At 39.2% G+C, this 72,089-nt stretch overlaps 1 protein-coding gene across 1 annotated transcript; it reads right to left on the reverse strand.

The window, feature by feature from the left end:
• Positions 1–10,812: 10,812 nt before the first annotated feature.
• Positions 10,813–50,420, reverse strand: HECTD2 (HECT domain E3 ubiquitin protein ligase 2). The gene is made up of 21 exons (XM_075717628.1): positions 50,199–50,420; positions 45,221–45,350; positions 38,764–38,902; positions 36,258–36,360; positions 35,236–35,325; positions 34,566–34,630; positions 33,455–33,500; positions 32,227–32,336; positions 30,688–30,836; positions 28,447–28,570; positions 26,209–26,305; positions 25,208–25,315; positions 23,228–23,360; positions 19,359–19,447; positions 18,084–18,242; positions 17,505–17,579; positions 16,436–16,523; positions 16,061–16,167; positions 14,176–14,291; positions 13,397–13,540; positions 10,813–10,933 (listed from the first exon to the last, which is right to left on the reverse strand). The coding sequence occupies exons 1-21, from the start codon at positions 50,418–50,420 to the stop codon at positions 10,813–10,815; spliced, it is 2,415 nt and encodes an 804-aa protein (XP_075573743.1).
• Between the last annotated feature and the right edge of the window lie 21,669 nt (positions 50,421–72,089).

Here is a 72,089-nt window from a genome sequence, read left to right on the forward strand (position 1 = left end):
ACTCTGCAAAAAAACATATGCCAAGCTGAACGATTAAACTTCTTTAATTATCTGCAATCCAGAACAGAGTTTTGCAGAAGAAATGGCCTAGAAAGCATTCATAAGCATGCATGGGGTGGTATGGCTTCTGCAAACACCCACTAAAAAATTACATTTACAAATCTCTCCATATGCTATAGAAGCGGAAATTTTAGGATGCCTTAAATTGCACTTGTTCACACAGAATTACTATACACAGTGCGGGATGCAGACTGGAATATTGACAAGCAGCAGTAAGAACTGGTGATAAGGTCTCTTGCTCTCACACAAGAAAATGTTTGCAAATAAGCTGGCACCAGGAAATAAACCCCACACCTGATGTGAAGGGCAACTGAGTCTGGGACCCAGAGGTTCCCTGCCGGCTCCACTTAGTGGCCACCTGGCTCAGAGCCTGACCCTGCGCCAGCCCTCCCCAGGGAGAAGGCAGTTTCCCCAGAGAAAATAATCCCTTTGATGGTTCAGAGGCCAGACAAGGCCTTGTTCGAAGGTTCATATCATAGAATCATAGAATGCTTTGGTTTGGAAGGGACCTTGAGAGATCATCTAGCCCAACCCCCCTGCAGTGATGATATTATATAAACAACTAAATACAGCCCAAAGAATATAGTGTTGATATTGCAATAACACGTCATTTTCCGAGTTTGATGATAAAAAAAGAAGTTAGTGCTGTGTAATAACTGAACAATTTACCATGATGGCTTTCACAGTATTCTCTGTATTTTCAGCCAGTAAGGTCTTTCTGACTTGTTACTTTTGCACATTGCTCAGGAAAATTTCATACTGAGACACGAAGAACGTTGGTACTTTAGTTACTAGACTTCTCACGCTTTGCAGAATGCTTTCTCATTCTCAGCCCCTTCCGTCCTCCTCTTAGGTCACGCCTGCCTTGTGAGCAGGAGGGAGGCTTTCAGGCACAACTCCTAAGCATGATTAATATTTTGGTTTAGCCACCAAACCAAAACATTTTCGGAAAAGAGATTGAGATCAAATCAAGATAAAAGTGCAGTGGGGGCTATTTTATTTTCCCCTGAGGTGAGGAAGCAGAAGTCCCTGGTTCACACTGAATCAGAAATGAAGCTTTTATTCCACTTGGAGATGTTTAACAAGAGCAACCACAGAAGTTAAGACCTAGAGATGGTACAGCATTCACAACAGTGGCAGAAGACAGCGCTCTCTGACCAACTCAGCGTGCTCGCCTCGAGTACGAGAGGGCCAGGCTCCCTCTGCCTGATGCAAACCACAGATTTAGGAGCTCATGGGCTATGGGCAACACAAACTCAAATCCTGCCCTCAGAAGACTTGAATGCCAGCTCCCCCCCATTGCCGGTAAATGCTCTGACCACCTGAGCGTTGAATGGAAAAGGATGGAAAGGCACGACACCTCCTTCACTTTGTAAATCGAGTATTTCTCCCCATAGAGCTCGTAAGCTGAAATTAGCCGTTAAATTTTGTCAGCAATTTTGGATCAAACAAAATCTCAGGTAGGTTCTGAAGACACAAGGGAGAATCGCTATAGGTTTGAACAGCTGTAAGTACGCAAAACCCTGTAGCTGTATTTTATGGATACTCTATTTATCAAATGTAATTTCTGATGTATATTAGCTGATCTTGCTGCAAAAATCAGACACATTTGCTATAAAACTAAGTCATTAGTGAAATAAGCATTTACACTACTGGCTAGATGTAATACTGAAGGCAGGGAGTAGTTACAAACTAGAACATTGCCCTAGAGTTACCTCTTGTTTTTTAATTCCCTTCAGCCAAAGCCATCCTGTGCTCTGCTTGTGGGCAGTCTGGGAACCCCACCAATAAAACTACCAAAACAAACAAACAAAAAAAAATCCAAAAAACCCCACCCTTCAATACGCAAAAATAAACAACCCTTTTTTCATTATATGCAAGTTGCCAGCGTGTGGTTCAGTATTTTCTGTGGTTCTCTCTTCACAATCTGCCTGTGCTAAAAAAGTAGTTGAGGGAGACTGGAAAGGCTGTTACTCAGTTTTACAAGGTATAATGGACATGCAATGCCTGGCACGTACTGGATGTTAAGATAATACGAGACATCTTTATTTAGCTGCTTTGCACTAGTAATATTCAATAATTGTGATGAAGATCTGATCTAAGCAATACATTTCCACATTCTTTTTATATCACCGCTTTTAGGTTTGGTAAACTATGTGAAAAATTCTTTGCTATTTCTAACTAACAAAAAGCACTAAGATAGTTGCAGTTGTTTTGTCTTTTAATCTGCTATACTTAAGACAAACGAAGCTATGATACCAACATTGCACACTTCCAAAGCTGCCTTGATTTAAAAAGCTTAAAAAAAGTCACCACCACCTGGCTGACAACTTGGTAGCAGTATCTGATCCATGCAGAACACAAGAATCTCCTGCTTCTTGGTTTTCTCCTTTGACCCCTGAGCTGAAAAGACACTGGGGTGCAAATTGAGTGAAGTCATCACAGAGATACCTACATGCACCTAAATAAAAGAAGAAAGTTAATTGCAGAAATTTAGCGTATGAGGATTTTCCATTTATGACATTCTCAGGACAGCTGTATGTCCAACATACTAAAAAAAAAAAAAAATGAACAGGTGAAACCTTAAAAAGGCAGACAGATTCTTTTTTTTTCCATAGTTATTTTCTGCAAAAGAAATGACTGGTATTTGCCTACTAATCCTATCAATTTGGTAATAAACCTACATTTCAAATTTCTTTGCTCACCTGCAGGTATCGATTTCTAGCAAAACCTGTTTGAACAAGGTTGGGAAATCAACCATGGAATACAGAGGCAAGATACTCAGTGTGCTTCAGCTGGCACGTCGCCCTCATTGACTGGCTGACATTAACAAGCAGCAACGACTCCAAAGCGAAAAGCTGAGCAGCATTTAGAGAGCTGAAGCGAAGGGCCGCAGCCTCTGCGGACAGGCAGCCAGCTTGCTACGCCCCTGGCACAGCGCTGCCGGGCGAAGCCCCCGCCACGGCTCTGCCGCCGCGGCAGCCTGTGGCGCTGGCTGAGCAAACACCAAGATCTCCCAGGAGCATTGGAATCAGGCTTGGTTAAAAATGGGTCCACTAGTACAGATTAGGTAAGCATGGGCTATGACAAGATCAATAGGGAAAAAAGCAAACATCCCCAAAATAATTCAAATAATAAGCTAATCACACGAAAAAGGAAGGGGAGATCAAATTACAATGACTGAGCTGAAACTCATAGCGTTATCCCACAGGGACTTGTCTCCCAGACAGCTTGTCTTCAATACGTAGCCTCTGTGTAGCTCCTCAGAAATGAGAGATGAAGTGTAGCAACTCTCTACGCTTCTCTCTGCCACCGCCTTGAATCATTGTTTTTAACCAGTCCTTTTTTTTTTTTTTTTTGAAGAGGCAAAGACACATTTACAAGTTGCACCCTAGGCACACAACAACTCATTATCCTTTCTTGGCACCTTTATCTATGTGTTCTTCGTTAATATTAGAATCACTTTGATTTATGAAAATGCACTGCAAATAGAGGATTGACATTGCATGTAGCTAGGATAAGCACTGACAAGAGAGCCAGCCAAATAATTCGTCCATGTAAGTGACAACTCAGTTCTAAAATGTCTGTTAAATTCCCCTAAGTTACCCTGTGTCTTGAGAAAATACAAAATAAAACCTGAGGTCTAGTCAAAAAAAAAAAAAAAAAAAGGAGAAAACCAAATTTGTCACAAGCATAAGGGATGATTTTCTAATCTAGGGAAATTCAAAGTGAAAGCTTCCATTTCTTTACCATTCTACAATTCCGTATCTGTTTTATTATGAATGTCAGTGGATCTTGAACATAGTGAAAGGCAGGATCACTACGCAAAGAATGCAGATTGTTGCTGTAAGTAATGACAGGAGAAATTAGCCAGTTGTGCTGCATGAAAGTAGTAATTTCTTCTTCACAGTACACCTACAAGTATGAAATTGCTAACTGAATGCATGATTAAGCGTAGCATCCATGCTTATGTCATATATAATTAAAAAGCTCTACTAATAAAATCAACAACAAATAAATTGAGAAGAAATTCAAGAGCAAAAGATAAACTGCAAAAAACTTTGCACCATAAAATATAAAAGCCTTGATTCATCAGTTGGTGCCCCAGAGACAAGGAAGGGAAACCCAGGAAGTTCATTTTTCCATTTGAACAACTAATGATATGAAAAATGATGCAAGCAATTACACCTTCAGATTCACAATTGCAGTGTACCCATTGCAAACAGTTGCAAATGAAAACCACACTCAACTACAGCTAGCTGGGAAATCAAGCAAAGAGCTCAAAAAATTCCAACACTATCACTTTAATCTCGAAACTTAACTCCTATCGCATCTTTCACATTTGGTTACATGTCTACAGTAGCTTACACAAAAAATCCCCCCAGGGAGTGAGGAACAGAAGACACAGCTCTCTGCATAGCTGAGTTGATGCTGCCTGAACAGCATTGATTATAGGATGATGTTTAACTCTTAAAATCTAGTATAGGAAAATAAAACTTGGTCTTCTAAACTAATTTCATTGAGATTTTAGTTCTGCACCTGTGAGTTCTTGGCCAACATAGACAACATCATAGACTATTGAAGAAATTGAGTTCACTTCTTGAAAGGAAGAATTCATGGGTATTGAATATTTCAGTGTAAGAAACACATTTAAAAAAATCTGTAAGCATGTGAAACCTATCACCTGTAGAAACGGGGCAAGCATGGGCAAGGAGATGATCAATAGGACAAAAGCAAACATCCCCTAGGTAACTCAAACACAGCTTGCTTGTAATACCCCAGGAGATTTCAGCCCCGATCTGGCAACTAACATAGCAAAGTAAGAAATTATTAACTTGGAATCCTTTTCACAGATTTACAGTAAACTCCAGCAGCACAGGCTACTGGAAAGAGTTTTCACCTTCCAGAATGTGCCATTTGAGATAATAGCTTAATGCATTTCAATCAATCTGCAGAAATATGTTATTGAATAGATTCTGAATCCTAAAACAAAACCACCCAAAACAAAATGGAATGAGGTTGTTTATATGCAACAGGAACAAATGTATGTTACTACTTTAAAAGCTTCGGTTTGAATGAATACCAAGTGCTTTCAATGCTTGGGAAAGCTTTTCTTTCACTCTAAAAATTGCCACAAAAGTTAGAATTCCTGAAGAAAAGTGATGCAGAACATGTTACTGATTTCAGTACAATGAGACAATGCAGTAAGCACTATACAGCAGTGCACATAGGAAAATATTACAGTTTACTCAAGTTTTAGCTTTATCTAGCATGATGATTGAATTAAAGAAAAATAATTTCAGTTCTTAAACTCTCTAAGATATTAATCACTAGAAAAATTAAACCTCATCAGTTAAGGGAATAAAATCACATTTTTGCAACTCAAAAGCAATTCTATAAAACTACTATATAAGAAAGTAGATTTTTCTCTTCCACTACTAACCAAATTTTTTCCTGTGCTCATCTCTGTTTTGCATAGATCACATTTATCTGCCGTGATTAATTAATTTTTCTGTTAATGAAGTAAAATGTTTAAGAATGAATATGATGCATTTAGTATCACAGAACATGTCTTGTCAGGGAATTTTAAAATCTGAGCAGGATACTCCTCCATCTGAGAATCCAGAAAGATTTGGGAAAAGATCTCTCTGTAAAGTAGATGAGCGAGATGACAAAATTAAGTTCCTTCTCTGCTCACTGTGGCATGTGTTACTGGCCCATCTACCCATTCCTTTCTACTAATCAAGGCCAACTATTAAAACCCCCAAGCAGTATACATGCTGCTACCGCAGTCCTTGAAAATAAGGTGTGTGAGGTTACATAAAGTCACTAGAAGACAACCAAAACCAAGACCCACATGTTTGAGTTTAAACCACAGTGTTTTCAAAATGACTGTGCTTTGGCTCCTTTATATCCAGCTGGATTGATTTTCCAGGGGACAAAACACAGTTCCCGCCCTCCACAGTATCGCTACTGACACAAAATGAATAGCAAAATAAGTGAATATTCTAGCTCTCCGCTAGAGCAAAGAGATTGAATGTACATTGAGTAAACTCACTCATTGATAAGATGGTTTGAATAACTTACACATAGTTACAAATAGTTCTGTTCTGATAAAGCCTACAGGGACCAGTGGAGGCTGGATTGTTATTACCCACAGTGTGGTAGCAGCCAGAGATGCTAATGTAAAGGTACTAAGGACTCTGTGAGAACAGATGCATTTCTCCTGGTTAATAGGAAAGCATGCTATAGAGTTAAACCACCATGTAAACAAGGCAGTCCATAAATTAAACCTGACCATCATACATCTACATAATCTAGGACAACTCTCATGGGGAGAAAATATTGCATCAGAAAGTAAAAGTCTATTCATCACTCGCTACAAATACCAAATCATAAAAATTGACACCCAAAAGAAAAATGGTAAATGAAGCCTTGCTGTGGTAGAACATAAAACTCCTGAAACATGCAACAAAACCATTAATGTGTACATCCTATTCTTACACATAGAGGTACTATTTAACATTAGTACTGCAGAAGAGTCCAGAAATGAACTTGTTAGGTGCTGCCCAACTTACATGAACTTCTCCCACCCTTCCAGAGTTTAATGAGCAACTACTCTACCAGATCCTCAGAGACAAAAATCTCTCCGTCTTCCTTGACCTCAGAGTTCTTTCCTAAATCTAGTTTGTAGAACAAGTTATTTTTGAATCAAATATCCATTCTACAGTTATGAATGCACTAACTATATCAAACTATAATAACCCTTGCCATACCTGTTCCCCCGTTATATTTTACATAAAGCCATTGGGGTTTAAAGTCTTATAATAAGAATTTAATTAACAATTTGAAAGGTGCAGATCTCTGGGGGTCCATTTTTGCTCATTAATTTATCAACAAAACCCACCTGACTGAATTAGAACATTTCTAACACAAGTGAAACAGCTGTGGCAGTCCAAGCCACCCCATCACTATTTTCTGAGACACTATAAATCTTTAAAAGTGCAAGGAACTTCAATAACACATACAACAGCACAGATCCCAAAGGAAAAAAAAAAAATCCAAATAGAATGGAAGGTTACTTGACCCAAACGAAAAAGAAATTTTCTTGGAAGAGAACTAGGTGCTCTAGAGGGAAAATCTCATGCTTTTACAGCCTGCCAGTCAGGACATGAAAACTAGGCTTTTTCAGGGAAGGATTCTATGAAAAATAACAGCAGATACAGCACTTGCTTTTGGAGCAAGTCAACCACTACCACCACCACCTACAACTACAGAGAAGGAACCTCACCACTTTTGGCCAAAAAATCAAAAGGAAATACTGCATTTCAATTCTAAGCCCCAGCACCAGCCATCTGATCCCTAGCTGGAACAGGACAAAGCAAGCTAGGTTTTCTAACCTCTTTCTAAACATCAGCCCTGAGGCTATTGACTGTTCAGAGATCAGTACCAATCAATCTCCTCTCTGTGAGGCTTTGGCAGAGTCTCTCATTGATCCCAGTAACACATCAGGGAACTCCCCATGGAAAGAGAAGACATTTTCAAAACCCAGCAAGCAACTGCTTCTCCCTCCTCTATACCCATTTGCTAGAAACCAATTTATATTTGCTGATTTCACGAATCTGAAATGATTTGTCATGTACATTTATAAGAGAGAACTTTTTTCTTCATTACTTGTACTTACAATATCTGCTGTTAGTTAAGAGGAAAGTCTGACATCTAATTAGGTGGTTTCAGTCCTCATCTTTGCTGCCATCTCTAGGTGACGTGAGTGGTCCAAAGGAAGCAAGAAGCAAGTTTGAATCTGGTCAGATATTAGTCCTGTGATCAGGACCTGTGTCCATGAGAAAGCAGCATAGCTGCCCCTCCCGATTTTAATGTTAAAATTAGTCAGAAAAAGATAAAACATACAACAGCTTGGCTTTGTCTCTCCTTGCACCTCAAAGTAAGGAAAATTAAGTTGAGGATCCATGCTGTTTTACAGCGTTGTTACACCATGGTATGCACTGGAACACCTGTAGTTTTGACTACAAATACGGAATTTGTATAGACTTTGTATAGAATTTGTATAGACACTTCCGGGTGTATGTCTGGTAGTTGAAACTCAGTTTCTTTTTCAGTGAGCCATGCAACGTTTTAGCAAAACTGTTACTGTAAAGAAAACTTCTCAAAAGAAAAATAAGGCAAAAGCAGATAGCTTGATCATATTTTTAAACCCATTATGACCAATTTTGGAAATCTGAAATGAAACAAGTGAGGCCAGAAATTGAAATATTTTATTTAATGACTGCACAATTTTAATACATAAAAATAGATACTTAGGAATGAACAAGTTTATACAAACCAGATTTCTTTTGTACGGTACAAAACAATAATGGAGATAAAAAAAGATTTGCTGGATTACATGGCAAGACAAAAGAACAACAAAACATCATTGAGAAAAAGTTTCTAAATGATCAGAGGCTTATTTCATAAATACAGTGCAATGCTTTCATTTAACAAATACAAAATTTACTATTTAATTTATCAACATCAGGAAATATATAAAATGTCATTGAATGACAATCTTATTTAAAAACTGATGCAAATACAATAGCCTTTTTAGAATTCTGAGGTAATATTACACAGTAAATCAAAAAAGCTTCAATAAATAAAACTAAACCCAAGGCAAAGTGCAATTCAGTGAAAATAAGAAGATAAAGCTTTTATTTTAACAATAATAGATAAATAGTTATTAAAAGTGGGCTTAAGCCATAAAAAAATATTTTGGCTAATTTGCCATGTTTTCAGATAAACTGTATAGCTATTTATTCATAAGCCAACCTTCCATGAATCCAATTCTACAGAGAGGGGAAAGGGGGCAGGTGTTTGTTTCCAGATTTCTTACCTACATCCATACTCGGCTGTTAAGATATTTAACATTGCTTGAAGCTATCTAGTTCATTCGGTGTAATGGTGAAGGTTTCATTTATTTCTTATCATCTGAAATCCCGTAAATCAAAATTTATTTTTAAAACCTCCATTTGGGAGAAACAATGTGAAATGCACAAGTTGGAAGTGCTGCTTTTAACACTTTCCATGCTAACCTAGTTTTGTTCCAGGCTGAAGTCAATGGCAATTTTATTACTAGTGTCAAGGAGAGCAAAATGAATACAGTGCCAAATATTTTAAAATAGCCTACTATTTATCTCTGCTTTAATAAAACAGTAAAATCACCAGTACATTCTCTAGGAAATAGAATAAAACAAAATTTACACTTAGCTGTTGAAGAAAATCCACAACAGCTTTGAAACTACGGATTGGGCAGACTAATTTGTTCATCTTGTGTAAATCTGTTGGTTGCATGTAAATAATACAGAGAGGGAAAACGAGAATAATATAGTATCGTACTCTTATTGCAAATAAGTAATTGAATACAGACACTACAAGATATCTAAGCATCCGTGCCCCAGCAGATGTCAACGGGGAAAGCTGACAACCTAGATGCCAAAGTGTCTTCAACGATCTGGGCCTCATTCAGCTGAAAGAAAAATCTATAGAACACACAGTAGCTATTCAAATTAAAAAAATACTATACTGCATGCTGATAAATTCTTTCCATTTAATGAATAAAACCCAGACTTATAATCACATCTGCATTTTAGAACCAGTTTCTTTCCCAGCTCCTAATTTACCAAGTCAGAGCAGGCATACCAAGAATTCTTTTCATGTAGTTTGTGCAGTGAAAACCACAAAACATTGTCTTTAAATGCTGGCCTTCAAGTTAATGAAAGCTTCAACATTCTTCTCAAATGCTGTTGTATTCACTTTTGTCACAGCTTACTTAAGACTTTCAACAAAGTTGCTGAAAAAAATTATAGCATGATACACTATATCAGTTTTCCATGTGTTGTGGATTTAATTCTTTACCTGAAATATCTCACTATATGTGGAATTTATTTTAAATATCTAGTTTTGTTTACTATAACGCTACAGTAGATCTGGTTAGTTTGCTGTCAAAGAATGAACATACAAGTTGCTTAATACCTGTAGTTTGAACTTGAATCCCCTCAAGCTGAAAAAAGTACCTTTTAACACTCTTGTACAGTTCAGTGTAAAAGCTGAATATAGAACATCTAAAACCTCTTATTAATAAAAAATAAACTTTTAGCAGTAAATGGCACTATCAAAACCCTATTTGTTCGCAGGCAGTTATTTACATGCTTCTTGGACAGCCTGTTTCATTGAGAAGGAAAACCAGAATATTAAAACTGCATACATTTTATAAAGACTAAAATTCATATTTGCCTTTGTGAAAATATGGCTACATGCTGTATGTTATATCTTTTTCTATTATTCGTGTTGATTGAAAACATCCTACCACTGGGATTAGCTAATAAAGAAGTATTCTGTATATCGTCTCCCAGTGGGATACCTGTGATGTAAAGGAATTATGATTAATGATAAAGTGCTCTTAAGAAAAAACAGAAACAAACTATAACTTAGAAATTGTCTTAGTTGGGTTTCGTTTATCAAATAGACTCGCTTTTTGTATGAAGAAAGCTACTTTCTGTGACAAAGCAAGCAGTAAATGTATTGCCATCCAGGAAAAAACATATACTCCATATTTAATTAAAAAAAAAAAAAAAAACCAAACCAACTAAGTTGGGTAAGACTGGCACAGTATCAAGAGACAAAACAACAAAAAGCTTAAAGGCACAATTAGAAGAGAGTGAATGCTACATAAAAATGCTGTTCTTGAAGTATTTAATTTTATTCTAGACCAAACCCCTCTGCATTTGAAATTCCAATGATCAACTTTTGCTTCAGTTCCTTCCTGTTCTTGTAAGGAGGGAGACAAAGCTGGTTGAAGCATGTATGGGCCACAGGTAACCTAAAATAATTAAAAAAAACCCCAACAAAACACATTTAATAATAATACATTAGAAGCAGAACACTGCGAATTGCCTCCGTGTTTTCAGTTAAACATTACTTAAATAAGAAACCCTGTAAAAGGAGCATGTATCCTAATGGTGTTGGTTCCGGTTCTGTTGAACACAGATAACACCACTGTTGGTCATATGCACCTCAGGTGAATTTGTGTGCCTGCAACTCCCTCCCCACCTTTCTTTTTTTGTTAAGTTGGAAACTTCTCCTTCCAGGCTTTGGAAACGCCAGGTACCACGACTTCAAGATCATTTTTTCTCTAAATACAAAATCTGGGTATAATCAGAATCCACAAGATGAAGAAGGAAGGTGGGTCCTGCAGTAGGTATAGAGACACCTAGATGAACCACGGTTACTGTAAGGATACAGAACTCGAAGTTCAGCCTGGTAAAATACAGCCTTAGAGACATATGCCTTAGTGCAGAGCGCTGAGGAGCTGACTGAAGCCCTAGAAAAACAACAGTTCACAAATTTTGGGTCTTAGCCGTACCAACACTTTCAGTTGCGAGTTTCTTCCAAGAGCTGAATTTGAATATGTATTGCAGATACCTCTTAGGATGGTCTGACTGAAACACTGGAAACTTTGCTCCTCACTAGAACAGATTAGTTTGATGAGAACTTCAGTAGCAGAAGCATTTGTTTTGCCATCAGGATGAAATGCCACTAACATCCTGCCTCCCAGCCACAGGCAAAAAGAAGCGATGGGATCTTCTTGCCCTTTATATTCTCAAGTGACAAGCAGACAGAACTGAGGATACAGACTTGTCCTACAACTGATTACTTGGGGGGAGAGAGGAGAAAGAATGAGCTGAAGCTCAACCTGACTTTTAGATTTAACCCGACACACTGAAAAATTTCTAAAACTTGGACACTTAGAAGTTAAATTTTAGTATGTGACTCTAGTTCATGTAGCTCTGTAGTTCTGTTTTCATTGAAGCCCGTAGTCTTTTGAATGGCAGCAGCTTGGCCTTTGGTCATTAGCAAACATTCTTGAAAGGGGGCAGAATCCCCACAGATCTGGAAACCCAAGCTACTTCCCCCTCCCCACCCTTTAAGCGAGCAAGCAAAGATTTATTAATCAGACTGGAGTCACGTGCTTCAGAATTTGGGAAGTTGGGAAACTGGATATTAATTTGGCAATTCTTACTGCTATTATATTCCTTAATCCTATTGTGTGAGCAACGCAATGCCAACATGTCTATGTTCATCTCTGCGCAGGCAGCCTGACTGCAACAATTATCTTGCAAAACACAGACCTACATAATTTTCAAATGCACGCTATTTCAAAACACATTTTCCCATTTTTAAGAAAAAGAACAATTTACAGGAGAATGGACTTAAACAGAGATTCAACGTTGACTGATTTTTCTTCATTTTTCATCAGATCCTCATGTTGCTTTAACATGTTACTGGAACCAGTTATTAGCTCATTAAATAAAGCATTAGAAATACCACACTAATGAGATAAACCAAATTTAAAAACAAAACTAAAATTTATTTTGTTTATGCATTTAATTGAGCTCTCCACAGAAAACCCAACAAAATTTTGACTTTAAAAATATAGTTCCCTTTAAGTATTTTGATTACCCTAAATGTTTGAGAAATCTAGGTAAAGCCAGTAATTATTGCTTAGCAGCAATTATTGCTTAGCAGCAATTACTGCTTAGCAGCGAGCTTCAGAGCAGTAAGCTTTTCTATACAGCTTTCCAAATTATTTAAACTGACTTTCTCCAATCCTGAGAAGGAAAATACTAGCTGGAAAATATGTGGAATTTCTTGAGTCAATTCAATACAAAATAAAACACTACCAGAAACATAAGAACTTGGCATGAACAATTTAACCTTCACAATGAAATTACAAGGCTGCTTTGTTCCTATTTCTTCTGAGCAACCTCTGTGTCAGCCATACACTTACTCACCAGAGACCTAAAGGAATGCTACATCTTCCCAGCCATACATGTTAAAATTCTTATTTAGACCAGCAAGAACAAATGCAAGCATTTTCTGCAACTGCAGGGACTTCTATACATAATGACAGCCAAACTCAACAAATTCTGAAAAATTCCTGGTGATTCACAGTATATTTCCATTAGCTCAGCTGTCATGTTAGGAACAATTAAACAAATAATTTATTTGAATTGAAAACATGTAAGCAATCTCTATAAATAAACAATTCCTGGCCTCAAATGTAAACATTGACTGGAGAATCGATTTTGTATTAGATGGTCACCTGCAGAATTTATGCAATCAATAAATGGGTATAACCACATTTTGAAGACAACCTAAAGGAGTCCATGCAGTTTCTTCCTTATACATTAATTTGCTCTTCTTTAAAAAGACATTCAAGAGCGATAAGGGCTCTCAGGAAACAATTTAACAAAAGACTTTAAAAATCCAGAAGACTACTTACCAATTAGTGGATGTTTCACTCTTTGAAATCTTGAAATTCAAATCAGCCATTCCTCCCACAGGTACTCTGTCACTTCCTGTAGCAAAATGTAGCAGCTTCTTTTGAAGGTCAAGAGAAAATCCAAGTACTACATCCCAAAAGTATCTATGTTCAGGGCAGAGGGAGAAGAAGATGGTGTAAGATGCAATATAATGACGAAAGAGTATGAGGATAATAATACAACCGCAAGTACTACATGATGAATGCCAATTACTGAGAATTTAGTTAATGTAATATATGGGACATCATAGTATCCTAATATGCAAGGTTAAATAAATTCCTAAGGACTCAACAAGTACAATGTTTTATGAATTTTGGAATGATGTCTTGTCAAACGATGCCCAAACCTCCTTTTCTATAAAAACATAAATACTTTCTACTCACTAATATAAATGTCCTTAGTATCAAATAGAATTGGAAGAGAAAAAGCATTTTTAGAAGACTGAATAGTAAAAATAAATACTCAGATTTCACTATGCAGGATTTGAAGTTACTCTTTTTAAACTATTGCCATTTCAATCTGATCATAACCTTTTAAAGGTATTCAGCCACACATTATGCCGTTAAGGATCTAATTCTTCCTACTTATAGATAATTTAATAGTGTCTTTGTCTTATTTAGAAATAGGTTTTTAAAATTTCAATCACTCTCAGATTATCCTTGAAGAGATTATTCCCAATGGTCTACCATTCTATGATGTTTTCAAACTCAGTAATTAGAATGAAAAAAATTAAGCCTACCGTATAGTAAGATCAGTTTTTTGGTAGCCCTCGTATTGGGTACTTCGCTGTAAAGCAGACATATCCAGTTCAGGACTGCCACAGACAAGAATTTCAACCTCTTCTGGACGAAGTAGCTGCCAGAAATAAAGGATGAAATATTTAATTTTTTTTGAAGATGAGAAACGATGCTACGAGATTCAGATTACATTTTCTTTTGGCATTATAGAAAAATTAACAGAATATAATTCTGTATAAATCTATAACTTAGATACATACTGTTTTATAGAAAAATGAATTCCTCTACTTTGAAGAATCTCTTGCTACTGTATATAGTAAAAAACAAAGTACTGGATAACATCGTATTTCAGTGTCTTTCTTTTGTTCTTCACTTCTTTTTCATTCTTACATTTATTATACAGACTTGCTTGTCATCTGATTAGATTACAAATGGGTCAGGAAGAAAATTAAGTTTGTATGTATGGAATTCGGAGGGAGGGTCTTGTTCTCAATTTCGGTTACAACTTCCATTTCATTTACACTGAAAAGTCCCAGTGTAGGCTGCTGAGTAGCAGTGGCTGACAGAACTTGACTCTTAGTTGTACACACTGCTATGCAAAGCAAATACACATAACAATAAACCATGTTTAACAACTGCTAAACTTACACCTGCAGAACCTACTTACTCATTTACTACAACATGGTGAAATTGCATGAAAGTATGTCACAGCATTTCAATGGATTTTCATTCTCCTTCCAGAACCTTCCCTGCAGTTAGTCACATCTCACTTTGCTGCAAGTATGTCATACTTGGCTAATTTCACAGGAATGAAGAAAACCTCATGCAAATTCTAATTGCCTCTTCTTTCTCTTCTCACTGCACAAGGGATCATAAATTACAAAAGGCATTCCAACAGCTAAACAGGACTGAATACAGAAGAATGTTTAATCTCAACTTCACCGAGTGTTCTTCCTACAAAAAGTAACAGGTGTTTTCAGAGGAGTCGCTCAAGGGCACTGTCCTGGTTTTGGCTGGGATAGAGTTAATTTCCTTCCTAGTAGCTGCCATAGTGCTGCGTTTTGGATTTAGATGAGAATAAGGTTGATGACACACTGATGTTTTAGTTGTTGCTAGGTACTGCTTCCACTAGTCAAGGACTGCCAGGTGCACAAGAAGCTGGGAGGGGGCACAGCCAAGAGAGTTGATCCAAAGTGCCCAAAGGGCTATTCCATACCATATGACGTCATGCTCAGTATATAAACTGGGGGGGGTTGGCCGGGGGGCTCTGGTCGCTGCTCAGGGACTGGCTGGGCATCAGTTGGCAGGTGGTGAGTGGTTGTATCACTTGTTTTTTTCCCGGGGTTTGTTTCTCTCTCGTTGTTCTCCTTTTCATTACAATTTTTATTACTATTATTATTTTTATTTAAATTATTAAACTGTTCTTATCTCAACCCACAAGTTTTCTTACTTTCGCCCTTCCAATTCTCTCCCCATCCCACTGCGGGGCTGGGCGGGGGGGCAGTGAGCAAGCAGCTGCGTGGTGCTTGGCTGTGACGGGGGCTGAACCACAACAAGCACACAGACGTAGTTGCTCTGTTGCTTGTAACTGTAGGGAATACAGAGAATCCTTGTAAACATTCACACGAGAGCCCCTGAAGTGTCTGTGAGTGCATACCAATAAACCTAACTTGTGGAGCTTTATTTATCTGTTTTCAATGGAACACTACAGAGAACAGTTGATTACCTGCTTAATTTCTTCTGCTTGAGTTGCATTAATCAACTACATTGATTAATGAAGATTCTTCATGAATCCTAAGTTCATCCAGCATAATTTGTTTAATTTAGATAAGCCATTGTCACATATTTGAAACAGAAGTGAAGACTTACATTTTGTTTTATTCTTACCAGTAATGCATATGAAGCGCAGACACTATGAAATCCGTAATAGAAAGCTGCAAATTGTTTGTAGATTGATTTGTTGAGAAGAAAATCAACATAGAGATGCACATATTCTAAAAAAGAAAAACATTTTATTTTGTTACATCATAATAATTTTAAATAATCATTTGTTGTGCTCTCTCAAATTGTACCGAATTAAGAAAAATGAATGAATTTCACTTTAGATACTATAGGTATTTAGATACTATTTTAGATATTAGTATTATTGGTAGGCATACCAGAAAGGACCTACACTAATTTCATTTTCACCCTTTGTTAAAGAAAACCGAGGCTTATAAAAAGGAAAAAAAAAAAAAGGACAAATGTAAATCTGCCAAGTACCTTTCCTATTCTGATTTGTGACTGGAATTTTATCTCCATTTGGCTTTAAGTTGTAAGATTTTATAACACCAAATTCTTCCTGAAAAACCTGGAGTGAAAGAGGCATCAAGGTCAGTACTGGAAAATACATTCATATACTCACAAATTACAAAGCTTGTGTTTATTATTCCATGTATTTCCCGTATCTCTCTCTTTAGCATATGCTGTAATTCTGAGGGTTGTGGGGTTTTTAAAAGCTAAATATTACAATTTTCAACAAATTGCTCAAGAAATCGGTATTCAAAGTAGAATAACTGACCTGCAGGCTCTAGAGCCACAGTTTTTCATACAAAAGAACAATTTAGGAGCATCAAACACAATTAAAAAGGTATTTGTTCCACTGTAGCTCACCTAGAAACTCAAAAGTACCCGCTTTACGAAAATTCTCATGTGGTCTGACAATAACATAATTCAAAGCTGAGGAAAAAAGGGTCAATACTAGTCCAATACACATCCATAAACCAGCATGAAATTTTACTAAGTAGTATGTCTTCTAAAACAATAAATAGATGAAAAAGGCTTTCTTGATTGAAGTAGCAGTTAGACATACAGGTCAGGCAAAACTATCGTAACTTGAACAAGCTATTGTCCAAGTGAGATTTCCTGGACAAAATAACCAGAGTAAGCTTTGACTTTGACTGGCATCTGGGTTAGGCAGAGAAGGGATTGTTTTGCAGCCAGATGAATTCCACAAACCAGGTCACCGACTGCAAGGCGGTGGTGTCAGAGCAGGCAAAGAGCTGGAAATGCACCAGCAGCTGGACCAGCAGCTGGCCATGCGACCCTGGCAGTCGGTGCTCGATCCATTTGCACTGCCAGGGGACAACAGCTTAAAGCCCCGTAAGGCAGCCAGCCTCTGTATGCCCTCAGGCCCCAGGACTAGACTGGTTCTTGAAGTAAGCTTTAATGCCCACGCAGTTATATTCCAAACAATCAGCAATCACACAGTAGTAGGCCAGTGCGTTGCAGAAACATTGGTAAAAACTACTGAACAAGTTTGAGAATCACTTATAATTGTGTATTTAATGACCTGAAAGGTTGAGTAAAAATCCTCTTCGACATTGCCTTCATAGGATAGAAGTTCACTTAGTCCATGGGCCAGTTCCTACAATGTGAGTAAAAACTCTTTAGTAAATCTACAAAACTAAGTGATGTACTTTGCAAGAACGTGCCAGAATCATTACTTTATACAGAAACTATCTTGGAAAAAGCTGTATATTCAAAATGTGCACACAAATTAAAACTCACTGCTTGCTTAATATATGTGTATATGTATTTATTTATTTTTATTTCAGTATAAGCTGTTACATTTTTCTTTTTACTACAGAAAATGCATCTAGAATGCTCATATCAGATTTTGGTATTCTAACTTCAAAGAGACCAACAAAAATTCTGCTATGCTAGAAAACATGGAGAATTTCTGTTTTCAACAGAAGAACAGGAGACTTTATCAGCCTGTGCTGAAAAAAAGGCTGTTTTCAAACAGATTATAATTCAAGCATTAAATATAAATAAAACAGGTTTTACATCAGTAATTTAGCCTCTTAAAAAATGTAAATAAACAGGTTTTAAATCAGTAATTTAGCCTCTTAAAAAAAGTAATACTTACAGGCATAATCTGAAACAGGTCATCTAATGTGACATCACAGATGCCTACAAGTGTGTTATGATCGCAGGGGACAATGGGAGGACTCAATAATTTCTTGTAACAGCAAGGTGGGAAACGAATATCCAAGGTGATGCTATTATATACAGCAAGTCCCATAAGCTATGTATGTCAAACGTTAAGGGCAAACCCCACACATCCTTATGATAGTTAATATTTTAAGTAACTTGGAAAAAATATTTTAAGATTTTACTCAGCATACTCTGATACATCCTAAACAAACAGAAGGAATGGAAATTATTTCATTTTTTTGGACTGACAATTTTAAATGCAGTTTTGTATTACAATTAAGTAGTAGTTAATATGGTCAAATGATGCACATTGACAGAACACTTGAGAATCTTTATCATAATATTCTATACAAACATTTCTAGAATAAATTGTTCCAAAGTATCGTTGTGAAAAAAGTTTTTAAAGAGAACTGCAGATACATATTTTTAATCCAAAAATTCTAGAGAGAGCTCAATATATCAATTTTTCTTTTAAATAAAAGCATAAAGACAAACATGCACTGGCACTACAGCTCATCAGCTAGCACAATTAATGTATCTTGTGAAACAAATTCGAAATTATACCAAAAATTAGAAGAATCCCATTATTAGAAGAATCCCATTCACAATTTGGTTTCTCACTAGAATAGAAGAGTTCAGTTGGAAGAGACCTACAACGATCACCTGGTCCAACTGCAATCAGTAAAATGGGGACATCACCATCTCATCTTAGTGGAGTTATAAGCATATATTATCAGTAATAATTTGTGCAAGGAGTTCATAAATGAGCACAACAGAAAATCTAGGAAGTAAACTTATGCTCAAAATAACATGTGGCTTCCATTCCGTAAAAAAAAAAAAAAAAGCCACATACTGATCAACGGGGACTTAAACGAAATATTAATGCATAAGGCTCATTTATGTCTGCTGAATGAAACTCAGAATTGTATGTACATAAAAAATTACAACTTGCACACAAAAAAGTTGCATGTTTGATCTTAATTCTAGTACTTGCTGACTGTAAAAAGTACCGCGTACCTACATACGGCCATTTTTTCCCTATTTTTAGTTCACTTGCTTGAACGACATTCTTTTCACACGTCTAAACCGGAACACACGCTGTATACACAACACGTGAGCGCGCTTTAGCCGGTGCCTCATTTCCTCCCCGCGCCAACGCCCTGAGCGGCGGCTCGCTTAGCGCTGCCTAGCGGGCACAAAAGGATACGGCTCCAACCAATCGGAATTCAGAATAGTTATCACACTTAAAGCTGCTGAACCAATGGCAGTGCGAGTCCTTGTGGTAGGTGAACATGCCTGCAGAACAGGAAGGGCGGCCTTTTCAAAGCCTGAGCTTCAATAAAACCTTGCGCAAAAGCTCACCTTTCTTACGGATGCACCCGTGAAAGTGCCCCTCGGAGTGCCGGAGCTCCGCGCCTGTTCTCAGCGCCATCTTCCACCCCCAGCAGCAGCCTGCAGGCCCTCGGGCAAGGACCACCCCGGGCAGGGGCCCTGCACACCAAGCAGGCCCAAGCCCACCAGCCCTGTGGGGGGCTGGTGCAGTGCATTCTTCGCTGCCTCCGGCCGCGGATATTCTGCGCTGTCTCTGTGCAATCTGTTTCTTTACTGCGCTTCATCATCTGTGCAGCTAGCAATGTTAATCGTCTAACCAAAAATTTTCTTGCTGCAGTGTAAACCCATTTCTTCCTCCCTTCCTGGGTCAATAGCAGATGACAATGTTTAAAGACACTGGCACGAATCGTAGAATCATAGAGTCATAGAATGCTTTGGGTTGGAAGGGACCTTGAGAGATCATCGAGCCCAACCCCCCTGCAGTAAGCAGGGATTGAACCTGTGAACTTGGCGTTATTAGCGCCATGTTCTAACCGAGCTAACCCGGCTCCCACAATACAAATACCATAAGCTTTACCTTCTTAGAATAGAAAGCTGTAAAAGGTTTATCTCATACACGCACTAGCAGCAAAGGGGTATGTTTCATATTTTCTGTCAAAAAATTGTATCAGAGAAGTTAAAAAAACTCCAAACCACAAATATCCTAAAAAAGCCACTCACTGGTCTGAATGACAAGCTAGATCCTACTGAAATCATGACTATAGACTGGTCTGACTGCTATTTGCGTCAGATATGGATCATTCTGTTTTAGAGAGTGATAGAAAGTAAAAACCCACGTGATGAAACCACAAGACAGCTTTAAGATGCCTGGGAAGTATTGCTCAGAGAAGCAAGACACTTACACTCTAGTTAAGTGTGCACTAACAGTGAAATTAAGTTCACCAACACAGAAGTAAATTGGATAAAACCTGATGACTGGTTTTAATTTGTTGGGATTGAATGGGCTGACAGTTTATTATTCTTTCCACCGTCAGTGTACAAACCAAAGCACTGAATAGTTCTAAGGACATCTTGTATGCAGTAGCTCACCATATTTGTGTTTGAAGATGACGTTAGGGAAGAACACCTTCATATTTTTTGCCCCCTACTCTCCTGAATGATCTTAACTTTTTCTTTTGAACTTTAGCTCAAAAAGGTGCTCATCACAAAAGGTTTGGACAGGGCATTTACCAGAAGCAACAGAACAGTTGCATGTAAGGCAGAGCAAGGTTCACATACTGAAAGATAGCAGTGATGTTGGAACAAAACAGGTCTCAAATTCCATTTATGGTCTGCACTGAGATGAAGAAAGCATTATAACACACATAGGAGGGCAGACATCTGAGTTAATTGGGAGTTCTTTAATTTCAGGAATTAAATCTGCAGGATCAGCTAACCTGGAAAGGGTAAGAACAGTGATGTTTTCCTATGTTTTTTCCTTCCAAGCTTCTGATATACATTATTTGCAACTTAAATATTAAAGGCAGCATATGCATACCCATGTATACTCATACAGTCCCTTTCCAAGGGATGAGAAAATTTCTGAACTCCTCCCACACTTGGCTGATGGTCATACCAATGAAAGAATTTACACTTTAAAGCGAGGAAGCCTGCCAGAGCTGGTGAAAAAAAAAATACTCTCGAATGTTTCCAAACTCATCAGTTAGCAAGCTCTGCTGACAACACATTTTTACTAACAGAACTGTTAAACTCACAGAACACTTTCTCCAGGAGAAATTGTTTCCTATTAAGGTTGTTATCACTAAATGTCATCTCTCCACACAGACCCCTTTTTACTAGAAAAAGGGCTACAGGCAAATAACGATCTTAGCAGATTTGAGGGCATATTTATGACTTAAAACTCTCGACTTTTATAAGGAGTCCTATAAACACAGAGGACCATGCATTTAAGGGCAATGAACACTTCCAGGCAAAAACAGACAAGCTCTTGCATTCTACCAATGACTATCAGGTGTTATACTGAAGTCCCTGGAAATCAATGTTTCTAATTTAAAAGCCAGCCTGGTAACACTTTAACCCATTATAACATCACTAATCTATCCATGCATGGCTGAGGAAAGCTGACTTATTTGAGAAATATTAGAGTGGGGAAAAACCCCCACCCAGCTCCATCTACAGCAATATAAACAAGTAGATTGAGCGGCTTGTTTATGAATGCTCATTCATGTCTTCCAATCTCCTGTTTACTCAAAAAATATCTTCCTTTTTTTTCCTCCCTTGGGCCTGCAAATATCATTATGGGCTCACAGGTCCTGGTAACAGCACAGGCAGGCTATTTCACTCAGTCTCACATCTGCCTATACTGTCTCTGCACCTGACTGAAGGACCTTTCTCTCCTGAGAGCATCTTGGACCACTTTAAGAATACTTGCTACAGAGATACACCAAACAGAACATATGATGACAAAGATTCAAGTAGGAACTAACCTCTACCTATACTAATCACAGGAATAGGGCTAGAACTTGCAGAAACTATCAGTGCAACTATCAGCGCAAATGGAAACCATTGATACATGGGAGGCCAGAGTCAGCAGTTTGCCAGAACTGAGCACAGTAACAGCATCCAACTGTAGCTATTTACGAAAACCAGGAAAACTCCCTAAACTAGCAGTATGAAAACAGCTGAGGGCAGTGTAAAAGCAGAAAATGCAGCATGAGAAGAAAGAGGCAAGGATGGCAGGTGACAAACAAATACATTTGGCCTTTATCTCCACTTCGATATTTGCTAAACCATCTACTTCAGAGGCTGCTATATGTCTCTTTCTATTTTGGAACAGGAACATCATATTCCAATTGCAACCAAACAACACATTAAGCTAAATGGGAGAAACTTCTTAAATCCAAATATATAAATTCACACATATACTTGTGTGAATTCTAGAAAACTTCCAAGGGCAGACAAGTGTCAGTATTTCAATGGCTTGCATAGCTTTTGCTTATTCTTCTTAGCTTTGTTAGTAGGTCTAGCAATTCACTAACACTCATAGAAAACTCTTATGAGTTTTCTACTCAGAAGAGAAACGGAAACAACCCTTTAATGGCCCAATTCCATTTGAGTTATAATGTATTTAAATTATCCTTGTCCTACTCCATAAAACAGTTGATGGCCTCCTCCCATCTGCCCAGAGGTAAATCAAGATCCTGTCTCTGGATAGAGATGGAAACACTGTAACAACACTGATGTATCAGAGGAAGAACTTCAAGGAAAATCTACTGCTAGCCTTAAGTCCCCCTGCTTAGTATCCAGTATGCTCACTAGCCTAGGGATACTAACCAACTATAAACACTGAGCCTTCAGTTTCTGAAACAAGGTTTAGCATGACTGAAAACTTAAAAAGCTGAATCCTAATTTTAATTCTAAACCTTTCCATTGATCAGAGATTTGTTCACCCTCTAATTTTGCCATACCACTGAAGCAAAATCTCAGTTTTTCAGCAATGCTTGAACCTCCTTGTCAAAAGCCAACATCTTCAAAGCTCTTCAAGTACTTGCCACTCTCTTCCACCTTTCTCTATGCCAAAACTTCTTCTCATCTATATACAATTCTAACTTGCCTGCTTTATTTTTACGTCAATTAGTAACTGGTCTGCCTAATACTGGATTAATGAAGAATTCTTATCTATCACTGGTAATTTAAAATTAACAAATTTTCATGTTGTACTTAAGAACATTTATGAGGACTCACCATAATCTGGGTGAAAAATCTGGCGAATCAGAAGAAGAAACCATTCTTTTGTCAGGCCACCCATATCAAGACCAGCTTCCCCTACAAATGTGACTTTCAACTTCTTTTTCAGATCTGCCCTCTTCCTTGCTAGCTATTGCAAAACAGGTAGGGAAGAAAAAAAAGGAGATTTAACATATTATCATTACCTCTAGCCATAGAGAACACATGTCTGTCTCTACCACTCTTGCTTTGTTTAAACTAGTAATTTGCATCATCTCCTATTAATAGGTCAAAACTACATTAAAACAATGATTGAATTGCAAAAGCAAGACAATCATGACTACTTGATATAAACTACTTTGCACATGGTGCCACTCTCTAGGCTTGAAGAGAAGTTAGGTAGTATGCAAACAGACTTTTAATAAGCTACTAGATAAAATGGATTGAGTCTGTCTGGAATATTTTGGAACTATATAATTTTTTACCTACACAGAAGACATTCTGCCAGGAAGAAATGATAGATAAAAAAATTAGACATCCTTTGGAGATATTTAGAAATAAGGAGGTAGCTAAAACTTTCAATATTTGGACACCGTTCTGTTCAGCATAAGATACCTGCCAGCAAGTATCAGCTGTTTTGTAAAACTGTTTTTTAGACAATGGTAACAGGCTCTTTTCATTCCTTTGTCCTAAGAGACAGCATTTCATCCAGGTATGCAAAAGACCTGCAAAGAATTAGATTACAGCCTTTCACAATTAGCAGTGATCTTTCAGATCAAGACCCTATACAATTTTCTTTAAATCATTAATTACTGACCAGCTCCAGAGAAAGTGTTTAAACCACTCAGGAAAATGCAAGTGTTAAAATAATTTCTACATTGTTAGCTGCTCAAGTTAATTCCTGTTGCACAAATGTTATAACTATAGGTATTTGTATTATTTGACACAAACTATTTATTAGCTGATTTTCCTTTGCAACGTAATTGTTTTTAATGTGAAATACAAATAAGGCATCTTTACCCCACCTTCCATTCCCCACACTTTTGAGAATATGAATAATATAACACATTCTTACTCATCCCTGAGATGGGTAGAAGAAAACATCAGAAATAAACAGGAGAATATTTTGGCTATCAGAACTCTTGAAGTTGCTCTTGGTTATTTTAGGGTGGTAAAACACCCCTACAATGCCTGAGAGAAAGCAGTACTACAACTGAAATTTTTCTGTCTTAGGAGAGAAGGCCAAAATAGACAGGCTTTAATATAGGGGAAAAAAAAAAGTTTAATATGTTTTCTGAACATGACTAATCAAAATTTGTTTGGTCTTGTTTTCACCACCTGGACTTATTTTTCAATACCATCAGGCTGTTTTTAGTGTTGAGAAAGAGTAGGGAACTAGATTTCATTAAATAATGTAAATTAGCAAGGTTCAGTGGATACTGAAGAATTGCCTACTTTAATGGACACATCTGTTTCGTTTCTAAAAGAGGAAAAATTACATTCAAGAATGTGAGGAATTAGTTAAAAACAAGATAAGAACTTCAGAAAGCCTAAAATAATTCTTATAGGATGGGGAGGTTAGTGAAGGAAAAAAAATAGGAATATTCCAGGAATAAGAACAGAACAAACTCATTAGTCACTTACTAATCATGCTGCTATCATGGAACCAAGTCCTACATAACCTGATAATTATGCACTGTATTCTTAAGACAAAACTTGCAAACACAAATACATACTGCATGGCATGCAAACATGTATATTTATTATGGGCTTAGCTATGGAGCAGTATGAGGATGGAAAATAAAGTTCAGAACGTCTAGCCCAATCTATTCTGTAGTGCTACTATTGTCACAGTAATTAATTTCTTTTTATTTAGTATTATACAGCTATATTCCCAATCTCTTAGCGCAGAAAGATTTAAATATGACTTATCAAACTGAAATCTGAGTGCAATAGCCATTCTCCAGCAACACACCATTTAATTACATTTTTTGTTACCTCATCAAGTGAATCACTAACAAGGTGCGTTCTCCTCACTTTCACATTTAGGAACAACATATTCATGTCAGGTTTCTGTCTGCGAGAGACTTTATCCACAAGGCTTTGCTATTTGAATGAAAAAGAAACATCATACATGCAGTATCTTCATTTAAAAAACAAAGTGCCATGCTTGTTAAATGTAAAAAGTCCTTAGTATCTTGTATTAAAGACATTACCCTAATATGATAGCTGCTTCAATACCTTCTACAAGATGGAGAGCAATTTCTTTTCTACTGCAGATATCATTTATACCATATGCGAACTAACTTATCAGGAAGTTTAACCAGAAGGTGGCAATTGTGCAGCAACCTTTTAAACTCCCCAAATAGTTAAAAACATACCCGTAAGATTCCGGAGACTGGCTTGTGCTTTACTTAGCTATTCACAAGACACATCCAGCAAGACAGGAATGGATAGGTGGTGGTGCTGCCACACTGAGCACCAAGGAAACCAGTATCACCTAGCACCTGAAGAAAATTACCACTGAAGGAGGCAGACAATGCCTCTTTCAAAACAAAAGAGGCCGCCCAGAAGCAGTACCTCTTCTGTGACTTGTGAACATACAGTTGCATCTTGGTCTTCCATGACAATGTATCTTCACAGAACAAAATAGGAAACAGTCCAAAATTCTCATGGAATTTTTCTTCCTTAATTATCTTGTTAATTTAACATGCTAGCACATTATGCTGCTTTCTCAAGAAAGGAAAAAAAAAAAAAATTACTGTAACTCTTTCTCTACAACACTGATATTTATAAGTATCCTGAAACTAAGCACATTAAAATAAAAAATATTGAGAGAATCCAGCATGGACATTTGTAGACTATTAATAGTATAATGGCTCAAGTTCTTTTTCAGGGTAGTCCAAAAGTTGTGATGAAAGGCTGTATGTAATATCAATCTAACAAAAACATAAAATACCAACGGATGAGACACAAACATTTATCACTAAATGACTTACCCGTGCAATATTTATCATCTGTTGTTCCGAGTCCCTTTGAATAATAACTTTTTTTGCTGCTATAGAAATAATAAATGGGTATTGACAGAAAGAAAACCTAACAACAAGAGAAAAGAAGATAAAATATTTCCTTTTTAGCATCTAGCATATTATTTTCTTTTCAAGAACACAGGAGTGAATCTTTGCATTATCATTCAGTAACTACCTTCCCTCCACTGATAATAATTTGCAAATAGTGGCTGGTTTTTTTGTGTTTTATACATAGATACTCAATTCAGTAGAACAAACTGTTATTTGCAAATACTACTAGATATTTTAATCAGTAATAATACTTATCCTCAATAAAGCTCTTTTTTATTGTTTATCATTATCAATAGACCTAATAAAACCAGTCATCTTCTGCTTTAAATACTAAATTTTAATTGCTATACTGAATTAAAGAAAATGGTAATATCTTCCCAATAAATCTAAGAAAAACAACTATCTCAGTGCAGCATTTTTAGGTACACAGTAGAAATATTTCTGGTTTGTCTTATTTGCTGCAGAACTGATTTTCCATAGGTCCTTCAGATTTAACCTGGGATTATAAGTGTTTAGGACTTCTAAGATACCAGATCACAGCCCCATTGCACTGCAATCAAATAATACAAATAATTTTGAAAAACTTCAGAAATAATCAAGGTAAAAGTGTGGGTTTTTTTTTTTTTTGTTACTGGTTATTTTGGTAAGTTTTTTGTTGATTTAGCTCATGCATCACCTAGCAGAAATTCATACTGAAATACCCAGAGCTTCAGACTCTATGTGTGCATCTTCAATCCAGACTGCATGTGCACCTGAATGCTGCCTGTGAGAAGCTCTGGACTCTAATGACTTTAGGAAAGAAAGGAAAATGAGGAAAAATATTGTCACTTGTTCTCCTGGAAATCCTAATCCAAAATATTTTACCAGGGAGTGTTGACTTAGTTTGAAGAATTATGTATTTCAAAATATTTCATATGGAAGGTAAAGCAGGACTTGCTCCTACTTGTCCTTCTTAGTTCTAAGCATACAGTCTTAACTGCAGTTCCTTGGGTTGTTTTGTTTGTTTGTTTGTTTTAAAGTGGAACAACACAGAGTGAAAAGATGTAAAATTGGAAAAACAGTGTGGTTGTAACAAAGTAAAAGAATTAAATTTACTTTAAGAATAATACTAACAGTGTTCAGATTCCAATGCTTTCACTAAGACTATACAAAGCCTACTGTACATTTATTGCTATCATGTGTCATGGGTTCTGGTGGTTTTGGGGGGTTTTTTTACCCTTCCTTCCCAAGCAGAATATCAGGTATTGGACAGAAGCCTAGCCTGAAATACCTGCTTTGGTGGAGCAAATTATGCTCTCCAAATTTTCCTCAACTGATGCTACAAGCAAGGAAAACTGCACATGCAATAAACAAAAAGCTACGTTTGGATGTCTGATGTCTTAAATTAGCTTACTGGAAAGTCTTGAAATGTGGGGAAATTTTAATTGATCTTGAGATTCAAGCTGTAAAGACTGAGTGATACATACTGATATGCTGAAAAATACAGCTATACAAATTAACATTTTTATTAAGAAACCGTTAATAAGATTTTAAACTTTAGCAGAAAGATTAAATGCCTGTTTCTCTGGATGTTTCTAAATCATACTACTGTCTGCCTCTCACAAGAAGAGAAATACCTTTGCAAGCTTTGAGTCTGTAAAGATTTAACTTGTCTGTTTATTTTCATGTAACAGAAATAGTAGAATTGATTTCACTGGGACAGATATGATCAGATCTACATATACACAGGTAATTGGATACATATTCATCACTAAGTGGTAAGTATGCACAAAAGACTTTCTATGAATGTATTGGAGGTTAAAATATGTTTGCGGTAAGACACAAAATATGTTTGCAGTAAGACACAATTAGAAGTCCATGCCAATAAGTAATAAACTCATTATCATCTATATTTTACATCTTTTCTCCAGTTTGTGAAAGCAGAATGAGATTTATTACAGTCAATCTTGCATACATGCAGTAGCAAGTATAGCAAGTAGTAGCTACACTATGTTTTTCCAATAAAATACAGTGTTTAATACATATATATATTTAATACTATATATACTCATAAAGGGTATGTATACCATATATACACACTATATATATACACTATATATAAGATAGATATACATAGTGTAGATACGGTGCTTTGAAACAACCAGTTATTCTTCTTACCTGTGAGAATTTCCATAACATTGCCAGTTATGATATTCTTCCATAAGATCAATATGATCAAGTGTAGAATTATAGAAATCAGTATATGAAATAATAGGAGGACTGATCAGACTATTTGCAGCACCTACAAAGAAAACACAAGTCTTTTAAAATACTGCCTGGATTTGGCACATCTGTTTTCTAGGCATCCTGAGCACCAGTGACCTCAGAAACTTTAAGCCAAATCAGCTACTAATAACTTTGCCTCAGTCTTAGCTACAGAATTACAACAATAACATAACACCATATGACATCATATTAATTGCTGTAGAAAATAGTAAATCCCTAGTTCAGCCTGTTTATGATAAGAGAACCGCCATTTGATTCTAGCCCACTTAATGACATACACTAAGTTAAGGTCTCATAAACAGGATCCTCATAAAAGGATAAAGAATGTTCTGTGTTCTGCTGAAATCAATGAAAAACCAGTTTGATAGATGGATTTCTTAAACACCTTCATTTAATTTCAAACATAGCTATGGATATAACATCTACATGCTTTCCAGTTAACAATTACCTGTTTGAGTTTGATGCCTGTTTGCAAAAGGGATGGAAAGGGAGGGGCACAATACATAGGGTGTGCAAAGATATGCCTATTTCCTCAGGTAACTACTATACCATCTAGACTCACCAGTACAAAAATTAAGTACTTGACCAAATGAAGAAAACCAATTCACATTTAAGCTGCCTATCTCATTCTATAACATTCATATAACATCAAACAGCTAATAAGTTTTCTCTATTTGCACTTAAACATAATTTAATTTTTATCAGACAGAAAGTAGTGTATATTGAATTACTAAATATCCCTTTTCCCAGAATTAAGGAATTAACAACTCCTTCATAGATGGCTAGACAACACACATCTTGGTTTTAGATACAGTTGAGCTTATGTGTCTAAACTGTCGCTCAGAACAGGCAGGACCGCGCAGAATGCTTTTAAGTAAAAGGTTTAAGTTGACATGGAAATTAAAACATCCTCATTCCAATCTTAATTTTCACTTGGTGCTTTCATTTTTTCCTAGAAAGGAGAAAGGGTTTTTACCCCTCAAGAAAAGGGGACCAACCTTAAGCCTCCCATTTCCATAGTAAAATGCTCTAATCACTAAGCTATTGGGGATGAGTGGAAGAGAAGGTTTGCATTTGCAATGGTCAAATTTGCTGTGTTCTTGTCCTGGTTTCGGCTGGGATAGAGTTAATTTTCTTCCTAGTAGCAGGCATAGTGCTGTGTTTTGGATTTAGGATGAGAAGAATGCTGATAACATGCTGATGTTTTAGTTGTTGCTGAGTACTGCTTATGCTAGTCAAGGACTTTTCAGCTTCCCATGCTCTGCCAGGTACACAAGAAACCGGGAGGGGGCACAGCCAGAACAGATGATCCAAACTGCCCAAAGGGCTATTCCATATGATATGACATCATGCTCAGTATAGAAACTGGGGGGGGTTGGCCAGGGAGCAGCAATCGCTGCTCGGGAACTGGCTGGGTATCGGTCGGCGGGTGATGAGCAATTGCATTGTGCATCACTTGCTTTGTATATTATTATTACTATTATTATTATATTGTTATTATTATTATTTTACTTTATTTTATTTCAATTATTAAACTGTTCGTATCTCACTCTTACTCCTCCGATTCTCTCCCCATCCCATCGGGGCAGGGGGAGTGAGTGAGCGGCTGCGTGGTGCTTAGTTGCTGGCTGGGGCTAAACCACGACAGCTCTATGTTGAACTTGACAGGGATTTACTTTTCTTTAAGCTGTAGTTTTGGACTTAAGAGGCATATGCATTGCCTAACTTCTCTTAGATGCTAAATACTTCTGTGGGGGTAAGCCAGTTACAGAAGAAATTCTAGCAATTCACATTTAAAACAGTTTCTTTTATAAATCTAAGGGAAACCTTAACCATCAGTTACTTCTGTGGATTTTTGTTTGAATAATCTTCAGTTGTTGTTACAGGAAAATTATGCATAGCAATTATCCTCTACTGGAAAGCAAGTACGATGACTTGTGAATAGAACATGTTTTGTTGCTTACTACTTTTTGGCATTTTATTGTAGTTTGTACTGTGCCACCATCATTGCCAGTCTCCCCTGGAAGAGGAGAGGTATAAACTATCCCCCCCCATATGTATGTATACACACACAAACGTACATATATCTACATACACCTCCATATGCATACAGAGTTCAAGAAAAATACCTACTATATAAAGCCAGTACTTTGGTTGCTGATGGAATCCACCAGGTACATTTCACCATAGGTGGAAACTCTTCAGGTTTTGCAGGAAACAGGCGTAAAGAAATAAATTGCAGCAACCTGTCCACCAGCTGCTTGAACCTCCTCTGTGAAATCCTAAGACAAACATGCTGCACTTACTCTCATGTAATCACTGTCCACACTGGAGTTTATATTGTCAGATTTCAATGTTATTTTTTTAAAAACATGCTTTTGTCCTATACATAAAAACAACATTCCAAATATAAAGTTTGAAGAAGCATGCTTTTAAGTACTGGCACACAGCAATGCTCTTTAGTGCACCCCTAACTATGCTTTTTAATGTCTGTGATTTAAAAAAAAAAAAAAAGGCAATAAATAATTACTCGTTCTTGACTTTTAGTAAACAAAAAGAAAACAAAAATCCTTAGCTATTTCACGCCACAATCTGAATACTGAGGAATTCTGAATTTTTATTTTGAGATACTTGGTCCTACTGAATAAAGAGTGCAAAGTACTTCATATGCTTGTGACAAGTGCATATTTTAAATTATATGCTGCACCACTTCCATAATATCACAACAATACACATACGTGTAGATATATTAAAGCATTCGTTTCTAAATAAAAGCTCTCCTATTTTAATGGTTTAGATTTCTAATACCTGTTTTGAGAATAAAAACTTCAATATACCTATTGCATCCTTAACCAAGCGGGTAAACCTTATTTGTAAACACCGATTCAAAGGAAATTGTGTATTACCACAATTTTAAGCAAATCTAGACATATTACAAGTTGGGGGAAGGAAATATAATTTCCATCCTTGCAGAGAAGAAAATCCTTTATTAACAGGTTCCCTAGGAGATAAGGGAATTGTGAGTATGGCCATTCAAACTACCCCACCCCCCACCCCCAACTGAATTTTTTGCACAGACATTATAAGGACGGCAACCTGCATACCAACTTAAAAGCCACTCTGGGCAGTTACCCCCATATGACTTTATTAGTGAGGTGCTATTAGGAGTTATTTCAATTAATTAAAAATCTAATGCCCTAACTACACTCTCTCACCACCGCTATTACACTATGAAGCAGGTACTTGATTTCATTTGTGGTTTTCATACAATACAGTAAAGTTACAGTATCTTTTGCAAAATATGAAAGATAAACCTTTATTTAAACAAAGATCATAAAGATGGTTGTATTAGTAGTACCATTTAAGTATGTATCTAAGAAATTCACATACATAAGTTATTTTGCATGTGTTATGGAAAAATAACTTATTTTCCAATTAAGGCTTTTTTGCATAAAGATTGATTTTTATATATTACATACGGTTTGCATCTATAAATCAGTATCACTTAGTGGACTATGTCCAAATGTACTTTGAAAACAACAAAAACAATCTCTTCAGTCAATTAAATTAACTTTCATATAATTTATAAAACAGTCAACATCAATGGAAATACAGTAGCAATTGTAATCCTAAAAATGGAATTTTTAATTTTATTTTTTTATTTTTTTTTACTTTTTAGACCAGTGCACTAGGAAATGATGGTCAGCTTCTGTTAAGGCTGCTATCTGTCTTAGCAAGTGAGCATAGATGACATAAGTAGAAGTGTTACTAAATTGAGGATTCTGAAAAAGATTAAAAAAATGTGTTAGGTTAATAAACTGCATAAAGGGAAAAAAGTCATTAGGATTTTTTCTTATGCTTTTTGTTGCCAATACAATTACGCAGGAAAGGAATTCACAAAATTGCTGTGACAGTGGTAAAACTATGAAAAAAACGATTTGCAACTTCTAGTCAAATAAAAAAGTACATAACTTCTATATTGTAAAAGTATGATTTTTGTTTTTTGTTTGTTTGTTTCAAAAGAAAGCCCACAGGTAATAAAGGCAGTACTCAATATATTTTTCTGTATTATAATTTACTGTGTAGCACATAAATTACACTCCTCTGAGTGATGTGCTTTCCATCTCAGTAATAAGGTTTCTCATAGCTCCTGTCTTCCCGCACATCAATCCAAACTTATTTTCCCTCTTACATATGAGTTCACACATTCCCACTTTTCAGCAGGATATATTATTTCTAATTCACAGCTAGTATACCACCCCAGAGAAGAAAACTATTGTCTCAAAAAATTAAATTACCATCTGATCTCCTCAAATAACAGCAGAAACCTCTCCTTGTGTGGAGAGGTGTTATCTACACTGGCAAAATTTACAGGGGGAATTTGCTACAAATGCAAATCAACTACAAAGGTAAGAGGTTAACACAGACAGAAATCAGACAATGTAGCCTGTCAGATAGACTGGAGAGAGTCTGCTGGATAAAATGCAACACTGCAGAAAGTTACAGCAATATCAAAAAGTGCATATACTGAAACTTTCTGGAAAGATGAGAGTTATAGCATACCAATAAAGCAAATCTGGGAATAAGGAAGAAATAAGAACAAATAACCTGCTAAAACATTTGTTCTTTCAACCCACAAAATTAGGAAACAATTACTTGTCTAACTGTTAGTTCATAGTTTTAATCTATGCAACCTTTCCCCATCAACTATCTTCCATTAAGCTCCCATTCCCACCGTGCATACCCTACACTTCTCCCGTATTTTAAAACATTCTTATAATAGGAAATGAAATGTGAAGTATCTCAGCTATACAAAGTATCTTGTTTGCATAGTATACTGGTTTATAGATTATAAGTTAAGCAGACATATACTTAAATAAAAATACTGTATTTTTCTTACCTGTAAAAGTATACAGTATGCTCTAAGATCATCTTTTGTTCGTGGCCTATGAATGAATGAAATAATAAGCAGAACCATATGTATACATCATATATACACATTAAGAGTCATGAAAGCATGCACCCTACGATTTAACTTTGCTTTGCCAATACGTGTTGAATACCATATTTAAGGATCTTCACTGCTCTTGGAAATTGAAAAGGACACTTAAAGATTCTGACTACTCTCTAAAGGCAGTAGCATCTGTCTTTTGCGGTATAAAACAAGAGAGAAGGAAAAATAAAAAAAAAAGTCAGCATTGAAGAGTAAGAGGTGTTCCAAAGAGAGAAGTCCATGCTGTTGTCTATCTCAGGTGACACCACAGAAGAGTTTATTTGCCCAATCTTAGATATTTCCTGCCAGAATTCTCCACAAACTTCTACAACTGCAGCCTCTGTACTTGCTGTTTATCTGCTTCAAGGCTTTTACATGACCACAAACACACATGCAGCAACAGCACAGAAAAGGTAGTATAAGGTGGAGAAGGGACTAGCCAAGGGCTGGGTCTCAGGTGAGTCACAACAAGGCACTGTCTCTTGCTCTACCTTTTTGTGAATCAAACTATGCATTCTCACTTCTATTACTTCTTGCTAAAATGTCATCTGCAAACCTCCTGCCTTTGGGCTATCCCTTTCTGCATCCTGCACTGCCCTTTCTATGCCATTGCCACACACGAACGTCATTGTGAAGTAAACTTTGGATCGAGGAATTATCTAGGCTAAAACATGTTAGTTGCTGTTGGGGGATGTGCAGGGAGAATATGTTTTATCTAGAAAAATTCCTTCATTCATCTCACAGTTCAGATGCCCGAAAGATTGCCCTGGCAACAAGCAGCTGCAATTTTGTGGGGGAATGTATGGCTGGGTCTGGGTCTGCCTCTCAGAGGTTCAATGTCAGCTTACAGAGTTGAAGACATATTTCAGCAGATTTGCCTGCCAAACAGAGACAAGTTCTTATGAGTCAAATAAGTTGTATCAGAACATTTTCTTTCTTTGGCTAAAACAATAAAGACAAAAAGTATAGCAGTTGTAAGTGCTGGCACAGCACTAATGCAAAGATTTGTTATAATTACCCTTTCCATTCTTGTAGCAGACCATTAATTATTCCTTTTAGGACTGACTTCTGAACATCTTGAGGCTACAGAAAAAGGAGAGGAAAAATCATATCTGATGTAATGATACATATTCTATACAAGATATTGTACAAACAAGCAAGTTTGTTTTGCTTGTGATTCAAGCCAGCTAAGCATTCTTGGTGTCGTGATGCTGGGCTCCTAAGTATCTTTCCTCGCGGACTATTAGCTGAGGCCTGGCATTGTGCCAACAGTGGCTTTCAACGCTTTAAACAACTTAAAAACTCTAAGTATAATTTTCTAAATTACTCCCGTCCTTTGTTTTCTAGGCACAGTACCTACTTTTGGCTATCCCCATCCTCACATTTTCCTTATTGCCCACCATGCAGTGTCCTATCACAGTCATGTCATATCTTGCAAGTGGTCTTTGAGATCTACCACAGTATAAACTGTGCATTACTAGTAGCAAAAATTTCCTCCTCTTTTACTAGATCAGTTTTCATGATTCTATGGCAATTCTCATGGGACTATTTTAAGTATGTTTTGAGAGATTCTTCAAAAATCGTGCCTATCTGAGGAAAACTTTTGGCATAAATTGCTTCTTAGCATATTTCTTTGCTGAAATAATTGTTACAATGTTTTAAAACATGAATTCTTTTCTTCTACTTACAGTATTTAATAAGGCATCATAGACAACATTCACAAATTTTGCATTGATTCCAGAGTCCTCAATGGTATTAAATGGAGAATAGGTATCTTTCTGTAAGTTAGATAATACATGAAGCGTTTTGGTTTTGAAATGTTTTGAATATTTTAGCTGTCTTTGAAAATAAAAATTTAACAGCAAGTTTAAACAAAACACATAGAGATATAACTATTTATTTTCCTTATCAAAACATAAGAATTTAAGTTGCTTTTATTAATATGTGAAAGATGAAGCTAAACAATATTAATCTTATACAATGGCAATATTCATGTAACTCCATTACATTGTCATTCTATTTTAAAAATGTAAGAGTGTTTCAAATAATGAGTTACATCGAATTTCCAGCTTTCATCTTTGCTGTCGGTCCATCATCAGACAAGAGCAACAAAATTATAAGCATTCAGTATTCGTTAAGTAACTAAAAGTCACAGGTTGCTTTGTCTAGGTGCAGGCCCTACTGTCCACATTAAATATCATAAGCACATTTTGCTCTGTTAGAGGCAGGAAATATTAATTTAGCATGAATTCAGAAAGTTTTTACACATGAATATTATCTTTGCCAAGGAAAACAGAGTAGGACATCACAACACAACAACAGCTATACTGCTTGAGCCCATTATCACACGTTTTTTTAGGGACAAGGAATTTCTGTTTCCAGATTTGCCTGGGCCTCCACATTAGCTGCATTAGCTTGCATGTTTTTACACTGTAGCTTGTGTAGAAAGTATCTACACAGTCACAGTGTCACAAAACAAACTACATACTGGAATTTTAAAGCTCCACATACACTTGAAATATAGATGCTTAAACTGGAATCAATAAATGAATGTAATAACAGATTGTCTACCAAAGGCAGGTGAGAAGAGGACAAAACAATCTTAGTGGCCTTAAGTAACTATCTGCAAGCCTTTAACTGATGTATTTGTAAACACTTTGAAGATACAAAGCAATGTAAATACTAAATAGCATTATGAATTATTTTCTACCTTAAATGCAGCATTTATCTCCAGGAAAGAATCAAATGTTGTAGAATAAAAATCATGTACAGCTTTCCAATCTCCTGATGACTTAGCCTTTTCCACATCATCCCTAGAAAGAATATATTAAAATATTGGTAATATAAGGGTTCAATCTTCCCAACCACTTAGACTTCAGACTGCACTGTAACTCTAAGCTTTCCTCACTAAGCACACTTAGAGGACAGACAAGTATAATATCAGTATCTTTCTAACATCTTCCTGTCATTTTAAGATCACGATATTACAAGAGAACAAAAGCATAGTTTGTGTTTCATACACCTGAGCAATGTCTCTTACTCAAAAATGTTAATTCATGGTGTCACAGTTCAGTATGTTAAGACAAATAATTAGCTGAATAGAATTATGCTGAAGATACACTGCCATGATAAAATTTATGAGACTAATTTATTTAAGTATGCAGGCTCCTAAACTAGTCAAATTCATTATCATTTGTACAAAATTTTATTTATCTTCAAATTTTTCAAATAAACCTTAACGTTTGTATGTGACTGTACATGTTCCTTAAGGGGACAACAAAAATTTATGGATTTACTCTTAAAGTCCTTTTAAGTATTGGACGTTAAAGCAAGTAGCTGTATATGAAATTTTGTATGATATCATACAATAAAAAAAAAAAACCCACGCCCCCAAAACCAAACAAAAACCCTCAAACAACCTTTGAAGCAGAATTTTATTTTAGCTATCTACAATGCTGGTGATACAAATCCCAGTTTGCTCCCCCCCAGATAATTTCTTTGTACTAGATATTTAAAAAAAAAAAAGTTATCAGTGGGATACACCAAAAATGCTAATGACTTTTTAATACTTTACTTGAAAGAATAAAATTCTTGATAATTACATAATTAGGCAGCAGTCAGTAGATACAAAAATCTGAATATGGAAGGAATTTCAGCTCTTCAGGTCACCTGAATACCAAAGGATCACCTCTTGTCAAATTCTCTTTTACATCTGTTTCCTTTTCCACCAAATACATACGCTGACTAATCAAAAAGCATTCCTTTTCCTCACTGAATGCACAAAATTTCAAACATGGAAAAGAGCAACAAAGAGTTTATGATCATATGCCTCTTGGAGCAACTGTGATTTTTTTTTTTCCCCCCATCTGTTTGAAAAACAGAAGAATCAGGCTTCTTCCTAGGAATACTTCTCCCCATTTCCTGACCAAGATTATTGTACTGTAAAACACTCAAGAGTATTACAGCAGCATAATGCTGCTCTGAAGGCACTAAGAAAGGGGCGGGGGGGGGGGGGGGAGTGAAGCAAGCCATACTTTCAATGAATTAGTAAATACCCCTCTAAGAACACATCCACTCTAAAGAAACACCCCGCCAATATATGTTCACGTATTGCAGGCAAATCCCCGAGTGTAGACGCACCATATGCCATTAGTTTTTCAACACAGTTATACCATTTCCTCAAATGACAGTGTCAACATCAAAAACTTTGTTCAAAACTCTGTGGTGTAGACCTGACATCAGGGAAATGGTTAAAAACAATTCAGGTGGTTTCCCTTGGGACTTCTGCTAACCTAGCTAAGCTGGTCAAGCATCATGTACCGAATATCGTAACAGTGCTGGAAGAAATCTAATGCAGACACAGTTTTGATTAAGGGTCTGTACTGATCTGGAAAAACAGAGGTGGAACACAAGACACTATTTCACACCAACTCTACTTTCCTTCTAGCTAAATCAGTGTTACAGGGCAGCAACATAAATGTTGTCTGCACAGACTCTTTAATCTTAAAACTCTTTTTACTTAGACAAACTTAAAGCATAGTGCCTCTCATAGAGAAGTGCTAGAATAGCTTACACTTACACTGCTTAAAATTGTGGTCAAATAAGCAGCAAGTATACATGAAAAAAGAAATAAGTTTTTGCCATAAAACTAATACTGGAAATTAACGCTCTTTAACATAATGCATGAAGAAAGGTCATCTGTACTTTCAGCTAAAGTTAGAAATAGTGCGGTCCACATAATCACCACTCCAGGTCCTCAAAAATGGTGTTATACATTTAAGTGTCTTATGTGCAGTGTTTCACACAAGGCTGAGAATGCCCGGTACCTCAATGGACAGGACACACCATAACTGGCAGTACAAACAAAATACGTAATATTGAAAGGGATTTTCCAGCCTACAAGAAGCCATACATATTTTTTTCCAAAACTAAACATCTACTGAATGTCAGGAACTGAATTTCTATCTCTGAAGTACAAGCTTTGCCATTTCTTGAACAGAGCGACACTTCAAGCTAGAGACAGTATTTTGATGATTTTCATAGTAACAGAGTTATCAATCCCACCATCACAACCAGACTAACAACTACTACTACTAGTCAGTCTTACTGAACTGTTCCTTCATTTGAGATTAACAAAATCAAATGTATGAATTAGGACAAAACGAAGAAAGTCCAAAGAAAGAAAATACACTTCTGGAAACACCAGCGTAACTTACTGAAAATCTTTCACAGTTTTGGTTCGGATGGGAAGGGAAGGTTCAGGAGGAATTGGTGCTTTCAGTTCTTGGGGTAGTGTGTCTATAGAGATGCGCTGCTTTTGTCGTACATCGAGGCAAATAGGTGGTAGGTCTCTCACTTATTTTTAAAAAAAAAACCAAACACACCAAAAAACCAATAAATACAATGCAATCATATAAATAACAAACAGTTAGCTAGCAAAATATAGATATATAGGAACTGGTGTGTGTGTGTGCACACGTGACCAAAACGCACTCTGTCTGATTCTACATCTTTAAACCCCTACTCATCCAAGTACTTTACCATGTGCTCATCCCAGACAAGATGGAAACTTCCACCAATTGAAGGGAAATAAAACCTTATAAACAAAAAATGTGTCCTGAGTTCATAACCAAGTCTTTGTGAACAAAGACTGGCCAGTTTTCTCCCTCCATTGGCAGAAGGAAGCACTTTCTCCTATCTAAGGCTTTCTGAAAGACAGGAGTCTCTACTATTTTATAAATGAACTGCTGGACAAAATCGCAAACTAATTATTTGTCTACTACAAACCCAAAGAAAACCATGACAGATTTTCACAATTGAATTGCTGGCATACTGCTGACCAAAAAAAAAAAAAAAAGCTGGTGATCTGTATTCCAACTCATTATTAGGGAAAACAGCAAAATACTGTTCTTACGTAAGATGCACTGGTATTACATCAGTAATAATGCACTGGAATACATACAGCAGCATTCACATCACACAAGAAAATCTCAAGTTCATATATAATTTTGTTTTTAGAAATGAGTGCTTCAGAATTTTCATTAAATCTATTTGCAGATGCAGATGCTAAACCTTATGAACGTTAAGCCAAGTGCCTTCTAAAGTCAGATGCATAAAGAAAGTATCTATTTTGAGCATCACATCTACATGAACCTATGAGGAACTCAAGCTAAGCAACTTAGAACATAACTAAAAAAAAAAAAGTCAAAGGATGTCATGGAATTACAGAGTTACCCAGGGTGATCCTGTTATATTTGCTGTTTGAAAGACAAAGCAGTCCATGACTGGTAGCTATTAGTCATGAATAATAGTGTTGTCCATTATTGTATTTACAATATATATTGTAAATATTGTAATATACAAAGCCTGGTGTTCCCTACACCTAAGAAAAATCTCAAGAACAACCACAGCAAAGTCCAACTATTTTCTGATGTATAAGGACAAGTCTTCAGTCAGTTTTTCTACACTGTGATATATAATTTTAGCTAGAGCTGACTGTGGATCATCTACAGACTTCTAAAAGGATCTCTCCAATTAAATGGGAAATGCAAGTTTTCGGTCTTTCAGAGAATGACTGTTGAAACGGTAGCATCTTTAAACACTTCTTCTCAAGAAATTTGGCTGCCTATTCTAAGTACAAATAACAGTGCTTTAACAAGGTCTTTCTATTCTACTCCTTACTTTATATTCGATCCAAGAATATTGTATAGGGTTTACGTGGCAAGGTTTTGGCAGCAGGGGTGGCCTCTGAGAGAAGAGATGGAGCTGCCTCTATCTCGGATACAGTGAGCTCCAAAACAGACCCACCACTGAGCCCATTGGTGACACTGGTAGTGCCTCTGTGATAAAATATTTAAGAAAGGGTAAAAAACACTGCACAGCAGCTGAGAGAGGAGGGATTAAAAAGAAAAGAGAGAAACCACCCTGCAGACCCCCAGGTCAGTGGAGAAGGACAGGGAAGAGGACTCCCTTGCAGCCTGTGGAGAAGACCACAGTGGAGCAGATTGTCCCCCTGCAGCCCACTGAGGACCACAGTGGAGCAGATTGTCCCCCTGTAGCCCACTGAGGACCACAGTGGAGCAGATTGTCCCCCTGCAGCCCACTGAGGACCACAGTGGAGCAGATTGTCCCCCTGCAGCCCACTGAGGACCACAGTGGAGCAGATATCCACCCTGCAGCCCATGGAGAGCCCATGCCTGAGGAGGCTGCTAGCAGGAACTGTGGCTCTTGGGGGATCCACACCGGAGCAGTCCATTCCTAAAGGACTGCACCCGGCGGAAAGGACCCACATTGAAGCAGTTCTTGAAGAACTGCAGCTCATGGGAAGGACCCGTGTTGGAGAAGTTTGTGAAAGACTGTATCCCGTGGGAGAGACCCCACGCTGGAGCAGGGGAACAGCGTGAGGAGGAAGGAGCGGCAGAGATGAAGTTTTATGAGCTGACTGCAACTCCCATTCCTCACCCCCCTGCGCCACTTGGGGGAAAGGAGGTAGAAGAGTGGGGAACGAAGGAGTGAAGTTGAGCCTGGGAAGAAGGGGGGGGCAGGGGGAAGGTGTTTTGAGTTTTGCTTTTATTTTGTTTAAATGGCACTAAATTAATATCCTCAAGTCAAGTCTGTTTTGCCTGTAACGGTAATTGGAAAGTGGACTCCCTGTCTTTATGTCAACACATGAGCTGTTTCATCTTATTTTCTCCCCATGTCCTGTTGAGGAGGCGGGGAGAGAGCACAGCTTGGTGGGCATCTGGCAGCCAGCCAAGGTAAACCCACCAAAACCATGAAAAACATATTCTAATGCAGTATACACAAACATCCATTTTACTGACAGTGTCTTCTCAAATATCCTTAAAATGCTTTTTTAGTCTGATTTATAATGCATGTTTTTAAAAGCACTTAGATGAATTATGACGTATGTTTGGAACAAAAGACATTGAATGAAATAAGTGTCCCCAAAGGTCAAACATATTAAACTAAAATCCTCTATGAATTGTCTGAGAACCCTCTAAGCCTTTTCACTACAATTCCAAGAGTTGTTTTTTAAAATTAACTAAACATCAAAGTAGTATCACTACTCTGCTGCCTACTCCATTTAGCACAGCAGGGAAATAGTTACTAACAAAATCCCCAAAACCCAAAGGCAGATTCTTTTCATTCATGCTAATGACAGAGACACTCATTGTGACTTAACTCAGCCACCATTCATCAGACGATAATAGATCAGAGCTGCCCTCAGTCCCCTCAGTATGCCAATGATTACAGATACAGAACCTTGCCCACTCTCACAGCTGAAATTTAAAGCTATTTAAAGAGAAGAGTAGTAATGTAAAAAACCAAAGTGGACACACAGATATTAAATTAATTCAAGCCAAGGTGCCAAACAACCCCACCATGCAAGTGCTCTGCTATTACACATCATTCCCTGAAAGAAGGATGGACTGACTTAAACTAAGACTATGTCTTATTTTTATACTCTGAGAAAGACAAGTCATTTTAATTTAGCTCTCATTCTGTCTTCTCAATTTTAAATGGATTAAACATTGAATTATAACTAGCTGAATACACTGAAATGAGGAAAATATTCTCTCTGCATCTGCAGAAGAGACAGCTGCTGACAGAAGCTGTTTCTCATTTCAGTAAATTGAAGCTGCAGGTGCTAAGCTGGTAACTTGCACCCTGTCAGTGATGCAATTTTCTTTGAAATATATGCCGCTTAAATTAGATATACTAAATCTGAGTTTTAATAATATGTTTAATAAATACTGTCAACTTCAGTGTGATTTGCCATAATTCAAGTTTATTTGTAAATAGATTTATTTGCTTATCTGACATTCAAAAATACTAATTAAGATCTGTCACTTGAGTTCCATTGAGGAGAAACTTTTTGTATTGAGTTGATAGGCAGCAATAAAACAATATTACAAGACAAGAAAAAGCAATCATTTCTGGTCGTTTGCCCAGTTGCATCACATAAAGGGACTCAGCAATGCAAGACTGCTTAGGGAATGATCAAAAACTTTGAGGAAGATGACCTCATTGATACAAAGCAGAATTGACTACTACAAGGAAATTTAGGGTGAATGAATTTAGAACAGCAGTTATTTTCAGTGACAAACACAGCTACTGGCAGATGACCAGATGACAATTTTCAAAGTAGGTAAAGCAAACAAATCTTACTTGTATTTGTAACTTTATAACTAGAACAATCTGGTTCCTATACAGATTTCATACTGGATCATTGTTGCATTAGAAGACTTGTTACATGAATTCAATCTCTGTGGCAACTATATAGCAAACAAACATCACCCTAGCTTTCATGCTGCATTTACCAGCATTACCTTTTCCATGCTTTTTTTTTCCCCCCAATGAAGTTATCATTCTTTGAATTCAAGCCTAAAGTATTACCAGTATATGTACATACATATATACACATATTCGGAGAGATTGCACAGATAAACTGAAAAACCCCCACCAACCAAGCACCATTCCTGAATTCCAGCATAGCAAAAGCAGCATTTTTAACTAGGGAGTTTGTTTCAATTATTATTTTTTCCATAGAATACACATACCTCCTCAAAATTCTGAGTGCACCTTGGACTGTTAGTAAAAATAATCTGGTTTTATATAGGGAGGTTACCCTGATCCTGGAATTACCAGAATATCTGCTCAATTTTACCCATTGAGCCCAATTCCAAGAATATATCCTTGACTATAATAAATATTGCCTTGCATTAGTGTGGTGAAAATTAACAACTAAGTACTTAAGAGACAGTAACTATGACTGGGACTATCATGTGCAGCAAGAACTGAGGGCACTTCAAGAGAGAGAAGTGTTTAGAGTTTACCATTCTTGTCAGGCACAAAAAAAAGGGGGGGCGGGGGGCGGTGGATTTCTTCTATTTGGTAAAATGAATTCTGCAAAAGGGTACTGTATTTTTCACATTGCTTGGCCCAATACTAGATTTAATTTTACTTTGTCCTAAATTTTATTAAGCAGCAGGCTTTCATATCATAATGTAAGATTGTATTAAGCAACTATTCAGACAGAAGCTGGACAGGAAACCATTAAGGCTTAAATAATGAAAGGCAGTACACTGGAGTCTATGAATGTACTGCATACATATTTCTGTTAAAAAGGCTAGCAACTGAGTAGTTAATATTGACAAGAGGTTACTTTTAGCTTCTGAAGAAAATAACGATAACTGAGAAAGGCAAAACATTTTCTTTCTCTGAGGACTTTCAGATTCCAACAATATTGGAATTGTTTACATGCAATTCACATACGAAGACTTTTCTTTAAAAATATATAGGTGAGAGCAATGGCCACCTGAATGTTGTTCTTCCAGCTTTGTTATCTCGACCTTACAGCACTTTGTAAAAATCAGCAGAGCACTGACCTGCTTTGCAGCATCTTCTTTTTGCCTTACCCCAACTATTGCCCTCAAGAACACCACTTCTATCTGGTAAATTCTCTGGTAAATTATGCAGCAGTGGAAGAATTCTATACTGGCCATCTCCAGCCACCTTGGTTTCCTTTGTGTAGTACAAAAGACTTGAGCAAAGTACAAAATCCCGTGGAGCTGTCATTTACACATAATCACCTTTTGTGTTTCAGTGATTGCCCTTTTTTAAAGCAGAAAGCACCTCCTTACTCTGTAACAGAAATTGCTTAAAAGTCATCTTGCATTAACTTTCACTTTTGCAGTATAGCTAGCAAGGATACAAAGATTATTTTAATAAGGATCCAATCCTGCAAGGTATAAGCCACCTTTTTCTGCACAACTTTGAAACTAATAATACCTGTCCATAGTTTTGTTTCAAACTCGCACTACTGAGATCTGTTAATTAATGCAGTCTCTTTCTTTCCAGCCTCAAATTCATTGAGTGCTATAAAGGCTTAGAGAACCACAGAATATTAAGGCTGAGAGGGACCTGCGCAGAGACAAGATCAGTACAAACCTGACAAGTGTTTGTACAGCCTTTCATCAAAAGTCCCAGATTACTGAAATTCCATATCCTAGCCCAAAAATCTAATAAAAATTTCAGGTCTAACCACAGTGACATCTCATCAGGCTTCACGATTCTAGCTGACCATACGGAATACACAGCTCCACTTTCTGTCTTTTCATCAATTATTGTTACCTCATCATACCACAACAACCTTCCATCTTGCCTTTAAAGCTCAGAACTTACCAATCTTTGCCTGTGAATTTTATTTTGTGTCATGAGTGGCCTTCATCTTCACTGAAAAACAGCAACTCTCAGCAAGTGTCTCCCTTAAAATCTCTATGCTTGCCTCATCCCTGCCATCCTTCAGATGGCAATAGAAAAATCTTCTCCACAAAGTTCTGACACAATTTCTAGAGAAACTGTTATCTGACTGCAGTTAGACAAACAGTATCTGCAGATGGACTACTGAATCTGTAACTTTAAAACTTCAGATGATCATTTCATCCTCCAACTCTATTTGTTTTTCTTATCTAACTTATCTCTATGACATAACCTCTATGGAGGATGGACTATTATATGTATCACTGCCTGTACAATGTACAGCATAGCATAATTTAATAAAATCTAAATTTCTAGATTTTCTGGCACTACCACAATACAAATATTGGCAGAACACTGAGCACCTTCTTAAATTGGTAACTAAGTAACACAAGGCTTTTATTCTCTTACCATTTTTGATGTTGGGTATAACAAGTTGCGTAGGCGAATTTCTGTTTCCGATGCCTTCTTTCTTTTGGTTGATAGTTGTGATGAAATTGCTGAAAGTGGAAAACTGATTTTTGGCTCCTCTTTCCAACCCCTGTAATTAAGATGACAGCATGCTATAAAGGGGTAATACATTACTGCAAGAGTAATCTTACTCATGAGGTATTACATAGAATACTTAAATATCTTTTATCTTGAAATCAGATTGGTAATACCTAAATAACACATAACTAAATGTTTTGCAAGTTTGTTTCAAACTGAATCAGGAGAGATACCATAGAATTCCTTTCCATTACATTCAAAAACTGAAGTACTGATTTGCAGGACATGAAGATACCCTTGGATTACTGTGACAAAAACACAATACAATTAGAATGCTTTCAACAATATGCTAACATTCTGTATCCTAATTTCTAACTACTTTTATATTACTCACTACATCCAGCTCAGTTTAAACAGATGAAAGTGTCACATATTCCTTTTTCAAATAACCCTAATATACTGACATAGTTTAGACAAATTTCCCAAGACTTGAAATGTGGGGCCAAAAATTCTATGTGAGCTAACCTGCTAACAAAATTTAAATACGGGCTACCTGGGTAAAACCCCCAACGATTCAAAATTGTCAGCACCAGCTGCCACTGAAGAAACGCTGGCCAACAAACATTTGTTAACACGGTCTTAAAAAAAACCCTGCTTGAGTACCTCTATGTGCTGCCACCAAGGAGCCTGCACAAGCCTTTGCTAAGAAATGTTGAGTGCTAATGTGTTTTAACAGTGAACAGAAGTGAAATCACACAACAGACTTCCAAAGGATTGCGCCAATTGGTCTGTTTGACACCGAGTGCTATTAGATATAGTTATTTACTCTGGAAAATTTACAAAGCATAGGTGGGTTAAGGGGCTTGTCCGAGACGACAAGAGTCGCATGATGGAGATTATTTCCTCTCAGCTCCAAGTCATCAGTTGATATCAGGCAAAGGTAGATCAACTCAAAAAATTATACACACTCCCCCAGCACATCATGATTTTCAGCCTCACATTAACCTAAAGATTCATTTGCTTGATATCTGATATCTGTGCGCTCAGTTAGAAAAAAATGTTTTCATGCAAATAAAAACTGTTATTCCCCAAATGAGAGTAAAAATTCTAGAATAATTAATGTAATATCCTATCAATTTTTTTAAACCCATACATTTCCCTTTCCCCTTAAGAGTAGTAAATTTGAACTTAGACATGCAGCCAGAGTCCTGAGGAAAGCACTTTACTTCCACCGCAACATCCTGAAATACCACCAGGAAGGTAATAACACAGTCCATAAACCTGCCATGCCGCAGTGTACGCAAGCTGGTACACTGCCAGGAATTTTAAATAACTGTGGCACAAACAGCCATTTTTCCATGGCTTATAACTCAGCAAATTATAAATTTGAACAATCAGCAGGACTTCTGGCTTTAAAAATACCAAGTTTCAATTCCTAGCTCCAAATTCCTTGTGTGCAACAAACATTCAAAAATAAATTGTAATTACCACTATAATTTTCCACATTAACTTTTTCTTTTATTCTATAACCTTCGAAATATCATTAAGATGCTTCTTAAAAAAATCACCTGGCACATGACTGGAGAAAAACAGACCCTGAACAAACATGGCAAAACATGATTGACTGAAAAAGGACTTTTAAAGAAATCCAGATCTGAGGTTAATCTGCTGTGTCACAAAATGTATGCTCTAGGTAGAAAAGCTCTGGAGCTTGGACTAGTCTAATTATGATTTATAGGGAATAGGTATCACAGATAACTGACAAGAGGCGCTTTTATGAAACAGACTATTGTGGCAGCCTTTTTGACTGACTTAGCTTTCTAGGTTTTACACCAGCCATGCCACTGAAGTAGGATAGTTAAACAGTTATTTAAAAAGGTTCTTCTTAATGCCACCTCCCTCAGCAGTGATCAGAAAGAACAAAAATTGCACGTGCTGTTTAACTCCATCATCCTGCTCCAAGTGCAGTTCCAACAATATTAAACAAATGTATGGACAAAGGCTTTACTGGAAAGCCCTGGAGGAATACTGGGAAACTACATGCTCATTAATGAGGATCTCTGATGTCTCCAGGGAGAGTAATCTAGGACAAGTGTACAGCACCATGTCATACTTCCAAAATTTTGTAGGAGGACAGTGAGCCTCTAGAGCCTAAGACTCTACACATACTGCCATCAGAAAACTGAACACCCACATAAAGAATGAGTATGCTTAAAGGCAGTAAGTAGATCAAAGTAATCTTTAATCCTCTTTTTTAAGAGCATACTAATAACTCACAACTATGCTGGCTTCTTAGTGGAAGTTTTCCAAAGCATTAAGCCCTCTGTAACACTGGAGGGGTACTAGCATTATACTTTATAAATCTATGTTTTTCATTATTGAAGTTAAATTAGATGGTGAAAATAAGTCAAACTGTTTGCAAAGAGCACATACAGAGTGCTTTCTTGGAAGAGGCAAAAGACCATCCAGATGAGTTTCTTGAAAACCCTACTCTTTAGTCCTAATATAACTCACTCAAGACCCACATGTATGTGGCAAGCAAAGGCCAGTCAGGAGTAAAAGGTTTTCTTCCCTGTGCAGGAAGACGTGGATGACACTCAGATTAGCTAGAGGCAGCTGTCAATGCAACAGCCTACCCAAGAAGTAAGATTTTTCCCTTCCATTCGTATCTTGAAAGGTGTGACATAGGACTGGTTTAGCCTTACAGAAGCCTCTACTTGTTGCTGCTTACTATGGGGCTAGTTAACCTTTTCCACAGGCGACCTTTTCCACAGGCATTGTGGAGAATGGAAACTCTTTAAAGGATGTGTCACACTTTCATGTTGCTTTCAAGGAAGCTCTAGTCATGCCACATCAGTTGCACAGATCTATGGTGTAGTATCTATATCACCATAGACATCATATGATGGCTATAAATTGAGAAATAATAGGCAGAACAGGAAAATTAAGGTTATCTGGAGTATCACTGTATTTGTATCAGGCATGTATTTTTAAAGGAAGGGAATTTTAATGGAGGAAAAAACCCATGAATAAGCAAAAATTTTTATTTATAAGACAACAATTTCCCCCTTTTGTCATCACATCATATTACAAACTTTTACCCAGTTTAATGAGGAGGAAGCTGAGAACATATTTCTCTCTCTAAAAGTGTTTGAGAGGATTCGATTAAGTAACACTCATTTTTTGATGTTCAATCAGAACTTTTAATACAAGAACTTGTATTAAAATCATGCTATATATGACTAATCTCACAACATACTTCAGGAAGCCCTGGAATTAGATGTGTAGGTTGGTCACAACTAGGGCTTAGCAGACCAACAGTCCAATACCGTCTTTAGAGCAACTCATAAAGGTCTTGCAAAAGCATACCTGCCTTGCCTATTTTGTATATTTGGATCAAAAACTGCATTCTGTTACAAACAGAGAAATCCAGGGCTATGGAAATATCTGTTACAGCCGTCCACAAAACTCTGTCTCTGTAGCATACCATCAAAACCCATATGCAGCTCTATGTAAATTCAAAATCCCATGCGCATTTGACAAGCAATCACACCTAGCCAGATCTGAGCTCCTCAGGAGCAGGTCAACTTAGGCAACTTATGCCTGTGGGCAACAGTTCAGAGGTACGTGAAGGATGTCCAGCTGCAAACCAGTTTGCCTGATTTTTTAAGGCAGTGGGAATTCTACGTGGCGGCCCGGTTGCACACATTTTTCATTAGCTGAGCTAAGCCTGACAAGTTCTGGACCAGCACTTGCATCTTTATTCTAAGGGACTGGCATTTGCCATTCAAAGTCTGAAGTGGAAATTTTCAAAGGTACGAGTAACTCCTGGGCACTTGTCCATTACAGACTTCTCCCACCAAATCTGTATTTGAATCACAAGAACAAACACATTCTTCCACATTCAGGCAGATTTGCAAAACTGAAAGTCTTTCAGGAGATTGGAACGCTGTGGGCAAAACACAAAATTGGCAGAATTGCTCTAAGGAGTTTGCAGTTTGCCTACAGTTACTTCATTTAACATTACAATTATTTCACGATGGTCATAAACATTTGATGCTCAACCTTTTAAACTCAAATTATGTAAAATGATAATTTCTAGTAAGTCAGGTACTTATCAGAACTGTCGAATTAAAATCTCCTAACTGTATTGCTTATGACAGGATTGGTAAAATTTTTGCTCTGTTGTTGGACCGAAGTAAGTTACAGAAAGCTTTAATGTTGAGCTATGCAAGATATTCAACTCATGCCAGGAAAATTTTATGTTTTGTAATATTGTATGGTCAGCAGAAAGAAAATCATAACTCCAGTAAAATTAAAGATCTCAAATGAGGTTTCTGAAATGAAATTATTCTGGCAAATATGCTTCTCGCAGTTTTTTTTTACTGCTGTTAACTCATTCATCAATTATCGAAACGTGTTGAACACAGATGACAAAACAATGCAAAAACCAGAAAAGACCTTTTAAGAAAAAGTTAAAAATACACAAGTATTTTCCAGCTAGCTCTCTTGCTGTTAAGCGTATTAAGAGCTGAAACCCTCCACCCCCGAAAACCCTTAACAATGCTGCAAACCCTCAGTCATGACTAACCCAAAAGAGCAGAGCGTTGTAAAATGTTAAAGAACTATAAGTAGATGGAGAATTTATAGCTTCATTATGTCACTGCTTACAGATGCACTTGTTATTTTTAAGAAACTTGAATGAAAGCCTCCCAACGGAAAAGAACATGAAAGAAAACGAACACGATGCTCCCCCCCCCCCCCCCCCCGCCCTTCCCCCGAATGAAGCGGCGAACCGGGAACACGACAGCGGGGACCCCAAAGCCGGTCCGGCTCCCCGGGGCCGGGGCCCGGCGGGCTGCGGACGGGCCGCTCGGCCCCGCCGGGACCGCAGACCTACCCCGGCAGCCGCGCTGGATGCCGACGGGATGGGCGGCAGTTTCTCTCGCTCCTTTTCTTTCTCCCCTTCTTCCTCCTCTTCTTCCTCGTCCTCGCCGCCCTCCCCGGCTGACGGGGACGCCGCGCTGCCCTGGTTCAGCTCCGCGCCCGGCGGGAGCCCCGCGCCGGGGCCGGGGGGGAGGTCGGCGCCAGCCGTGGCCGCCGGCGGGCTCTGCAGCGACATGGCCCCGCTCCCGGCCGCTCTCCTCACGGCAGCCCCTCAGCCCCCGCCGGCACCCGAACCCCGCGCCCTCTTCTCCTCCTCCTCCCTCCCGCCGCCCCCGAGGAGCCCCCGCGGGCTCTCCCAGCGCCGCCGCGCCGCGCCGCTCCGCGCGGGGCCGCCGCGCCAATGCAGCAGCCGGGCTGCTCCCGGGCGCTCAGACACCCCCGCACGGCGGGGCGGAGCGCGGCCCTGCCGCCCCCGCCGCGGCCCCGGCGAGGAGGGGGAGCGCGGGACGCGGCGGAGCGGAGGCGGCCGGCGCCGCCGGACCCCGCTGCCCTCGCGCCCCCTCAGCCACCGCGCCACCTACAGACCGCGGGCAGGAAGGGGGCCCGCGGCCGCCATGTTGTTTATAGGCGCCTCATAGAAACGCGCTTGGCGACCGGGGGCGCCGCGCGGGGGCAGCGGAGGACACGGCTACGGAAACTCCGTAGCGCAGGAAAAGCCGCCGTGCCGGCCAGGCGGCGCCGGGCGTACGGGAATCGGGGCTGGCCCCCGCGCTCTGCGCAGCCGCGCTGGCGAGGGCCGAGCGCTGCGCGGCGGCCGCGCCCCGGCGGCGGCGGGGGGGTCGGTCGTCGGGGCGAGGGGGCGCACCGCCGGGCCCCGGGGGCGGCCTGAGCACCCCCCCGATCCGCACCCTGTGGAGCCCTGCCTCCGCCGGCCGGGGTCTCCCGCCTCCCCGCGAAGCCGTGCCCCCCGCGAAACGGGGAGCGGCCTGCTGCCGGGCCGCGGGGGCCGGGGGCACGGCAACGAGTGAGCGCTCGAGTAATAAATATAAAACCGCGGTGAAGGGAGCTCGGGGCGGTACCGGCGCGGCAGTCCCGCTCCTCTGTCACACCGGGCCGGTGTTGCGCATCGCAGCGCTGGCAGGGACTGCGCTGTCAGCGGCACCTCTGACACTGCCCTGGCACCTCACGGTGCGCTCATCACGGCTTCAGGTCACGCTCTTAACGGGGAAAATGCAGCCATGAAGTGTAAAAGCTCAGTCCTGTCTCTCTGCTGCTGGCGAAGGCAGAGCGGTGCCGGGGCCTAGGCGATGGCGGGTCTTGGCCCTTCGTTTGGAGAGGTCTTGGGAAGCCTGAGGTAATACCTGCTGTCAGAGCCTCTGTGCGGTAGCCTGGGCTTGCTGGAGCTTTGCTGTAATAATATGTATATAAAAAAATCTTCAGAAGACATGCTACGTTGAACTGGTTGCAATACAACATCTAGACTAGATGTAATACAGCATTTGTCTGTGGGGTACTGACCTGCCGCTTGGCTTGGTATGCAAAGGTATGGGAGTCCTTCGGTGTGCAAGGCGTGCCACGTTTGTGTGCATTAAGCTACATAAGATTTAAGCCTGTCAAACCATTAGCTGCCAGACACAAAAAAGTTGCTTTTGGACCACCCTAATTTTGCGTCTGGAGAAGAGTTCCTCCCAGCTTCAGGATCAAAGCAGTGTGAATAGCGTTAGAGACCACTTGAATCAAATCTTCAAAATTGTTTTTCAGATGGAGGTAAACCACGTGATAGTTTTTTCTCAGCATTGGCATTACACAAGTAGCTCTTGCAGGTTGGAGCTGTGGTAAAGATCTCTGTAAGCTGGATAAAAGCAAGGGCATAATAGGTACTGCAGTGTTAATCTAACACATTGAAAAACGCTTTCCTTTTTTGAAGGAACAGGCAGACCTGGAGTTTATTAGGTTTCATTTAAGAAATCACTTTGTCTCCTTACCAAGTTAAATATGAGAGCTGGTTTTCCAAGTTCACTCCTCACTGTGCTTACTTCCCAGTTGCTCTCAGTGGTTTGCGGGAAGAAGTGGCCTGCTGCACTTAAACAAAGCCCCCCACTTACTCATTCACTCATCTTTTTCCTTTCCGTGCCAAGAAATAACATAATGATAGTGACTGCAACAACTTCAGTACAAGCAGCTATACACCCAGTGGTACTCCCCAGCTGGAAATAATTGGCACAGCTGTTTTGTGGAGCTATGCCAACTTGAAACATGGAAGGATCTGCTCCCTTGAGCCTGCAGAGAGAGATGAAGCAAAGGGAAATAGAAATGTAGGAAGGCAGGTATACAAATGAATTCATAATGCTTTTTTTTCAGTTCCATTGAGCTATAAAGGCCTGATTTTTGGTAGCTTCAAAAACACTGAAATAGCTTTCTACCAAGATTTTTTTTCACAAAAAGCTAATGAAACATCAAAGACATCAATTTTTACTGTCCATACTGTCCTGTGCTATTTGAAGCTGGAGTGTTCTGTTGAACAAAACTAATTCAGATGAATATTTTGACCCATGACAATTATGAAAATAGGCACAAAAGTACTGTTAAAAAAATGTCTTCCTATTTTTATAAGAGCGAAAGGACCACATACTGTAGGAGAAGCAAACACATTTTCCTACTTTTAACAAAGGTAGCATACATCTGGTGCCTAGGGTTTGTAACTATAAGCATTTCAATGTAATTCATAGATCCACAAGGCAGTCAAAATGTAACCACAGCTGGGAAAGGCATGTCTAAACGGGCTTTCAAGTTGCTAGCACGGATGGATGCTAGCTGGGTGCAGCAGTGCTGCATGTAATGAGGCAATGCATGTAAACCCTGCAATCATTTGTTGTCAAAGTGACGAACCAGGGTAGCGGGCAATGGAGCAGTCAGAAAACAGGATAAAGACAGGCTGTTGTCTAACAGATAAGATTTGTTGGATATACAATGTACAAAATTTTGCAGAACTGAACAGATATGCAACTGCCATTTTACAAGACTTCACGAATTTGTTGGCCAGATGGCCTGGGAGCTTTGACAAGGGGCTGTGCACGCTCAATGCCTTTTTGCAAATTTTTGTTTGCATCACCTTTCATAGTATTTCCAGTTCTTTCTTTGAGGCTGATAATGCTTTTGCTTACCCCAGTGGTTGCTTTTCCATCCTCAACTGTTCTTATGTTCCCTCCTTTATCCTTCCAAGGACCCTTTCCTTGATATTTTTAAACTCTTCTGAGCTGCTTAAAAATCTTAAATCACATGGTGCCAGCTACTTCACAGTATTTTTTGGTGAGTGGGGGAAAGGTAAAGTTCAATAAAAAACTGTTGCTTGTGCCAAGTACATCCTGCCTGGGCCGACACATCCACCCCGGTTCCTGGATGAGTTTGCAGCCTGTGCTGGACCCCACACTGGCCTGCCACGCTGCTGGCTCAGAGGAGCATACGTACACTGCAGTAACACCCCTGAATGGCTATGGGGGGGCCACAGGCCGGACGTGACCCTGAACATATTTTCTTGTGCTTATGGGAGAACAATCCTGCCTTAGCAGGGTCTTGATCCTTTCAACCAGAAGATGACCTTCTTGACAACTTATTTTAAAATTGTTGACAAATATATTTCTTCTATCCAAAGAGTTTGAGTTGTCAGGAAGGGGAAAAAGTCAATGGCACATCTCTGCAATGACGTGGCCAGGCACAGACTGCCACTAGGAATGACAGATGGAAACAAACAAAATGCTAACATTTGTTCACAAATCATTAGTAAATGCTTACGAGTAATAGATACACTTGCAGAAACTGGCATTTGGGAGTGATGCACAAATGAAAAAAATAAAAAGGGCTAAATTCCCTGGCTAGTATTTTCATGACAAATAATTGAGTGTACCTCACATGTTCCTCTGCAGTCAGAAGTCAGAATGCAGCCATAGCCAAAATTGGCCCTGGTTTAATTCAGTAACATTAGGGGTGGTTCTAGCCTATTATGGTTTTTTCCCTGGCCCTCAAATGCTTTACTAGTGTTTGCAATCAAAGAGCGTCAAAGATGCCTGGTGCAAACGGGCATTTTGGGAATTGAAGTGACCTGCGTTCTTCAGAAAAGGTAGGCTGAATTTCCTGTTCAGTTGGTGATGCGCAGCTATACCGTGTCTCTCTCTTTTATTGAGTAGTACTGTTTCTTTTTCTTCATACTGTTTGAAGATCTCATACGCTTCCCGGTACAAAATATTTGGACCATGTAACAGATGTGTGCTTTGTGAGATGGACCCTGAGTGGGCACAAGGGGAAGCACAGGATGGCTGAAACATCGAAAGGGGAAGCAAAGGCTGGAGACAACCCATTTCCTCTCTATGGGAGGAGGAGAGAGAGAAATGGTTGGGAGTTTTCCAACACAACAGGTTTTCGGCAAAACATTTCGGTTTCAACAGAAAGACCTGATTCATTGAAATAGAAATGTTTTACAAAGAAGCATCTTTTTCAGTAACCTTTCAGAAGAACTCAGGCAAGATGCCACTGAAATCCACCTGTTACTCTGCCGACTCAGTTGGAGAGCTCGCCACACTTGCCATGTGAATCATCAAAATCAGAGACTGCATGGCTTCTGGACTCCCTGGCCAGCTAACTCCCGAGCTGCTCTACCCTCCTGTGCCACCTGCCCACATCGCCCATTAGGGAAGATGGAAGTTCATATCCACCCACAAGTCATGACTGTTCTGAGACTGTACAGCCTCACAGCTTGTAAGGGATGACCCCAGTCTCATCTGACCTCCCCTGTCGGCAGCCATCTGTTTCCCTTGAAGTTGGACTAAGGTATAAGTCTGGGGAATTTTGTCCTAAAGAATCCAAATGATTGTGGATCTGTCTGCCACTGCTGACAAGCTAGTGCAATTATGTTTATTATTCTTGCTGGGAATAGGAAATTATGTCAAACTTGAGCTTGTCTTACTCTATCTTTCTGTCTCTGGATCATATGCCTTCATCTGAGAGAGAGAAAAGCTTCCTCTTTTGCAGGAGCACACATGCAAGGTGCACTCAAACTCTCCTCAACTAATTCCACATTATTTCTCCTATGACTAACATTAGATGAACTCATCTATAGCTCTCACGTACCCTTGGGCTGCCCTCCAGTACTTGGAAAGTCCCATTTTTTTTAAGAGTTTATAAACATTTAGAAAAGTGGTGCAAAGAACTCCTCAGCTGGGTCATCTGGGGCACTTGCATGCAAGTTACCAGCTGTTGTTTTGTCTTGGCAGATACTCAGTTATATCTTTCTCTTTGGCAAATAGTAAGCTTTTGATTGAAGGTACATCATCAGATGGGATGCATCCTGCTTGGGCATTCCTAGTACAGAGAAGGAAGACGTAATCAGCAGTTCTGTCTTATCTGCATCATTACATTTGCATTTTGGGTTCCTGGTCATCACTGACTGGTGCAATATAACATCTGTACCACCTAACTGTAAAAGGCTCATGGACACTGGTGCCTAGGCAACAGTGGATTTTTTAGGTTAGTGATTAACTCTTTTTTGTCTGCCTGAATAAGCTGAACGTTACATTACCCCTTGCCATGGAACAGGACTTTTGAGTTGCAAGAAATCATTACCCTCTATTTTAGAAACACTGTGGCTATATTAGTGATGTCTTGATGTCCAGAGTGAGGTTATCTGTGATAATGCAGTGTATGCAAACACCAGAAGAGAGACATGACAAGAGAAAAATTCACCAAGTGAACAGAATGAACTTACTGACCGCAACTTTTACTAAGGTTTCCATTTCTTCTGTCCAGAAAGTTGCTGTTGGTTATTCAATCTTTAAACTTCAGTTAACTTCACTTAAACTCTTACAAGACATAACAGTAGCATGATCTTCTCCAAGGTATAGCAAGGGACAAAAGTTAAGGCTAGGAGATAACCCGCTACCTTTGTCATTTCTGATCTGGAAATTATTTTTAAATGAGATAGAGGCAGATAGTAGACACAGAATTTTATCCAATTTCTATTCAAACTGGAAATAAGAAACAAGCATGCCATGCTAAAGAAGATTCAAATGAGGAGGCGGTATATACTGTTTAATTCAGAAAGCTGCTTTGGTACCTTTGTCATCATATGACCTAGAAAATTGTAAAACACTGTTAGAATTAAGATTTCTGTTTAGCATGGCTTTGCAAATCTTTGCTTACTTACGGGTTAACAAACTGGCCTGATTTCTTTAAAAAGAGAACATTCTTGAACTGAAGTGACAGCGAGGGATAAAATTTAAATAATTTTAGTATGCTCATCCTCTTTGCTTAAGAGGACTGAGCGGAAGGGAGCAGTGCCGGTAAAGGCGGCGGTAACCGGGGCTGCAGCTCCCTCCAGCGCCGGGAAGGGAGCCGGCCTCGGCTGCAACGGCACCGCACACGGCTGCACTCCCGGTTCCTAGCGTTTGGAAATTATTTATTAGCTCCCTGACATGACAGACATCATAGAAGTTCCGAGATTTTGAGCTTTCTAAATAATAAATGTGGGATTAGGTCACATATACAATAATTCGCATGAGTATCCTGGAAACAGATACGACAAAATAGCATAGATTAATTTTATCTTGTATGTTAGTTTTGGCAGGCTTAAGAGGTGGGTGCTTGAAGACTGTTGAGAATTTCACATCTTTAATGCAGTATGTGGTGTTCCCTTTGTAAAGTCTAAATGGGATGAGTACAGTGCTTGCACCTTCCGATACCTTGGTTAGCTAATTCTCATTGTGTTTCTTATTTCTTGAAAAGGTGATGGCTAGCTTTTATAAATAGGACAGATGTCTGAATGACTTGCAGAGGTTTTGAATCTCCCAAGGAGGAAAGGCTTGGAAAGGAGATACAACTAACTAAAATCAGAGGGCTGGGGCAGTTACTGCCCCCACCCACTGAACGGTGCTGTTCTTGCCAATGCATCTGCTCCTTCCCTGCCGTGCTTTTCAGGCTGGTCTGTAAGATAAACCAGCTCTGCTTTTAATCTGTTGCTATAAGCCCATGGGAATCCAAAGTGGAGGAGGAGCCTCTCCTTGTGCTGGGTGCTGGCAGGGCTGTTCCTGCAGCAGAGCGAGCCCTGAGGACAATTGTCCTCAAACCCCGTTCCTCACGTGCAGCTGGAGCCGGGCATGGATTCACCTGCAGATCCGCAGCATGGGCCCTGATGTGCCCCAGCTCAGCGCCTGGCCAAGCGGTAGCTGTTGGGTGCTGTGTCAAACAGGCAGGTACCTGGCTTTCCCCAGCTCAGCCTTCCCTCTTCCAGGGCTGCTTTATTTTCCCTTCTTCCTTGCTCAGGGTAACAGTTGTTTGAGAAAGTCAGTCATTTCAAAACATGTCCCAGGGCTTTCTCCCCTGCCTCCCTCCCATAAACACTGTCAGTTCCAAACCCAACACTCCCCCTTTCACAAGATTTTCTTAAATTTCCCACATTGCTATCATTTGCAGATTTTCCCTTTCCTTTCAACAGCTTGCCCAGAGTAGCTGTGAGAGGGAGTAGAGATAAGGAACACTGTGCTGTGCTGTGGCAGCCACAGACCAAAACCACAGAAGGGAGAGAAAAACTCCCAACAAGTCCCTAAACTGTGCTGTAGTATCAGCATAGGCCCATCACACATAAGTACTGATATGTTTACCATACCTCTGAGGAGCACACCTGAGGTTTCACAGCAGCTTTGGGGGAAGACAGCAGCCTTCAGAACGTATCCTCAGTCAGCGTGGACTCTGACACCAGAAGCTCCCTGCATGCCAGCAAGAGGCAGCAGGACACACAGCTCATAATTTTCCAGGAGCACCAGAAGCACTTACGGGATCGGGTGGGTGCCAAGGGCATCCCTATGCTGTGCACACCCTGAACGGCTGGCACGTGGCTGCAGCCAGGGCACTCCAGTGCAGGGTGCACTAGCATAGACCCCAAGGACCTTTGAAAGAAATCTATGAATGTAGGTAAATAAGATCCAGATGTGTTTTATGGATATTTCTTTCACAGAAATACTCATTTTCACCCAAAACTGGTTCATTCCTAAATAATGTCTTTTCTAGTAAAACCTCTTTTTCCAACCAAAAACCTCCCCTCAGTGTGCGTGGAACTGAAGGAGTGATGCAAACACAACTAATGTAATGGTGACTGAATTTGCTTAATAAATGAACAAATAATGCTGTTTTGCTTCTCTCATCTTCAGGGGAAATGTTCACCAAGTGGTTAATAATCACATTTTCTGCCCTTGCCCCACACAGAATCCCCGTATAAAAAAAAAACACCACAGTGTTTGACTCTAGGGGTAGACACTTTATAAAAGCAAAGCATTAGTCTAGATCATAGGGTTGATATATCTGACTTCTTCCTGAATAATTCTGTTTTAAGAAGTGTTTCCCCTTTGTACTTTTCTTGTACTTATTCTCCTTAAAAAAAAATAAGCATTCCAACATTTTTCACAAAGATCTTCACCTCTGCATAATCTCTAATAGGGTCACACTCACTGGAGTCCCTGAGACACATAGTAAGGCAGTAGAGAACCCTGTAGTTACACAACACTTATCATATATAAATAAGAGACATAAAAACTAACAGCTGTACCTGATTCCTGTATAAATTATTACAATTCTTTAAACTGAAAACTCCATCTACTGAAAATAAATCTGGAAGCGTTTTTCTTGAGACTGGCTTCAGCCCCTGGCTTTGTTGGCCAGTGCTGGTAGTGTGAGCAGGACATCACTTTCCTTTTCAATCTGAGTGACAAAATAGCCTTATCCTGGTCTTCCACCCCACACTGCTCCACCTGACCTCTCTGGAAGAAGAAAAGGGGCAGAACAAAGGTCTTGCAGAGCTTCCTGTGGACCCTCTGTCCAGCAGAAGAGGCCATAGAGAGACGTGTATGGATCCTGCCCGTGCCGCAAAGCCTGGAGAGGGGTGAGCAAGGTGCCCGCTCCTGCAGGGTGCGGAGGGGAGGCTGGGCGAGGATGGTCCTGCTCCCTCCAAGGGGCTGAGCTGGCAGCAGGGTAACAAGGGAACCGGCTGTGCTTCTAGCACAGTCTTCCACATTTTCAGCTGATATTGCAGAATTTACTGTTACTGAGTAGAGAGGTGTCTGATTTGCTGGAGACCACTGCAGGAGTACAGGCTCCTTCCCAAGACAGCGGTGCCAAGTTATAACGTCATTTGTATTCAGCCAAGTAGTTCTATTTATAATAACCTTTCAGGTGACCCAATTGTATACTTGGTAAAGCACTTCTAAAGAAGGAGATTACTTGCTGTCTTTCCAGGGTATGAAGTCGTGTACTATATAAATACTGCAGCTTAACTACTCTCTATTTTGAATGTCAGTTAGGATCAGGTAGTGTTTATACACTCCTGATTTTTAGCAGTTTTTATTCAGGACTTTTCAAATTTGCATCAAGCTGAAACTTGGCATGTAAGCTGTCAGCACAGATGCTAGTTTTATTCCAAAAATAGAGTATGTTAAAGCTTTTAAAGGTGTCAAATAGCTTATTTATGCAGTGGTTGCAGATGCTTTAGTTTCCTGGCTCTTTCAGCTATACAAAAGCTTACTGTATCACCTCTCTCCCTCCCCCATTCTCCAATGTTACAGTCCTGAACAGTGAGGAATAAGAAGACAAGTAATCACACTAGAATAATAATCCAAGGATGGCGTGCCCTGGAAACAGGTGTAAGTAACAGTCTTTTTTGGTGAAACAGAACTATCCTTAAGGAGTCACCGTAAAGAAGAAAAAATTGAGAAGACACCTGAAGTGAACACGTTGCGCAAAACGATGACAGTGAAGGGGAAGACAAAATCCTCAGCACTGTGGAGGGTCCCTAACACTCCCATTTAGACAAGGAAGAAACTCCTCCCAGTGATTACAGAGATCTCCTCCTCTGCAGTAGTCACTGCAGAGGATAGCTCTACATCCACCATGATATTTATTGAGTATGTGCATTAAAGTCTAAGGCATCACAATTCAGAAAACTTAGGAGTATAGATCACTTATGCTCAGTGATCTACAACACTGCATGGTAGAAAACTGCCCCTCATAGAATAAACCAACCCAAATACAGGTGAACCCATTTGCTCCATTTTGCACAGGCAAAGAAATGTCCTCTGCCATATCCTGAAGTTAACAAACCTGACTTCTGGTAGACTACAAAATAAAACCAGGAGATTACAAACCACAGACTTTTCATGCAGAATGTCCTGCCAACAGCTGCAGGAGAGGGCAGGTCAATGTAAACATGACATACACAGCTTCTCTTTCTTTTGTTACTTTTGTTACTTACTCTGAAAGACAAGATGGGAGAGATAACAAAGCTAGGGAGGTCCTGCCTAGTCAGAGATCTGTCTCCAGCACAAGTTTCCATTTGTAACAAATGGAGGCAAAATACACATAATTATTTTCAAGCATGTTTAAATGTAAATAAAGAGTGCCTCATATTATGATATATAGGTTTTTGTTAATTTTCTAAGTTTTAAGAATACTTACAGGATGCAAAGATTCAGGTTTCAACTGAACTTACTCATTTAACATGATCTTCAGATTCATAGCTATATTTTTTCCAGTGAGCAATTTACTCTCGGTAGAAGCAGTTGTGCCAATACAAGTTAATGTGCATGACTACTTCTTTGTTCTACCCCTCTTGGGGAGGCATGCTCCATCTGTTTATAAAACAAAGAGAATTTGCCACAATGGTTACAGACAAATATTTTTAAGTTTAGATCCTTTCATTCCACTGAATCCAACTAGACCCAAATATGAATAAAGACCAGTCACAAGATTATAAGCTTGAACCACTTGCTCATACATAATTGAATATACTCACTACAATATTTTTTTTCCCTCTGAGGAATGGTAGAATTTCAATATTCTTTGGCTATCCCTCTTTTTAGAGGTTTTTCATCAGTAATTTATCCTCTAAAATTTACTCCATATAATGTTCAAAATAATAGATAATGATACAACATCAAGCTCAATTTAGTAGCTAAGATTTAACAACACATGCCTACAGTACTTATGACATGCAAATGTTTTAGTCCTTCCTGTCAGAATGAAGCAATGTGAAGAACCTGAGCTAATTTCTTTGGGTTTCAGACAGCTGTGGATAAGAACTAATTTATGGTCAGGTTTTGAAATCATGCCAGCAGGAGGTTGCTCTTCAAACAAATGCTCCAGTATACTATTAGGAAGGTCACATATCTCACGTCATCATTTGATGGGAAACTTGTCAGGAAGTCTCCTCCCCTCCTGCTACAGCTGTCCTTGTGAAATAGCAAACATGTTTTCTGGTCATTGTGTGCTCTGTGAATTATTTCTCTAAAAGCTTATTTACAGAAAACTCAGGGATCCATTATCTTAACTCTACAGACCTGGAGGTTGAACCAAATCATGCTTGGTAAAAAACCCAACCCTCAGTGTGGTACAAATCTGAGTCTTTTTTAATAATTTCAAAATGTTAAATTCATTTTATAAATAAAAAAAATTTTTAAAACCCCAAACCCACAATGGCTGCTCCTTTATCAATCCTTTGCTATTGGAAAGATATATGAAAATTTAGAGATTGCATTTTTTTCCTAATGTGCATAAAAATGAGACAGCCCAGAAAGATACAGGCAGAAGAATTCATGTTTGTGTCAGTGTCTGCCTAGACCACCAAGATCTTGGAGCTGTGTGAATGCAGGGATCGTCACATCACACATCTGCTGCTGCTGCTGTGTGGGCATAAACTGGTGTCATCTTTAGCACTGTACTCTCCTTTGAAAGAGGTTTCAGGAAGCCTAGGCACAGGTTAGGGAGGAGCACAGAATGGCCATGGCACCCAGCACTCACACTCTCAGAGGTCGGCATGGCTGTCCGGGACACTCGGTTCAGTCCAGAGCTCCGAGTGTGTAATCTGTGCTTGCTGTGTGTGCTCCAGGTGGTGTGCGGCAGCAGCAGCTCTGTGCCTCTTCCAGAGCTGAGCTGTTGGAGGGAACGGGCCGGAAGAGCACACCTTGGCCAGAAGCTTTTCGTGTCGTCTCAGCCTCCATGAACCCCAACTTGCAACATAACGTTTCCCCTCAGGAAACACTGCGGTTGATGCCAGAGCTTTCTAGCTCCCAAGAATTTCTCTGTACCTGTCTCCAAGTGAGACAAATAGGAGCTGGGTTTTTTTGGTAGGTTACTCGTCCTATTGGTAGTCAGCAGTGGCTGTAGCTTCATGAACGCTTTCAGGTAGCATAAACCAGTTCTGGTCTTGAAAGAAGCTGTCCACCCTTCCCCACCCTCCAGCTACTTGCTGTCATCCCACCATTCCCCTGCCCTAGTGTTTGCAGGAGCGTTTTGTGTGGTCACACGGAGCACTGGTTGTGCTTAAACCAGGGAAAAAAACAAGAAAAGTTGGTAATCGTTCATGAAAAGATGATGAGGGCCAGCAGCAGTGCCTGGGCTCAGCAGTGGCTCAGTGCAGTGCCTGAAGGTCAGGCATCAGCTCCAAGGCTGGAACTCCTCACACTGATGTAGGTGCTGTACAGGAAAGGGTGACTGAATCAACCCCCGGGGGAGACTCAAACAGGGCACCCCTGGCATTCGGAGCCCACACTCTCTTCTGGTGCCCAGCTGCCTACAGCACAGAAGGGGAATGTGCACGTAGGTTGTATTTTTCAAGAACTGCCCCAAAAAGGTACAGTGAATATTTTTTGCTTGTGGTGTGATTTGACACATGACATACCACAGCAACCTTCCAGGGCAAAGAATGCGATCCTAGTATGTATCTGATATAATTAAGGATGTATGACTTAAGTACCAGCTCATGGCAGCGGTCTGAAGTGATACCATTGGACTGAGATACAACATTGCGGTTTTGCTTCCCATCTAGGGAATTGCAATATGTGCTAAAAATACTGTTGGGCACATGGAAATGCAGAGTGTTATCGCATGTGGAGGGGGAGATGGAATGTCAGTCCCAGTAGAAGTCACCACAGAAGAGGGAAAATGTAGCATTGGACACTTCAAGGTGAGCCTTTTTGTGTTGCCAGCAAGATAAACTAGGACTGGGTTGCCATTCTTTATCCCTCTCTCCCTCGCAGGATGAGAAATGATCTGTTTAGAAGTGAGTCATAGGTAAATAAAACATGTATAGGTAAGCATTTGTACCATATTAAGTATCAGTTTTCTGCCACACATCATATCTATGTAGCTACTGAAGATGTTGTTTTCCTCCCTGTGTTTTGTCATGGGAAGAAGCATTTATTTTTTAGCTGTATTTAAAGTCACTCATCCCTAGGGAAACATGGGAGGGGATGCTTGACACACAAGGACCATGTTGACTCATCCTCCCCTCCCAACCCACTTTGTGCCCTGGCTCCACTATCCCAACTCTGGGTGGCACACAACGACTGTGATTTAAGAGAGCAGCCAGAAGAGAAGAGTTGTTCTGACAACCTTTTTAGAAAAAATACCCATGACCCTGTTTGAAATTGTGGTTACAGACAGTGGCATCTGCCAAATTATTTAAGTTGATACATTCAGGTTCTACAACCATATAATCAGAAGAGAGGGAGCGGAGAAATTTATACACAGTTACTTGTGAAGGACAAGAAGGTAATAAACAAAATGTTCTGGATAAATAACAAATTAACCAAAGTGATTAGATTTGAGCCCTAGAGAGCTGTAGAGCCAACTCCTGCCCATTTTACCCATATGAGTATTTTCATTAACAACAATCTGCTTCTTAGTAAATTGCCAGTTATAATAAAAACAACTAAACTTGTTCTTTTGCGTCTCTATTGTTACGCATCTTAATAATTCTAGTCATAACCATTCAAACCTGTGCTTTTGTACTCCCATGTTGCAAAATACTCCTCACATTACTGTTAAACCAATCAATCTCCCTTCCTGAGTGTCAATATAACATCCACAGAAGAGGTAGAGGAAAAGTAAATACAACCAGAACAGGTGCACGGGCGGGATGATGCAACCGTCGGCTCACTCTGCCCACAGGAGCAATGCGGCGCCTCGGGGCCGTAAGTCTGGATCCAGAAAGTGGGACTGACAGAATTCCATGCCAAAATGTTGACAACATCTGATATGCGCAAGAGGGTTGTAAGCGCACAGAACTGCATGTCTTGCTGAACATAATACCATGCAAACACCAACGGGGTTAGGCTTGCACACAGTAATCATTTATTTGCTATAAAAACAGATGTGCCTTATAACTGTATCTAAAAGGTGCGGTCCCAAAATTAACAATCCAAAACCCATACGAAGATAAAGGTTTTGTAACTTTAATAATTAATTTGGAAAAGTTACTCTCCATTTTCTTATACTGTAAGTACCAATTTTAGTAAAATACTGAGTGACTTCTATGAAGTTTTTTTAACATTACCTTACTTTTTATTTTGTCACACTTCTATGTTCATAATGACCCTCTATGCTACATAGATAAAGGGGTGGCTATGCATGTATTGGCTTAGAGCCGTGAGTTTTCCTTAAAAGAGTTGTTTTATGTATTTTCTTTTCTTTTATACTATTCATGAAGTACTTCATGCTATTCAGGTGAATAGCTAGCTAAAAAGTCACGATCTTTAATATGTACATGTACTGTACTTATAAAAACAACTGTGGAGAAGAGTTGGCAGACTTTTGTATGAAGTTGTGAGTAACATTTCTTTCCTGAAGAGAGGTACATGTAGGAAGTGGGTGGCAGTTTTTTATTCTGCCCATGAGAAATGACACTCCAGAAGACTCCCTTTGTGCCTGGTCTTCTCAGGAGCATTACTGAGAGGGTGACTGGCTCAGCGGTGCAATAGCTCTGGAGGGAGGGATTTCACTTTACTGCCCCTATGGAAGGGGAAAAGTGACGTAAAATGATATTAATTGGACTGTTATCCACACTTCCAAGAGTCACACTTGAGAATCTAGCAGAGTTGTGTACAGGAGTTATTCATCCCTGTTTCTGGAGCCCCTAAATCTGTTGTGCTGAATGTTGTACAAAACTGGAATAAAAAGGCAGGAAGCTGGCAATCTGTGTGTGATACAACAGGCGATAAATGAGTGCTAATGGATGGAAATAAGAAAATAATTCTGTTATAGGCTGCTCAGCAATCTGAAGAATTGGTTTGCAGGGAAGGTTAGAGGGGCTAAAAACTTCCCATTTTCTAGCAAAAAGACCGTTTCTAAAAGAGAAGGACTTTGCTCAATATCTTTTTACAACCTGGCTGGAAATTCCTCATGATACTAAAGGCCATTTAGTGAGCTTGAAGTATTTAATCTCATACTTCATGTTTCATGAACTGGTGTGGAACCCTCTCAGATGGACACAAAGCTGCAATCTCTGAATTAAGGAAGGACAGGTGGTCTGTCCTAAGACTGACTGTGGTCCCACCAGAGTTCATCATTGTACACTGTGGTGGTGCTCGGCAGCCAGAAATCCAGCACCTCTGGCTCTGGTGTAGATTTATCAAGAGAATTAGCCAGAGACCAGGCTGTGGCCAGTGTCCGTGGGCCATGGCAAACGCATCCCAAGCAGAAAAAAAGTCTCTTGTGTCTTTGTATTGCACCAAGGATAACACAGTCCCCATCCAAACTGGAGCTCCACAATACAAGTAGGAATTACTAATGGTAACAGACTGCTGTACAACTGAAAACACAGGTCAAGGACGCAAGACGTCCTTGCCTCAGTAGTTTTCCATTTGCTCATTACAAAAATGTCTCCAATGACTATCTGACTGTTCTCTTGGCTTGTTCCAGTCTTGTGGGCAAAGCATTAACTGTGATGAACTCAGGGTTCATGGGAGCTCAGCTTACGTGGTAAGTCAGACTCCAGACTCCCAGTCTGTGGGACTAACTTCACTGACGGCACTTCCTTAAGTAGAGTTGTAGCGCTGTGCCCTTTATTCTCTGCTGTATAAACTTGGGCCCATTTAATCTAAAGAACTCTGCTTAAAATTGGTTGGCATAGTGGAGTTTCTGCTGAAAGATGATTGAAAAAGGAGAGAAGAAGTGAGTGATATAGGAAGTGAAGCCAAACTATAAGTGGTGTGAACCTTGTTTCCCTTTTCAAAGTAAAACTAAATGTGTGTGATCTAATTTAAAATGACAGGATGCTTTTGAAATATATATAAAATGTTCCATTTTAGTAAGAAGAAATGCTGAAAATCTTTTTTGCTACCAAGCAGACATGTGGATGACATTGCCTGGCAGCCTGTTACGACACAGTAGTACAAAGGGAATTTTTTTCAAACATTGCCACAGTACATGGTTTTTTTCAGTTGAGCTCTTACTACTATAAAGTCAGTCAACTGAGAAGAATTTCTCATGTTTTGGGTGGTAATAAATCTTCCAGAACAGTGTTAACCAACACCTCGGGCAGTTTTGCTGGTTCATATTACTCTATATCCCACAATACAAATTGCTGAAACAGGAGAAGGGGCTTAGGTACACATTTCAAACATTTCCTTCCTAGTTTTGGTCAGCATCATATGACTACATGAGAGAAATAGCAAGGGATTCATCAATAATATAAGTGGTAAGCTACATCTCAGGTTATAAGTTAAAAAAGAAAACAAACCCAAAACAACTCTCCTTCCCTGCTCCCCCTCCTTATTCCCATCTAACTGTTCAACAGACTTTGTGAGAAGTCTTGGAACAATTTCCCTTTTCAACACTTCTAATTTAAATGACATACTAGAAATGAATATTTCATGGCATATCAGGACTCGGTTCTTCAAAGCTTCGTCTCTTTAGTGCTAATTATTTCAACAAGACCTATACTAAAGGCAAATCCTGTCACTTCTCTATATTGTCTGCATTAACACTATAAAACTAGCTTCATATGACAGTTAAAGTTCTTGTTTCTGGTATTTCCTCATTTTCACTTTTTAGTGTCTCCCACATAAAGAAGTGACACAGTTTGAGGAGATGCAGGGTTTGGAAACCCTGCAGTTAACCAGCTATGGCCTCATTAGTAAAAAAAAAAAAAAATGAGCAAGACTGCTAAAATTTAATCCTCACTACTCTTTCTTTTCAAGTCAAAGCCACCTTCAATTTCTATACTAGAAATTCCCATAGCAGTATCCATAAATAAAGTAATTTTTAACCCTTCAGGTCAGTCTGAAATAGTATGTATTGCCTGAGCAAGGAAGTAAGGTCTGCTTAGACACCTACATGTTTGGAGTTAAGAAACTTAGAGTTTCCACTAGACCTCACTTCTCTTGTCATAGTAAAAATACCCAAACCAAATCAACCCTCCATCTGTATTCATTTCACAATCTGATGGGCCCAGAGGTAATAAAATAACTCCCCAAACAGAACACTTATGTCATTTGATCAAATGGAAAGACATACAATACAAAGCTGGAAATCTTTTCCATGTACCTTGGCCAAGGTCAAGACAACCCTGTGTACAGCCTGTCACCTGGGGTGTCAGTGTTTCAGACACACTTTCAGAGGCTCTTGCTACAGTTCCTTCATGCACTGTGCACACTGAGGAAAACACATGTGAGGCAAAGTCCAGGCTCTTCATCTCAGCCTTTGAGGTTCCCTCTTCTTCCTTTACTCATACTCAGCCTTCAGCAGCCTGTCTCTCATTAGCTGCAGGTAGAAAAGAGGGTCTTCCTTTGTCCTGGCTTCTGCCTGACTCTCGAAGTCTAGCTGAGCATCCAGGTGGACCCTCACATTGTGAACTCGAATAGCAAAAGCTGCCGGGAATGGCCTACAAGAGAACAGCATGGGGGCTCGCGGTGGCATTCTGCCTGGCACCTGCTGGTATAATCCTCCAGGTGAGAGCATTCGGGGCTGATGGCCGCTCTGTGTTGCCAGAGAAGCCTAAAGCAGGACCAGTGCAGTCAAAGTGCAGTGAACGGTATGAGCAAGTGGCAATAATTTCTCCAGGCTACTCTTTGTATCACTGAGCAGCCTGAAGCTGGGGAAACACCTCAAAGGAGGAAAGAGCCAGAGTTTCAGACTTCTACTGTTCATCCAACCTCTGAGCTGAATGACGTAGATCAACTTTGACTTTCTAAAATTGGTATTCACAAGAACCACGCTCACTGCTTCAAATACTCGAAGCAGCTTTTCCTTCAATACCTCCATATGGCCTTTACTCATCCACACTAAGTTTTCTGATGGAGAGCTAGGAGGCTTTGCATGCCCTTACCCGTTCCCACAGCCAGTCTCCCAGGTGCCTAGCATCCTTATTCACAGTAATCAGACATATGAAACTAACAATTCAATTCTAGTTTTATGAAATAATGATTTCTGTAAGGATGGAGTTATCATCACAAAACAACCTGCTGTTTATTATCAGGCCCTATAGATTTTGACAAGTTTATTAGTTTTAGATGTGGATCTTAACTAACTCCCATTCTTTGACTATTACAAGAGTGACTTTGGCCTCTTAAACACTTAATAAACATGATGAAACAATAAACTAGCTGAAATGAAATGTTGTGGGACTAGCTCTGCATTTGAACTGAGCTCTTATTGTATTATTTAGCAAACACAAGGATAAATGCTTGTAAGGTGATTCTTTTGAAATAGCAAAATAAGTAGGATGATTTGGGGAGACATGGTGTGAGTAGAACTAAGTCTTATAAAGAAAGATCTCTCATGACATTGTAGCTGAAAAAAACAAGGCGTAACATTTTCCATTTGTCCATACGAGCTATTGCAACAATTTCTGCAACAAAGCTGAAATGGTGTCTGCAGATAGCCATTGGGGTGCAAACTTCATATTTGTATGTATGAAGCATCCTGGCATGCACAGATGATCTTCAAATGCAGAAGACTGCTTCTCTATTTTGCATCATAAAATATTTGCAGTAGTCTTACAGCATTTGACAGCACTGTGTATGATCGAGGGCCAGATTGTAAAATCTGTGTTCACAGCTATTTAGCTTTTACCCTATCCCTTCCCAAATTTTCCTCTGTTTTATCCTGCTTCTGTTGGACTTGTGACTGTATAACTGTATGAACAATTGTACTTCTGTCAGGCTAGTCACCCTGTTGGAGCTGCCAGAATCTCACTGGGCTGATAAATCGCAGTTCGATAGCTGCTGCCAGACATAACAAGGACATCCACTGGTGTCAGTGAAGCTATTTGTGAAGCAAGGCACCGCTCAAAGGGAATAAGGGTATCTCACAGTTGATCTGCTTGCTAGGAATGTGGAAGTTAGGGGAGCAACAACAGACAGAAATATTAAAAAGTCTTTTTGCATAGTTAAATACTTATTTTGGGATTGTGAAAAACAGGAAAAGAGGGAACGTAAATATATTAATTCAATAAAGACTAGATTAATGAAAATGATTCTTCACATGAAAGCTGAAGCACAACAATGAAAAGTGTATATTCCGGCAGCAAATCCATTGCTATTTACCTCCTTCTGTTAATACAATCATAGTTTATGCTAAGCCCATCGTAAAACTTAAATGAACTGGAAAAGAGAACATTCTGTTTTGCAACTGTTAAAAACAATTGAATATGATGTTAAGTTCACCATTGGTTTTGGCAGCAAGTCCTTGCTCCTTTAAACTCCTATGTACACACTTTCTACTCTTTTGTAATAGGGACTTTAAAAAGTCACTAATTTGGCATAGTTTGCATGGGCATGATGCAATCCGGACAACATGGAGAGCAGTGTTTGAAAGATATTGTTTGCAAGGTTGTGCTGGGTCACAGCAGCACTTCGATCAGTCAAACGCCTGAAACATGCACTCACTCTGGGAAAGACTGGAATAAATGAGGAAAATAAGGTGATATTTGGTCACTCAGCTGCAAAGTCTTACCTGGCACACGGCCGAGTTTTTGGGCAGGCAAAGAGTATACCAGTGTTGTACATCAACAGAAACCCCGTGATAGATCTGGTACTGGACAGAAATAATTCTCATCTTCAGTGCTTAGCAAACAAATTTGTTTCACTAACTTTTCTTTAATCAGATTCTGAACTAAAATAATTCTTGCTTCAGTGAAACTGGAATAAGGAATATTCTAAAAACATGAACAATTGATAAGACATGAATAAAATTACTTCCATGTGTATGTGATTATTATAAATGTGACTTCTCTTTTAAACAAAGAGTACTGTAAACAAATAGATGATCCGGTTTATTAACTGAAATTGGCTGGATTGCAGTTTGAAAATAAGATACACATGTTGGCAATTATTATGCTTCACTATAGTTAGGCCTTTAAAAAGCATACTTCATGTGTTTTTTCCTGTAGAAATTGTAGCCTTTTTAGCTGGCCTTACTAGAAGATTTTTGAGAAGTATCTTTTCAAAATGTAAATACAAGCCTGACTTCTGAATCCATATTCAGACATGAGAGGGCAGATCCAGACTCCATCAGTTACATGGGCTGGGGTAGAAGTTAGAAAGCAATTCCAGCCAGGCGGGGTATACCACACAGAGGGGGACTAGGTATAAATGTTTCAGTGGTTAGCAAGCTTGCCTGTAGCCTGTGCTACTCAGGATGCAAGACCAAGAGTTGCATCGCCTGGTTCAACTGGAAGAGCTGTATCACTGCTCTGTTTTATTAGGGCTATTTTATCTTGCAGGATGGTTGTTCTTACCTCCTGGTCTGTAAAATGGTGACAAAACAGACCTTCCCTACTTCCCGCGGATGTTATTAGGGGAACTTAAACTGCCAGGCTCCTAGGTACTAGTTGCCAAAGAAAGGTGGACTATTTGTTGTTGTTTTTTAGAGTAGCTTTGAGAGAAAAAGCTTCTCCACTTGGTATATATAGAGAAACCTTCTAAACAACAGCAGCCTGGCATTCAAGGCACTTGTGGGATGCCCAGACCAAGTTCTTGTTCCCTGTCAGGCAGAGCCCTTCCTTTGCCCTGGGTCCGCTGCCTTGCTGGTGCTTACGCCTTAAGCATTAGGCTGCCGGCCATCCTGGAGCAAGGCTCTCTTGGAGCGAGAGCCTTCTCTTTCTGACACACAACAAAAATGTGATTTAAGCACTTCACAGGTTTTGAGAGGGCTCTGTGCGGGGTTGTGCTGGTTAGAGTGGAGGGGGCAAGTTAGATCCCATGGCAAGAACAGTGATACAGATCTGAACCAGAGCACCATATTCAGCCTAAAGAAATTATTGTTGTTGCACAGTTTGGACAGATGGCTGGCAAAACCAGCCAGAGGCAATTCAAAGATAATATTCATGTGATGTCCCACTTCCCCATGTTAAGGAAATGCGTGTTAATCCTGGCACTAATCCAGTACCGGGCTATAACATTGGAAGGACATAGGCAGCGAGTAGGAACATGTCTGCAGAGTTCATTAGGGATGATTATTCACTCCCACAATACAAGGACTTTGTGTAGCAGATGTAGAAAAAAGAAGAGGAAGCCTAGGCCCTGAAACTCTGCTTCAAGCCCATAATAATTTCCAACATATCCAAGCAATGATGACAAAGTGTTTTGCAGGCATTATTGGAGCAGTAATTTCGGGTGCTGTTAGTCCCATCTTGGCATAGATAACACGCCCACAGGAGAAAGACAGACCTTGCCTCTCCCTTCCTGTCATGCAGCCTAGAAAACCAATAACAATCGATATGAACAACAGCACAAATAAACCTCCTTATCTGATTGACTCCAGTACTGGTGGCTCACAGTTAAATGAGTTAGAAAGACGTGAAATTAAAATGTCAAGCTTAAAAGCTAAAGGAATTAACTCTGGCCTCAGCTGAGATTCTCATGCAGCAGCTCCACAAGTAGAGGAGTGGCACAGTTAAAAAGCGGTATTTACTTCAACCAAAATCTGCTGTATTTACAGTATGAAGGATTCCCCCAGTGAAGGAGCTGCCAGGCCTGTCCGTCCTTCCAGCACAGCAGAGGCAAAGCTGGCCAAGTGATGGGTTAGCCTAGTGTACTGCGCTTCAGGCTTCATCAGGGGTGTAGTGAGACATCACTTTCCAAGCAAAGCC

Source organism: Pelecanus crispus, chromosome 10 (assembly GCF_030463565.1).
Source record: "Pelecanus crispus isolate bPelCri1 chromosome 10, bPelCri1.pri, whole genome shotgun sequence".
Taxonomy (NCBI): domain Eukaryota; kingdom Metazoa; phylum Chordata; class Aves; order Pelecaniformes; family Pelecanidae; genus Pelecanus; species Pelecanus crispus.

What these genes read in the sequence shown, in the direction of transcription:
- HECTD2 (XM_075717628.1), bottom strand. Translation starts at nt 50,420, where the DNA reads ATGTCGCTGCAGAGCCCGCCGGCGGCCACGGCTGGCGCCGACCTCCCC. An exon ending in TGTTATGGAAATTCTCACAG is followed by an intron (nt 26,306 to 28,446) that starts GTAAGAAGAATA and finishes TCTTGTTGTTAG; the next exon opens with GTTTTCTTTCTGTCAATACC. An exon ending in AGTGAAACATCCACTAATTG is followed by an intron (nt 10,934 to 13,396) that starts GTAAGTAGTCTT and finishes TAATTATTTTAG; the next exon opens with GTTACCTGTGGCCCATACAT.